The 63,867-nt window shown below is 39.9% G+C and overlaps 2 protein-coding genes across 4 annotated transcripts; one reads left to right on the plus strand and one right to left on the minus strand.

The window, feature by feature from the left end:
* Positions 1 to 6,953: 6,953 nt before the first annotated feature.
* Positions 6,954 to 14,023, minus strand: zic4 (zic family member 4). 2 transcript variants are annotated; one of them, XM_027274060.1, is made up of 3 exons: positions 12,245 to 14,023; positions 10,363 to 10,986; positions 6,954 to 8,265 (listed from the first exon to the last, which is right to left on the minus strand). In XM_027274060.1, exons 1-3 carry the CDS (start codon positions 12,270 to 12,272, stop codon positions 7,826 to 7,828), a joined length of 1,092 nt encoding a protein of 363 aa, XP_027129861.1. In that variant the 5' UTR covers positions 12,273 to 14,023; the 3' UTR covers positions 6,954 to 7,825. The 2 variants fall into 2 exon arrangements, with proteins under 2 accessions (XP_027129861.1, XP_010751737.1); XM_010753435.3 differs by lacking the exon at positions 12,245 to 14,023 and having other exon boundaries at positions 10,363 to 12,217.
* Positions 14,024 to 15,373: 1,350 nt separating this feature from the next.
* Positions 15,374 to 18,849, plus strand: zic1 (zic family member 1 (odd-paired homolog, Drosophila)). Of its 2 annotated transcripts, none has more exons than XM_019258581.2 (3): positions 15,374 to 16,654; positions 17,124 to 17,287; positions 17,696 to 18,849. In XM_019258581.2, the coding sequence occupies exons 1-3, from the start codon at positions 15,694 to 15,696 to the stop codon at positions 17,894 to 17,896; spliced, it is 1,326 nt and encodes a 441-aa protein (XP_019114126.1). In that variant the 5' UTR covers positions 15,374 to 15,693; the 3' UTR covers positions 17,897 to 18,849. The 2 variants fall into 2 exon arrangements, with proteins under 2 accessions (XP_019114126.1, XP_010751725.1); XM_010753423.3 differs by having other exon boundaries at positions 15,376 to 16,654; positions 17,699 to 17,937.
* The last annotated feature ends 45,018 nt before the right edge of the window (positions 18,850 to 63,867 follow it).

Below are 63,867 nucleotides of genomic sequence, written 5' to 3' on the forward strand. Positions count from 1 at the left end.
CTCACCTAACACACACAGGGGAGAGAGGAAGAGAGAGAACAGAAAGTACAACCTGGATTTTTGATAGGACATATAATAAACAAATTATTATTATTCTAATTACCATGCCTTTAAAAAAAATGTGCATTTTCTACAATTTAGGCACTGGGTCGTGCGTGTTTTTTTTGTATTATTATTTGCAAGTTCAATTATTTCTAGAACAGAGGGATTAGCAGAATAAGTAGTGTTAATTGCGCGGCAGGTATAACGAGCAGGTCTAATCCTTCTTCCCCCCTCTTTGTATTGAGTTTTTGTGGGCTTAATGAGTGGCAGGTAGGGCTGCTTCCTGCTTTCTCACATGCTCAAATAGGCCTCTCACTGCTTGCAGTCCTGGACCCTGGCTGTGTACAGGAAACAATTGATTTTGAGCATAAAGTTAATTATGCTTAGAAATTAGACAGCCTTAACGTTGGGTAAGGACTCAGAGGTTGATTTCCTGACAGCTCTTAACACACTCTCACATATCATTCACGCATGTGCGTGCGTTTTCTTTTTTTTCTACCTTTACTATAGGCTGGAAAGACAACACTTACCTCGTCTGCTCCTGCACTGTTGTGCTTTTTATTTTATTTATTTTTTTTGTTTAGCATATACAATCCTTAGAATAAAAATAAAAAACGCCGCTCTGCTCAGCAGTTCATTTTATCCGAGCTTTAATGGACATAAGTGGACAAAAAAAATCCTTTGGGTTTGCTTCTGTGCTGCTCTGAGTAGTTTCCAAGGCTACACAAATCAGTATTATGAAGATAGCCTAAGCTCAAAGAATGTCGCAGTGGTCGACTTCTTATTGAAACCAAGAAAAAATCTTATTGAAACTTTTTTTTCTTTTTTCTTTTGATGAATTAACTCATGGACAAGGCGGATAAGCCTCACAGAGCGTCTTCTGCGCTGAAGTAGGAATATTTTATTTTTATAGAGTTTCTTTGGACAGAATCACATTTAATTCTTATGTTTTCAAAATAAGAGTTTTGTTGCGTCAAATATATTTTTTATTATTATTATTATTGTCGCTGCTGCTGAAGTGAGCAGTGCCAATAAAGTTTTCACGCACAGACAGAGACCCGCTGACCTCTCTGAGAGGGACTTTAGCCTACATATGGTTTACGCGTCAAACTGAAATTGCCTGCCGCTGAAAGGGTTTTCTTTAATTCTATTACCGGACGTGGGCTCGCTTTGTTTCAATACTGTCGTATCAAAATGATTGACAAAGTAATAAACGCGTCATGCTGCTGCATCTGATTATGCCGCGGCATTTGCATTGGACATTGAGCGGAATATGACAACCTTGACACGCTGGGGATTTGCTCTGTCAAATAAACACGTCTCCAAGGATCTATATTGTTGCGCTGACAATACCTCCCATTCATTGAATTTCAAAGTATTTCAAGTTATCGTTTTTGATCAGCGTTCGCTTTTCTTTTTTTTCTTTCTAGTGTGTGTGGGGGGTGTGCAGCTTTGGCGGGTCAAAGAAAGAAAGAAAGAAAGAAATAATAACGATATGAACGAATGAATAAATAAATAAATGGTTGGCCTGAGCGGAAATTAACTCTACACTGGCAACACTCTTCTATAATTAATATCTCTCCCCCTCCTCCTCTCCACCTCCTCTTCCTCTCTTTTCTTCATTTCACAGGTTCAGTCCTCTCCAAGTGCCTCTAGACGTTGTAGTGGTCACACAAGCTGCGTGCACTGCAAAATTAACAAATCATGCACTACACTCTTTGCTTATTTATTTTTTTTCTCAAAAAGGAAGTGGGAAATTATTTTCACTCTTGTCAAACTTGATCCAAAACCGTGCGTAAAACACATTTTTAAAAAATAAAATAATTTGAACTACTTTTGTTTAAAAAATAAATAGAACTAATATTTTTGTTTTGTAAATATTTTTGTGCAGTGTAATGCTGCTGAAAATTTTATTCATTAAAAAAAAAAATCTCACTATAACATTTAACACTTTTTTTATACAGGCTACTGGCATTATAGATGGAGGCCATTTATATCCCACGGCGTGCCCACCTCCAGCAGGTGATCCTGATGTCGTAACGTGTCAGCGGTGGCCTGACATAAGTATAATAATAGTTAATAGAGCGTGATAGAGAGAATGGTATTAAACCTAACAAAGATGTGTCAAAAGCAAAAGTCTATGTCTTCATTAGCTTGATCTCCAAGGACCGTCGAACATTTCATTAGTTTGTAATTTATGAATGTTTGACAAATATTAAAGAGTATGTAAATATGAGAGGCATAATGTCTTTCCTGCGGGAGATGGCGAAATGACCCAAAGTCTTCGATACTGCTACACTGATCACGTGCATTATGTTTCTTCTCAAACTGTGCATTTGCTTGTCTGTTTGGAACATATTTCCCATCTGACGTGTGAAATAGTGCAGATAAAGCAATGATTCATAATGCTGGCAGCATTTGCATCCCCCTAATACTCTGTGTTATTTTGATATATGATGATATACTGTCTCTTTATCGACTGTATGAACGCACTTTTGCCATTATGGCTTTGGCTAAATCAGTAGGAGGTTTTTTTTTTTCTTGTCCTAAAACGGTCCATTTCCTTGTTTGTGAACCACTTCCAAAGCAGAGAAGGAAAAAAAAGTCATTATTTTATTTTTATTTCAGCAGCTCTGGCTATCTCAACTTGGAGCCAGGGCTTAAAACTTGGAGCAAAAAAGAAAAAGAAAAGAAAAGATGTCTCTGGAACTTTTACATTTCTGTCTCTAGTAGAATTTCCTTTTTTTCTTTTCTTTCTTGAATTGAACACACCTGTTCGCCATGACTGCTGCTTTTGTCAGATATTAGTGTCACCGAACACACACTCTCTCAGATCACGCAGAGGTCAGTCAGACGATGATAAATTCAAGTTATGATAAATTACTGTACGACTTAATCGCCATAGGGCAGGTCCTCAAATTCAGAATCATTTATTCTGCATGATGCATGGCCCACTTTTCTCAGTCTGAAGTTTGAGCAGCCTACACGAGCCTTTTTTAAAAAATATATATATTTGCATTCATGTTGAATTTTAACATCTTAATTCCCCTTTAGTTTGCTGTTATGGAAGAGTAAGAAATTATTTAAAAAGAGGACTCATGTTAGAGCTCTGCAGATTCATGTTTACTCTTTTTAATTCCTCCTGATGCCTGAATAGACTCTCAACAATATTTAGATCTATATGTTTGCAGCAACAAGTTCGTCTGCATATAGGAAACCACTTGCACTGATGAAGGAAGTCATCATGGCATCTTTGGCAAGGTCTTTCAGTTCAGATATGCGAGATAAAAAAAAATAAAAAAATATATAAAAGAGATCAAAAGAGAGCCAAATAAGCGGGCTCGCTGATTCATTCATGCAGCTGCATTGAGACCAAGGCCAACAGGCGTATCATACACTGAAAGGAAGCAGCTATTCAGAGTGCAGGTGTGAAGTATGTGGCACATTCTGCCATATAATGTGGAGGTTGTTAGAAATCCGTGTTCGAGGCCTATAGGCTACTAGGGGGCTGATTCACATTGGAGGGAGCCCCGCTCCTCTGTGAAAGTAAAATAAGTTCGTTTCCTGAAATCTGCGGATGACGGTAATCCTAAAACCTGGGGAGTGGAGGGTGTGTGGTTGGGTGGGTGGAGGAGGACTATAAGGTCTTACTGGCACTGATTTCTCCCCCCCAGCTTCTCCGGATAGTGACTTATGTGAGGTTTGCCTGCTATATACAAAAGCTACCGCAGGGGTGTAGCCTTAACTCTGCTTGCTCACCTTTTTATATGCGGAATACAGTTAATTTAGCTTTAAAGGTTCTCATAAATCTTTATGACGGAAGCTCGTGGTAGCCTATACATCACGAGCCACGTGATCTTGTAAATCCTCGGGAAAACTAACCTTGGTGTGTTATCAGAATAAAAATATTCAATATTCATGACAAGCTTTATGGTTGTAGTTAACTTGTGGGTGCGCATGGTTTGACCTCACTTCTGCGCACTCGATCAAAGTCGAAGAAAAAAAAAAAAAAAAAAAAAAAAAACAGCGTAGTGGCCCTTTAACGCAAAGAATAATCCTGTAATAATATTTAAATGGTGAGAAATCTATTTGTTTATTTACTGACTATAATAAATCAATACATCTTGTTCCCAGGATGCCAGCCTCTATTATTCCAACCCCTGTCCTGCTTTTCCGGTCTGTGTCTGGTGGCTCTATTGCACCTGTCTCTCTGTCTTTCTCTTTATTTGCCATGCCAATTTCGGCCACTTCATTCCTGATAATTATGACCTGGTTGGTGTTTGGAGGTGCTGATGGTGGTGTTGGAGCGTGGGGTGGGCGTGGAGGGGGGGGGGAAAAAGGAAGAGGAGGAGGGGGTGTAGGAGTGATGAGGGGTGGGTGGGTTTTTTTTTGGGGAGGGGGTGAGTGAGGCTTTTACTCCTAGACTGCTAATCCCCCTATTAAAAGGGTTTTGTTCAATAATGCCGGACAGTTTCCGGAAGTAGGATTACCGCCTCCATTATTTTACAAAGAAATGATATTTCACACTCAAATGAGCCTCAGGATGCAGCAGAGGTGGTGAGAGGGCCTTGGAAGAAATGAAATGGATTCATTTTCTTTTCTTTTTGTTGCGCTTTGGAAGTTCAAACCCTCCCCCTTTCTTTTATTTTTTTATTTTTTTTTTTTTTAGAAATAATGTGTATATTTCCTGTGAAACTGCAATCAGTTTCCTGTTTAGTTTCTTGGAGTGGACTGGCATTCGCGTTGCAGCTCAAGTAGCTTCCTCCTCTCTCACACACACACACACACGCACACGCACAAACACACACACACACACACACACACACCTGTTCTTGATTCTTGACCCCATAGCTGATATCAGATCAGAGGTTGTCACTCAGCTGAAGGTGGGAAGCCCCGATGAGTGAACCCAACGGGATCAGCTGTTAGAAGATCCCCTCTCCTCTAAGCTTACGCACAGCCTGTGGGATCCAGCGTTCCCGCGCCAGGAATCTAAACTTTTACAATGAACGCAAACAAACATCATATTTTATCTCTGCTGTGGCACAAACACTCCACTTTACTACACACGTTGAACTAGTTTGGATCCAAGTTTGTTCGCAACCAAAAACCTACTTTCACCAGCCTCATTTCTAGATGTTTATATTTTGGTCAAAGTCGTAATTTATTACGCGTAAAGGTCATTAAACTATTGCAGATCACACGTTCTGCATGATTTTATTTTATTTTGCGGCTTTCTAAATGAATTCGGGTCCATTTTCTCTTTGATCTGTGTCTGCAGTAAAGATTAAACACTTTGGCCAGAAAATAGAGAGTTTGACATACTGACTCATGATTTAACCCTCGCTAACTCTCTCTCTAACTCTCGATTCTTGCTCCTAATGAAACACGCCTTTAAATGTTGCCTATCCTTCACTTTCAGCCCTGAATGGAAAATGTTTTTACGCGACTCAGTTAGTTCTTGTCCATTTTGACGACTGGAACTAAAAGCTTTAGACGGCCCAATAGAGAGGAGCCCAATAGAGAGGAGCCCAACAAATCGGTGACAAAAGGCTTTCCGTGTCATCAACGTCGTTCAGACGACCTAGAAGAATCCCTCTGATATCAACTTCCACTTCAAAGACTCCCACTTTCAATTGAGATCCAACTATCTTGTTTTTTTTTTCTTCTTCTCCCTTTCTTTGTTTTTTTTTTTCTTCTTTACGCACAAATGCTGGTGCCAAAAGAGGCATCATCATCATCATCATCTTCTATTTGGTTGGTTTTAGTGTTTATTCTTTTTTCTTTCAGCCGGGCCTCTTCCACAGAGCAAACTGTCATGCACTTAACCAAACTCTATAAACGTATCAGAGAGTTGTAGCTCTGTTGTTTCCACCCACTTCTTCCACAAGTCAAGGCCGGAGTGAAAATTTACCTCTCAGCCAAAAAGTGTTCCCAGCACAACAGAGCTCTTCGGCTGGGTTATTTTTTTTCTCCTGTTAGCTGAATGTTTCCAACTCCTTCAAACTATTTTTTTTATATTATTAATAAAATAAATAAAAATTAATGAACACGTGCAGTTATCATTACAGGCAGCACAGCTCTAATGATTTCATGTATAGAGCCTAAAAATATGATTATGGTTAAATGTGTCCATTCGACCCTCTTGCAATGCAAGTCTATTATGGTGCGGGACAACTGCGTTTCAGCGGCTTCTCCTTTGATTGTCGTAAAGTAGGCCTGGACCAAAAGAATATATTTTTCTTCTTTATACTGCCCCCGTCTGCAATATAAAGGACATAGATTACCGTTTCCTACCCCATGGGAAGCAAATATTACATTCTTTAGAGCGGGCTTTTGAGTCCACGGACTTGGCCCCATATCATTTGAGTTTGACTTGGCTATTGCTATAGAAATCTTAATTCACCATGAGGATTCACCGTCGTGAAAAAAATGGCTCTTTGTACGAAATGCTCTTTGAAGTCTGGATCCGAATATTGTAGCCCCCTTCATCAGACTCTGCCCACGTCTGCATCAAACCAAAGCTCAGCTGAGAAAGTAAGACTTTAACACAAGTGGTGCACAATTTAAATCACCCCCCTCCTCCCTCCTTTTTTTTTTTTTTTTTTTTTTTGTTTACACCGAGACACACTTTAGAAAAATACAATATTTAAATGAAATTTAAAGGACCCTTCATTATATTTTTTCTCTTTGAATTCAAGCAGTTTCTTGTCTATTCTGAAAAGTAGTGGCTGGAGTGTTTCTGCAGGCTTCATGTAAAGAAAGCAACAATTTCATTTTCATTCAAATATTATTTTTAAAGCCATAAAAAATTAGAAAATTATATTTCCCCCTCCCCAAAAAAATCGTCAAATTTAAGATCACTGATAACCGTGTGTAAATTTTAGATAGACCCGAATGGCTCAGCAGAGTTTTCACTTTAGTCATACAAGATTTATTCAAAATACTCACAAATTACAAGGCAATCCGGTACGCATTTTGAGTATCGCTTGATTTCAGATATTCAAAAAAGGAAAAAAAAAAATATTGACGACAATGATACAAAACCACAAATTGCCCACTTTGATAAAACATTTATAATTTCACGGTCGTATATCAAATACTGCAGGCTTATGAAACAGGTCGATTGTTGACCCTCTGCACAAATGGAGGAGGAAAAAAAAATGCTGTAAACATAAAAATGTTTGTACAAATAACTGCAGGAACCGGTAAGAAGCTGCTTTGAGACAGATCCTTCCAAAACTATCAACATCAACACATCGAAAAGTTACAAAATTTACAAATGTACAGTTTTGCCCTAATTGAAACATGCACTTTGGTTCGATGATACAAAATCCTTCAAGGTCAGATTGGAAAAATAAATAAAAACATATTGAAGAAAAACTCGAATTTACAAAATAACTTTACACCAACATGCCTAGCCTAACAATAATGTACCACATATTCGATTTACACGGGTCTCTCCACAAGTGGAGCAGTGGGCCGTCAGGGCGTCATAGGCACAGAGCCAACCATTTTGAATCGCTGAGGTTTGAAAATATATTCTTTTATTGTGCCTGGAAATTAGCACGTCTTTAAGGTTTGCACATTTTCCTTCCAATGTGGTTAAAACGCGTCACTTGGCTCTTGGGTGTCTGTTTGGTGGCTCATCCAAAAAGAAGGGGGGACCAGTGGGGCCTTCACAGGCGTATATAGGCACCAAAGCCAAACCATTTTTAATAGTTTGAGCTTTTGAAAACGTGTTCTGTCACTTCTTCTGTCACCGTGCTTGAGTCCGATTGGGTTAAAACGCGTCCCTCGGTTCTTGGTTTCTGTAAGGTGGCTCGTCTGTGGGGTCGGGCGTGGATGGCCCGCTGGGTGGTGTTTGGGCGCCGCTGGCACCTGAACTGTGGCACACGTACCATTCACTTAAATTCGCGGGCTGGGAGGCTCCCACCGGCTCCGACAGCACCGAGGAGCCTCCTGGCTCCCGGCCCAAGTCTGAGGAGGGGGAGACCAGGGACGGGGTGGATGATTCGTAGCCTGAACTGGGCGGGGGGGACTTGCAGTGCACCTTCATGTGTTTCCTCAGGGAGCTGGGGTGTGTGTAGGACTTATCGCAGCCTCTCACTTTGCAGTTGTAGGGCTTATCGCTGGTGTGGACGTGGGAGTGCTTTTTCCGGTCACTGCTGTTGGCGAAGCGTCTGTCGCAGCCGTCAAACTCACATTTGAAGGGCTTCTCACCTGTTAACGGGGATTGTGACACAATCAAATATAAATCAGTTAATTATTTAAAGCACGGCATTCATTCACTTTATGAGAGCATAACCTAGCAGTGATCTTTAAAAAAAAACACTGACAATGTTTGCAACAACACTTTGTGGGCTTAGAATAAACTAAGCAACAAGTATCTGTGACCAACAAAGAAAATCTGGCACTCTGATTATTGTTTTGCATTTTTAAAATATAATTTCATCATATTTTTTTGTATGTACAGTAAACACACTCCTCTCTCACTCTACCACTTGCACTTAAAAAAATAATAATAAAAGTTTGCCTGTTTGGACAGACCTGCCATGAGTCTGAGTCTGGTGTAAACAGGAGGTCTGAACCCCTACTGTCCTGGGTCTATACCTGGCGTCTGCATGCATCGAGGCATACGTCAAAACAGACAAGCTATGAGCACAGACATAGCAGGCCTAAAACCAACTGAAAAGCCATGATAAATGAAAGTATCGCCACAGCCAGGCTTCACCTACTGTGTGCTAACAGCACAGCCTGTCTGCTATTTATAAAGATTATATTTAAAAAAAAATCCTGCAAATGGTTATGGACTGCGTCTAATTTTGCGTCTTAATAACAAGTATTCCTACCTGATTATGACAAGGCAAAAAAAAAAAAAAAAAAGACAATCTGAATAAATTACACGGAAATCATCCACTGCTGATTTTTTCTCCTCCGATTAAAGCTTTTGAGAATATGTAATTGCCTCTGTCTAATTACACTTGCGGGTTGAATATCAATTTGACCTTCAGCTGTTGGGTTGAGAGAGCCAATCAAGGATATTAGTGTAGTACAAGAAACCGTCGAGGAACAGACCCCAGGGGCAGCCCCAGTCATAACCACACTTTCGGATAGGTTTTAAACATGATACCAAAGACCAGGCCCCTTGGGAGTCAACACACAGAAATAATTTAACAGATTTGTACTTAGGTAATGTGAACAAATTATATGAATAATACATAGGGTGCAGAAATGGAGCAGAGGGGGGAGTACCATGCAGCCAACGACCAAAAAAAAGAGGAATGTAATCATTGTATTCATTTACAAGTCTGACTCGACATTTTGAGGCCTTTTTTTTTCCTCCTCCTCTCCTCTCACTGGCTCCACAGCACGTCACAGGTCCACAGAGGCAAGCAGCCATATTGTACTATTATATGTTTTTAAGGTTAAAATCAGAGCTGCATTGTGCACATGTCAGTCATTACAGACGCAGTCAGCTCTGCCAACCTGTTGGTGAATTATTTTAGCCGTCTGCACTTGTCAACTTGTTGCTTTGGCTACAGGCTATCAAAGAGCTGATCATTCCTTAAGCATGCTTCTTATTTCACCATGCATACATGTCACATCACTGGAAAAATCAAGTTGAAATAAGGCTTCAAATACAGTCATGGGAAATAAAAAGTACTCACTTCTTTGTAGCTTTAAATATGCTAATGCAAAAATACAACCAACTGTGAGAGCTAATATTATTACTGGTTGAAATAAGACATCATGCATAAAACAGCTAATAAACACAGCAACAAGTGGCTGGAAAATAAAAATAAAAATAAAAGCATGATATCAGTTACAGTGAAAGTGAAGATGCATCTTTCCAACTTTGCTGCCAGTCATGTCTGGCATGCACTAAGCTACATGGACAAGATCTGACGTGGGCCTCAGTCTTTGTGCTGTGGTGTAAACAAGAGGTTGAACCGTCAAACGCATGAGTGAGCTGTACAATAATCCCCAAAGCTCAACCTTTTGTAGAAGAAAAAAAAAAAAAACTTGCGATGCAACTCATAACAAACAGGTGGCCTCAGTGGCTGCAGCGTGCTGATGTATCAGCAGCACAGATTGATTAATTGCCATTGCTTATCAGATTATATTTTAAATGCGTAATGGAAATAAAATTAAAACTAATTTTTAAAAAATATAAAAATATTTACTCAACTTGTGTCTGCATATATACAGAGCATATATTTGAATTTCAACACGCGGCTTGGTGATTTTATTTGACATGTTCCAGCGCATTCCCAACATTTCTACAACATTTCCTTGTATGAATATATAGCCACTGACCTGTGTGCGTCCTTTTGTGAATCTTAAGATTCTCGGATCTTGCAAACACTTTCCCACAGCCAGGGAACGGGCATGGAAACGGTTTCTCCCCGGTGTGCACTCGAATGTGATTTACAAGTTTGTACTTGGCTTTAAATGGTTTGCCTTCCCTCGGACACTCTTCCCAAAAACATATATGGTTCGCTTGCTCTGGTCCTCCGACGTGCTCCACCGTCACATGCGTTACGAGTTCGTGCATGGTGCTGTAAGTTTTGGAGCAAAGTTTCTTCGGCGAGTGCTCCGGCTCCAGCCACTTGCAGATCAGCTCTTGCTTTATCGGCTGCCTCATGTAGCGGAAAAAGGCACCGGCTCCGTGGTGGTGGTGGTGAGCGCTCAGATTCATGTTCAGATTCAGACCACCGTAGCCATGCAAAGGCGAGGCGGAGAACGGATCAGCCCTGGAGCTTGCCACTTGACTCAAGTGATCAGACCTAACATACATTTCTCCAGGTAGTCCTAACCTTATTTGTCCATTCAGCGCTTGGCCACCCGGTGATCCGCTAGAAGGCTGGTCGTGATGGAGTCCGGAGAAGAGGGTATGGTTCCCAGCGTCAGGATGATGACCATAGTGTCCGGGATAGCTACCTGTTGTTGAGACAAACATTCCGTGGTGAGAGGCTGAACCAGCAGTCTGGTCAGTCAGCACTGGCATGGCTTGAGCTGTCAGATCTCTCCGGATGAGGAAATCCCTGCCTGCGGATAAAGCCTGGGCCGTGTGAGACATAGAATAGGGGACCGATGTCGCCTGAACCGGGCCAAAAGCTCCCGTTTGACTGGAGACCACTTCACTGTGGCCTGCCATATGATGATTGTGGTGGTGGTGATGGTGGTGGGGATAATGATGGGCTGGGCTGATTTTGAGGGCCGCGGAGTGCCCCATGTGTTCTGGCCCGAATGGACTCGGCCCCAGGCGGGGTTCCGCAGTAATCTCCCCAGGGTGCGAGTGAGCCATTGAGTGTGGATGGCTGCTGAACCCCGGGAAGCCTGTCACGCTCTGAGGGGTATGGTGGTGATGATGGTGATGGTGGTGAGCCCCTGCCAAGTCAACTAATCTCAGCGCCGTGTTCCGTTTGGAAAACGTAGGGTCCATCACGGGGCTTCCCAATGCATCCACGCTCATTACTTCCTAATTTTAGAATAACTTGACAGCAGGCAAAATAATAATGATGATGACAAATATATTTTAATCGCAATGAAAAATAAAGAAAAAAGACTTTATAAAGTTAAGTCTATCTGCAGACTACATGGAATCCCATTCGGTTGAGAGGCAGCAGCAGGACGCTTTGATACTGAATAGAGATTCATGGTAGGCGCTGCAGCCCGTGGAGCTAAACAATCACCCTGCGCTCTAATTGGTCAGAGCTCGGTGATTGACGTCACCAGTGACAGTTTCCAACGTGAAGAAAAATGTCTTAGTGACAGCGAGCAGCCAGCACGCATGCGCAGTGCCTCGGGCAACGCTTGAGAAAAATAGTTGTTATGCAAAGGTTATTGTACAATAAAACTCCCCCCAAAAAAAGTTGATCCAGATATACAGTCGTCTTTTCTTTGTCGCAGCGAACAAAAGCAGCGCGGCTATGAAACAGCAATTTCCCCACTTTGATTATGCAATTACAAAACAGACTGCCTCGCAAGAGTATGCATATTGTCCCTATAAAAGTTGTAAGGATCATAAATAATGCAGTGATATCTTAATTTTGCCCCGAAACGTCTGAAAGACAACTTTACGCACAAATTACGCACAACTTTACGCACGTAAAAGATCGGCGTCAGCGGAGAAAAACTTGTCAATTAACCAAAGGAAAACTCCACGTGGGGGTTTAAAACAGTCCGGAGTACATACCATTAATGTGCGCTTTGATAAAACCCATATTTACATATCCAGTGGTTTGCCCTTCAGCGCGCACTACAGCGTCTGACTCCGTGCTCTGCTTGGTGGGATCCGTGTGTGTAGGAAGTGTGAATAGGGCGAGCTGCGGCCATTGTCCCGAGGAAAAAAATGTAATGGACGGGACCTGTTGTTATGATCCGGGGTAATTTTGCTTTAGACCCAGGACGGCAGCAGATGAGGGTCACAGGAGGTGGTGCCGTTGCAGTTCAAAATAAAACATGTGTGTACTGTAAGTATCGGTTACTACAATATTATCCTACAAAGTATTATGTTTTATGTGAGTCATTCTTTTCTGCTTTTAATTTAAATGCTTAAAAGAAAAATATTAGTTATGGATCATAACAACATGCCGTATAATTATCCATTATTGAATTTTTTTGTCCTCCCATGAACGGTCTGTTTAAACCATCAGCCGACGAACAGGACTATTTAAAAGAAAATCTAATATGTGGTTATTAAAATGTCGAGTAATGTTTGAATGTTAATGTACACGGATTATAGTCTTAAGCACGGTGGATAATTTGTCTCTAACAAACACAAATGCCCGAAATTTTAACTAATCTATTAACTTAAACTTAAATTTAGATTATTTTGTTTTGTCTTGGAAATACAGTTATAATTAACACTTTTGTCTTATTTGTTTGAAGTCTTTCGAGTTGCATCTTGTGTGTTGCAACTAAAATTGCCTGACCGAACGCTTCAGATATTTTTGGGGAGGATGTTTGGAGTGAACGCTCAGTCTTTGTAGTTGCAGTCAAAAATAAATGAGTGACTGGAGTGACCTTAAAGACCTTTACATACACTGACTGGTCACTTTGATGTCGAATATGAAATGTGTTCACGTGTGTTACTTAACTTCTGCGGTGATCATGAAGTCATTTGTGAAGGTTGTAAAACTACAACCTAAATGTACTGTCACAGACGCTCGTCAGTATCTCAACCTGACACACTTTTTTTATTTTTATTTTGTTGGTAAGAGAATGAAGTGTTTTTGGAGGACTGAGTGCGTCTTTTTCAGACACAAGGCGAAGTTAATTAACTCAGTGTGCTGACTCACATGGCAGATATTTTTATATGAGAAAAATAATTGTAAAAACTACATTCCTCTGGGTTCGTTCTTTTCAATTGACTTGTCAAAATCGTTGCTGACAGCGTCATATCAAGCACGTTAGAAATTGAGTCAATATTTTGAGACATGACGGATCCAAAAGATGTTTATTAAATGGCCTTTGCGCATGGGGTTCATGAGGCTCACAGCTGTAGCCTTCAGAGGCATCACCAGCGTAATGCAAAACTTTGAAGTGCTATTTCTGGTCCAAGTTGTGCATGCACTCACTCTTGGAGACAAGTAAGCAGGGGAGTTGTATAAGATCCTAAACAAAAAAAAGAAAAAAAAGCTGAATATTACAGAGAGGTCTCATAAAACGCAGCTTTGGCTTAGTGGCTTTCACTGTAAATCCTAAATAGCTCCTGGTAGCCATTTTACATTCTACACTATGACTCCAGCACAATTGGATCATGACACTAAACGGTTATTGGGCTTTTAATTAGGACGCATCTTTTATGCATACAAGTCAATTAAGTTCGAATCATTTTGAGCCACAGAGGTGACGCAGAAACCTTAAATACACTTACAAACTTCTGTGTAATTCCAACAACTCTCTTTCTTCTTGGCATACAATTCAGCCTCACTTGTTGCAAGTCTGACTACATGACCTCCAGTCTTGTTCAAGTATTCCGCCTTTTCTTACCGTTTTCCACCTGTTGAAAAATCCCTCCAATTTTTGCATAGCAGAGTAGTTGGCTATAACTAAAAAAACGTCGGGTCAAAGTTGTTAAGTTGAGAACAACAAACCTTCCCCTCTTTCCTCGGTCTCTTAAGACTGACTTGGAGAATGCCTTGTAGAAACTAGCCTAGTAGCCAAGATGATATTTTAATGGTTCGCATGGCACGTCTGTGCATGTGGCTTTGAACTCTAGCAGCCGGAGGTTCCTGCAGAGAGCGCCGCAAATCCCACTTGATAACTTCGACAACCCACAACGTTTTGCACACAGGCTATGCATCACTGGCCTGAAGGAAAAAAAAAATGTTGCACAAGCACAGCCAAACTGTGATGGATACATTAAGCATACTAGTGCTTCTAAGTTAAATACTGCCCTATATATTCAAGGTAACCTTTCTGAACGTAAGGGGTGCTGCTGGAGAGAGCATGATGATGTGGAAATCTAAAGCACAGATGTTCCACTGGTGTGAGCTCCAGTGGACGTAGTGTCCAAGCGAGAAAACACACACACACACACATACACACACACACACATTTCCAGAGAGAGAGGGCGCGCACAGGAGTCAGGCAACAACAAAAATAAATAAATAAAAAGAAAGAAAGAAAAGTGGATTTCCCTCCCCAAAATGGTATAAGTTGATAATAACAGGCCTTTAGAGAGAGTGATGACAGTGGGCAGACTTCATATCAAACCTCAGGGTTTCCCATGGGGGTTTCCTGAGAGAGAGGACGTAAGACTCGTCTATGGCATAGTTAGACCTGATGCGTAATGAGGGCCCACCTTTCTATTTGAGGCTCGTTTAGTCCATCCAGTTGCAATATGAAATTATTGTAATCATTTATTCATCTGGCATTGTGCATAGATAGATAGATAGATAGATAGATAGATAGATAGATAGATAGATCATGTCTGAGTGCTTAATTCCACAAATACGTCACCAATTACACCACCCTGTGATGTCTCCATGTTAACAAAGGCAATCTGACACATTTGCTTTACAAACACTTTCTTTCAGTTAAACGTGCTTTGACTCTGTACGTCGCTTTGCGCTCCTCAACTTTTTTTTTTTTTTTTTTGCTGTTATTCAGCCTTTTAACCAAATTCACAGTCAGCAATCTCACAATATCTGGGATTGATGATGCAAAGAGGCCAATAGAAGTGTGGGCCCTGCACCGTGGATTGTTATTTGGTGAGTGGATGTTATTGGGGGGAAAGAGGCTCCGCCAATAAGAGGGCTGCACCGGCGCCACGTGACTACCCCCCTCCTCTCCCATTCATCAGGGCTGGACTGTGTTGTCTTTTCAATTCATTTATCTGCAGGAATGATTGCGACTATCAGTCTAGAGCTCACCGCCTGACTGAGGAGGTGAAAGTTGCGCCACAGGAAGATAAACCGCAAAAGACAATATTGCATGTATACATGATTTTGCGTGTGCATCGGATGCGCGGTATAGGGGAATTCCTCGCGTCTTAAAAAGTAAACAGAAAAATCGGTGGATTTGAGAGTTTGCTCAGTCGCGTGAGGTGCAAGAGATAGAGAGAGAGGGGGAGGAAGAATATCTGTGCGTGATTTTGTGATTTCTGCTCTCAGTCGTCTCGGCGAGTCTAGACTGAAGATGCTCTTGGACGCAGGACCGCAGTATCCCACCATAGGAGTCACTACTTTCGGCTCCTCACGGCATCACTCAACAGGCGAAGTCACAGAGAGAGAAGTGGCGTTGGGGATAAATCCGTTCGCGGATGGGATGGGCGCCTTCAAAATAAACCACAGCTCCCATGATATTGGCTCCGGACAAACGGCGTTTTCCTCCCAGGCGCCCGGCTACGCGGCAGCCGCACTGGGACACCATCACCACCCGACCCACGTTGGCTCTTACTCCACGGCGGCTTTCAACTCCACCAGGGACTTTCTCTTCAGAAATCGGGGATTCGGGGACGCCACCGGCGCTCAGCACAGTTTGTTCGCCTCCGGAAGTTTCGCAGGGCCACATGGACACTCAGATGCAGCGGGGCACCTGCTCTTCCCGGGGCTCCACGAGCAAGCGGCGAGCCATGCGAGTTCCAATGTGGTCAACAGCCAGATGCGGCTGGGCTTCTCGGGGGACATGTACGGACGGGCCGACCAGTACGGCCACGTTACAAGCCCGCGGTCCGACCACTATGCTTCGACCCAGCTGCACGGCTACGGCCCCATGAACATGAATATGGCCGCACATCATGGAGCAGGGGCCTTCTTTCGATACATGAGGCAGCCGATCAAACAAGAGCTCATCTGCAAGTGGGTTGAGCCGGAGCAGCTGACGAATCCCAAAAAGTCGTGCAACAAAACTTTTAGCACGATGCACGAGCTCGTGACCCATCTGACGGTGGAGCATGTGGGGGGACCGGAGCAGACGAACCACATCTGCTTCTGGGAGGAATGCGCCAGAGAAGGAAAGCCATTCAAAGCCAAATACAAACTTGTAAATCATATCAGAGTACACACCGGAGAAAAGCCGTTTCCGTGTCCGTTCCCGGGCTGTGGCAAAGTATTTGCTCGATCGGAAAATCTAAAAATTCACAAAAGGACTCACACCGGTAAGCTCCGCACAGACTGACCTCTTTTTTTTTCTCTCCTGCAAATCCACGCTGACAATATCCCATCTAAAATATGCATGCGATCCGGCTTATTATTTATTAGGCAGCTGGGGTCTCCTCACTGGCATGTGATTCAGTGCAGTTGTCAACAGAAAATATTTGACATGCTTTTTATTTATTAAGTGTTATTTTTTGATTTAATATTAAAAGTCATATTTGTGATACATATTTCAATTGAATTAAATGAATTAATGCATGAGTCTAAATTGGTTCAACTTAATTAATTAGCTCTCTAACTAACTGAGTTATCTGCCTTGAATTTAAAAAGCAAAAAATTAAAATGAAAGCTGCTTTTTTTTTTATTCTTCAGAGTTATTAAGTTGAATTAAAATAATATTTAATATGACATGTTGAAATGCAGTGTTAAACATTTGTGTTCATTATTATACTTTTTTTTTTCTTTATTTAGGTGAGAAGCCTTTTAAGTGTGAGTTTGAAGGCTGCGACAGGAGGTTTGCAAACAGCAGTGACCGCAAGAAACACATGCACGTCCACACGTCGGATAAGCCCTATCTCTGCAAAATGTGCGACAAGTCATACACACATCCAAGCTCCCTCCGAAAACACATGAAGGTAAAACCCGATGACTTTTATTCATTCATTCATTTTCCACTCTTCACTTATTTTGAACGGAATTGTAGAATGTCCTAACTTGATTAAAGATGTTTTTTTGATAGCTGAGAATAAAAATATCTATGTCGTGTAATATTATGAGGTTACAGCTTTTTAGTCCAGAGAGTTAATTTGCTTTGACATGTTCTTTCTTTGTTTTCTTTCAACCGGTAAATGAGATTAAGATCTTAATGAGGATAATAATCTTTAAGATTTTTTTTTATTGCAGACAAGTCAATTTAAGAGTTTTAATTTGTTGTGATGAATTTTTCATGTCGAGTGTTTTCATTAAAAAAAAAAACACACAGAGGGACAAACAGCATGTGCAGGATGCTTTTCAAAAACATGTGTTTTTTCCCATTATTATTGAAGGTCCATGAATCCACCAATCCGGGCCCGCAACCGTCTCCAGCGGCCAGTTCAGGGTACGAGTCGTCCACACCTCCCACCATAGTATCACCGTCCACAGAGAACCAGAGCAGCAGCTCCATATCACCAGCAGCCTCAGCAGTACACCACACAACCAGCCACAGCACGCTGTCGTCAAATTTCAATGAATGGTACGTGTAAATATTTTTGACAAAAAAAAAAAAAAACGAGGAAAGAAAAAACGCGAGAAAAAAGACTGCAGCATTTAAAAAAAAAAAGAAAGAGAGAGACTGCTTGGAATCAAAGACTTTATCAAGTCAGCCAGTGAAACATGGACTGAGAAAACACGGGAGGCCCAAACGATCAATTAAAGGCTGTCTTTAATGTCAATGAGAGAGAATGCATGGACAAAAAGGAGGCGAGGACAGCCACCGAGTTAAACTTTTTTTTTTCCTCTTCTGCTCCTCAATATTTTTCTTTGACTCTTTATTTTTACTGAGAGACTTCCTCGAAAGAGATCTCAAAAAGCATGCGGGCCTGAATTTTTGTACATAAGGATTTTACCAAGTTGGGGGTGGGGAAAAAAATGTAATATTTTATTTTGTAAATAGTTCTATCACAGTTTAAGGGAATTTGTGAAAATGTGGTCCCTAGATATATGGAAAAATGAGATGGTTTTAAGAATATTGCGATGAATAGACTTCATTGAAAAGAATGTTATAGTTGTGAACCAAATGTGAATTATTCAGTATTACTACAGTCTACACGTCGACCTAACCGACTCTTAGTATTAATGTGCTTTTGTAGCCTATTCAGTGCAACATTTTCGTCCAAGGTCCAGTTTGAGTAGCACAGTATCATTGTTGTTATTTAATGTCATGTCGATAAATCGTGTAGTGAAAGCCTGAAATTCCGTGTCAATCTGTTTATGTACGTGATAAATATAAAAAAAAAAAATCTCTGTCAATTGCTTTGTCTGAAAGGAAGTATTATTACATGTAAGTAGCTCAATTTTCCATATTTATCCGCATGTAAAGGACCGGTAACATGTTAGAAATGATCGGTATTTATGGAGAAATGCGCTCGTATGTAAAATTTAGTTTACAAAAAAATGTTTGGATACATTTCGTACTATATTAAAGGATTAAAAAATACCATAATGCAATGCGTTGGAGGTTATTGGTTTCATTGGTGTTTGAGGTTGATCTCAACATGGAGTGCTGTGTGAAACTAATGGGGTTCTTTAAAAAAAAAAAAAAGTAGAGTCACTTGCTGCAGTTTTTAAAAGCAGAACAATGCATTTAGTACGGTTTAGTGTGCATGTTTAGTTGCACAAATTTAACTCTTTACTGTGTGTATGTGTGTGTTTTTGCAAGTGTGTGTGTGTGTGTGTGTGTGTGTGTGTGTGTGTGTGTGTTTGCAAGTGTGTGTGTGTGTGTGAGGCTCACTTAAAGCTAAAGCTTCTGTTTTAAACGCACTGTCACAACTTCCCTGACAGTCAATAATAAGTAAATTCACTCCCCCCTTCTGCATCTTCTGTTTATCCAAAATTAACATCCAACACTTTGCCCTGCAGTAATGTGCAAATTAAATCGATTAATCACGGAGGTTGTTCCTCCAGTGTAAACCGGGAATAGTTTGCGTTACTTAATTGTTCGGGAATCTAATTTTCAAATCTAATTTATTTTCCTTTTTCCTGCGTTTGTCGGATTTCATAGATTTAAGGGGAGAGCTGAGGAGTCAATGTGGCCCCTCATTGTTCCTGGCTGCAGCTTGCTTGACCGCCCCATTAGGCAGAGATCACATCAGCAGCCGCCAGTGATCATGGTTAACACTGCCAGTGTGCACGGAGCCACGATCTGTCAGTCTGCAGCTTTGTCACACACACACACACACATACACACATACACACAGACACATACAAACAAAAACTACTACACACACCCCGAAAAGAAATCTTAAAGCTTAAAAAGAATCTACACAGCAACAGCACCAGCACAGGAGGGTGTGTGTGCGCATGCATGTGCACGCATGCCGTTTACTTCAACCAAAATAATAATAATAATAATAATGCAAAAAAAAAACAAACATCGACGACTCCCTCCATCTTTAGATGATTTGCTGAAATGTATTGAAATGTATTCATATTTTCTTTTCACGGACTATTAAATGTGGAGATAAATGAAGGATGGTGATAAAATGACTTTTTCGACTCTATTTAACACTATCATGGTGATAAAATGACTTTTTCGACTCTATTTAACACTATCTGTCTAGGTTCCAGTGCTGATGCTTCACTGCTATAGAAAGGGAGGAAAAAAAGACGCACTTCCACAGCCGTGTGAACTCGTTTGAGGGAAGTCACTTTGTAGCTTTTATAGAAAAAATGTTCACATGTAACTGGAAATATAAATAGTTTAGAGTGGATGTGTTAAAACTCATCTCATGTGGTTTCTAGGCTGGCCGGATATTCCACACGTGCGCCATATTTAAATGTAAAAGCTGATGCCAGTTTGACAAATGTAGAGATAGATAGAAATCCACTTTATTTTATTTTTTATTGTTCATCATGTGAACTTGAGACAACCTTTAAAAATGTTAAATTCTGTTTCAGAGTCCAGGCTAATAATGATGGAAAAATACTTTCCTGGAAATATATAGGCCTATTTGGAGTTTTGTTTGGATTGATTTGCCTCATTATGGCCACAGACTTGAGTTTATCCTCCTTTTTTATTTCCTTGCACATGTTTTTACTGAAGACTGTAGAAACTACAATGTTTCGCCACCCCCCCTCCTCTCCCTTAAAAAACAGCCAGACGCTGCTCCTTTAACGTGCCAATGCGAGGCATGAACCTTGACTATGCTGTTTAATTTCCACTTCATGCTTCTGTCGTGTTACTTTCCACTGAACCTACACACCGCTGTCGAAAATAAAATGCTCGTAGAAAAAAAAAAAGAGGAGTCGACAACAGGCTCTAGTCTAGCGCGTCTCTCTGGAGCTGATGGTGACTCCAGATCAAATAGGAGCGCAGGGGGAAAAAAACATCCACTTTAAATGTATTTACGCTCAAGTCTGGAAATGACAAACACTCAGATATCGGGAAGGCGCAGGCGCCAGCATCATGAATATTTATTACCAGCACTTGTGGCCAGTAAACCGAGCCTGACGTTTGTGTTACCAAGGTAGACACTCTGCAGCTTAGCTGCGCATCAAATATCACACATCTTTTCACTTCGTTTTTTTTTTACACATTTAAAAGTCCGAGTTGTCTGTTTTTTATTCCTGCAAACAACATAGATGTTCAGTAAACCGATGCAGGCTATACTGGAATGGAAACAAGTTTAAGATCAACCCATAATAGTCTTGTTTTTAATGCAATAATTGCTGTATTTTGGTTCATCTTAATGACATTTTGGCACTTCTTGGCATTTTTTATGGCGAGCTCCCTCTTCAGAGACTATCTGAATATGGCTGACCCTGTTTTTAAACATTATATGTGCAGATAAATGCAACTTTTTGGCTGGACCTTTATTTTTTATTTTTTGCAGCCTCGTCCGGACTTTAGTCCAAGATTAGACGAAAGCTATAATCCGTGCCCCTTGATGGATGAGGTGCCCATGCATGCGCCAGCACTCTGATCTGCATGCCCAGCTGCCGTCACTCAATGAGAACTAAATCGATAAGTTAAACATTTGCAGTTCAGTTTAACTATTAGGTTTCCGGCTAAATGATCCTGTTTGCAACAGAGAAGGTGGGAGGGGAGACATGTGATATCTATTTTTAACAGCTCCTCAGTTTAAAAACTTAAGAGGCTATAGACGCCCCCAAGTTGCAAGTCATGAAATATCTTGCAAAAACTGCTCTCCTACAGTCTCCATCTGCTGAGCTTAAGAGTCCTAATTCAAAAAGGTCAAATTCAAGTCAAGGCCACTTTCGTTTATTGGCATGCAGACATTTTCAGAACGCCTCCAAGAAACCCTGTCGTATTTGCAGCCATAAAACGATTTCATTGCCAGACTCTGGGTAATGGAGCAATCCATCCCACACTGAACGTCTAAGTTTGCATACAACGATAACCCAGACATTGTTTTTACAGATAATTATTTATAATCTTAATGCATAGGAAGACAGTGGACGATGTGAAGAGCGCCAGTTTTGTCTTTTTGAAGTTTGTACTTTTTATTATTATTATTATTATTTTGGCAACAAACTCAAAAACCCACAGTTAAAATATCTATTGATGTAAATAATGATTTAATTTAAATATGTTTAAATATCCCAGCATGGCATGCGCTTTTAAGATTGTATTTAAATTAACTCCAACGTCTCTTAAAATCTCTGAATTTGATTGACACAATTTACAACTCATCCTAAATTATGACTCGTTATTTGAACTCGGTCTTTAAATCTTTTTTTTTATTATTATTTGCAAAAAAAAGCTCTTAACATGCAGTTTGAGCTGCTCACAAAGCTGCACTGCTGCAACTTTCCCGAACAGGCTCCATCCGTCTTTACAAATAAAATGCCAAACTAAAAGAAAAGAAACATTTTTGTTTGTTTGTTTGTTTATTATTATTTTTAGTCTAAATGGTGTTTTGGCTGCGTTATGATAATCCTGACTGGAGCTCATATAGTTCACAGCTCTTTTTATTTAACCACATCACTGATTGGGACATTAATCTCCGCTTTGCCAGCTCAGTCCCTGCGCCGTGGCTTTGGAGAGGGTTCGTTATAGTGAAACATTAGGCTCACGGTGACCCTCGTTGCATCAGTTGTGGTCTCTGACATGCTATTAAGTTTAGACCGTGGAGGAGATTTGTGGAGGCGCTGACACGGTGTTGTCGCGTCCCCCTTTGACGTGTTGCTAAATGAGGCCACTCCAATTAGCTCTTTGCGACAAGGTGAGACCGCTGCACACCTCTGCGCGGAGGAAAAATAGTCCCTGGCTGAGCCGCATTTATTCAGGGCAAAGCCGAGTGGACGTGAATCACACCTGAGTGCGTTTGCTTAGTTGTTGTGTCCAAAACGTCTTGCTCAGGAGCACTTTGGTAGTTGTTGATATATAAGAGAGGGAAGTGTCCTCTTAATTTGAAGAAATGGAACCAGCAACCAACGAGCTTCCGGTTTGCTTAACCCTTTTGCAACCAGTTAAAGGGCCAGTCTGTATATATGTATTTTTTCATTTATACTATATGTTTATTCACATACAAAACCATAACAAATTGACTTTTTGTTGAAGTATGAACAGTTAATGTTTCTTTTAATTTGAAATATAGACAGATTTTTACTGATGTGCTTGCCAACATTGAAAATCATTAATAAGTTAAATATAGCTGTTGGTTTGTGTATTATGAGACCTGTCAAAGAAATTAAGAGTGATGGCAGTTTCTTGTGTTTCTAATTTCAGCAAACAGAGCTCCAGCCTTTTGTTTACATTGAGATGCAAGAGCAGCTGATTTGCTTTAAGGCATGAATCATAAAACATTTTTAATAAATTCATCAGCCGGGAATGAAGTCAGCCCCATGTTTAGATTTTACGTGTTTTTAAAAAAAGAGAGATGCATATGGTGTGTTAATGTACTGTTTCAGCGGAGGGGTCTTCTCGCTTACAGAGCAGCTTGTCGACATCTGCTTATCTGATGAGTCTGATAATGACTTGTTATTTCACAATGAGGATGACCAGCCAAAGATAATCACTGACAGATTTCTCCTCATCCATTCCACATCGTAACGTTCTTTTGTCAAAGTGCATCATAAGGTGGCCCCCGAGGAAAAACATGGCTCAAACCATATGAACTCCCAAGGTTTTAATGGTTTATAGTGACATGAAGGCTGTCTCCAACTGATGCTGCTCTGTATTCCCCTTAAATTTAACAATGTGTCCCAATTAACTTATTTACTAGTGCTCTGTATAGGTGACATATGGTGTTCAAAATTGGTAGCAGACCCACATTATTTCTCACTGCTCACATTTTGGACATCATCCTAGGAGCCTACGTCGGTGCATCACCAATTGCACAGGAACTCAAAATTTAGTTTGGGACTTTGTCAGGAAGGTTTTCTAAAATAAACCCTTCTCAATGTTTTCTTTAACTCTCTGCTTTTTGCTCAGGGTATTTTTGGTTAGGTTAGAGTTTACAGTTTCCACTTCAAAACTTAAAAAGATCAAAACTACTGCTGTTACAAATGGTGCTCACAGTCAAAAACATGAAGATTGAATTCTTAAACTCAGGTCGGTGGTTGAATATTTTAACACCAAGCAGCATTTGTACACATTAACACCATGTCAGAAAAATCTAACAAACTAACTAGTCTCTGCACAAACACTTTATTTTTGGGTTGCCTGAAATTCATTGTTGTTTTCCTGTTGGGCTCCAACTCAAAACCTTCAAATATTTTTCAGAGACAAGGAGCAATAAATACAGGTCGTTTTGCTTGCCTGTTGTTTTGAGTGCAGATATTTTAACTAGAAATGGATTTCATTTTTTCTTTTTCCTCACGAGTAAATCATTTCAAGGAGGAAAAAAAAAAACATGTGTGCAGTGAAACAAACTGGAATCATAATTCCCCTGGTTAGTTGGCTCGTGCATGCAGAATTGCAGCTATTTTCAATGTTAATATCCAGACCTTTTTTTCTGCAAGCATTTGCTGCTTTGTAATTGTTTGGGCTCTCTGTTGTTCAGTGTGATTCTGATAATGGAAGTACATCCATCATTAGTCCATCCATCCATCATTAGAGTCCAGCCTGCACTGTGGCTGTGTATTGTCATGCTAGTGTGTGCATCTGTAGCTATTTTCCATCCCTTACTATCGAAGCGTTTCTGACATTAAATCTATTCAAATTGGAATAAAACTGTGGCAGCGTCATCAAGCCAAAACCTCAAACCCTGTAGTAAAATCTTATGACTCAAAGGATTCATGACGCTTGATACACACACACATCTCACCGTGCATTTTCACTGACCTTAGCGAAGACCTACAAGGCATTCTGACATCTTGTACAGTTAGGTATCAACACCAAGAGAAACGTACCGACTGATGCATCGCTTCAATCACACCCGATATGTTCCACCTCTCTGCAGCGCGTTCATTTATAATTATACTGGCATCACAGAACGAGGGTGATTAAAAGTAGAATTTGGCAAGCAAAATGTGGTATGTAAGGTATCATCATAACTGTGCGCTTGGCATTGGAATATCATTCAGCAGCTGCATCAGCAGGACACAGGTGGAAATGCAACTTGACTGGTGATTGGAGCCAAGAAAGACCTGGAAGCTGAATGTGTCTGTGTGTCTGTCAGTGTGTGTTTGTATGACTGTGCACTAAGTGTTGAACTCTAGTTGTATATCAGCTTCCTGATGTTGCCAGAGGACAGATCTGTGAAGGACTATGACTCATTAGAGAGAAAAACTGGCAAACATGCAACACGTTATCGAAAAGTATGACGAGAAAAGCCAAGAAGAAATCTTAAATCCTGTCTGCGGGAAACAACACAAGACTGTCAAGATTAAAATGTCATGTTTTAATGAATAAATGATGCTAAATGACTATAAGTGAGATGTATTAAATCCTTCTCAATGTACAAAGGGTGGTCGGACCCGTGTGCAGCAGCTGCTCCTGTAAGTATCTCACAGTTCGATTTTATGTCTTTGACGCTGACATTCCTCGATATCACAGCTAACTGAGTGATACACTGTGGTTGAGGTGAGAATAGACGATGTAACGGGGTCAAATCACTTCCAGAAAGCTGTGGTGACCTCAGTGCTCCTGTGTGAAAGCACCTCTCCAACAATATTAAATACATACCAGTGGTTTTAAGATTATTTTTAGGCCTTTGGAGCTAAGTTCAGAGTGAGACACTGAGAGGGGACTGCTCGGTTTCCTATCAACACGCAGGGTAATAAAACACAACATGCCAACGTACTAATGTGTGAGGAGGAGGTTGAGTAAAGGGCTGTTCTGTAAAATGTCAAACACACACCCCGAGCTAAAAGGTCATTTTTAAAACATCTTGATGTTATGTTTGCTTACATTTTGATGACTCGAGGTGTAACGGACCTGGAAAAAAAATAAATAAATAAGTAATTTCCTCTCATTTTCCTGCATGCCGCTTTAAACATGCTGGCAGACGAGAAATCCATCTATTCTAACTGAGTGACCAACCGTTGGACAGTTGCAACTGTGATCATTCAATTTGTTTGCTAATAACAATTTCTAAATAAAATGTCACGCTTTTTCCGACATTATAAGGCATGTGTATCCCATTAATTCCAATTGCTCGTTGCTCACTCACGGTTTGATTGATAATGATTGGCCCAAATTTGCTTGCTCCAGGTGTTTGCCGTTTATTATTTTTCCACCCCTTTCAATTAATCACTAATTGGTGTTTCCACCTGCAATGGAAATTACACCACAACTGTGGCCAAAAGCCTCACACTGCCACTCTTTGTGAAGAAAAAAAAAGCATCAAAATATTTGTGGTAAAAATGGTCGGATTGTAATGTTTTCACTATGAAAAAGAAAATATCCCAAACTAAAAGGAAAGAAAAAAACATTTGTTGTGTCATTGTTTGCGGCACAGTGTGGTACAGTCACTGTTCAAGAATTTTGAATGACAAAAGGAGATGATTTTATTGCTTTCTGTGTCAGGGGATTATGTCTTGGTTAGGTTAGGTCAGTGTGTGGGATGTAACATTATATTTGATGTCTGCATATGGAAACAATTCATAGTCACAGTGGAATGTGAATAATGTTGGCTTAATAAAGTTTTTTTTTTCAGTGTGTCACTGTCATCATTTCTGTCCAATATCTTTTATTTATCCAGAAGTTATAAAACTTTATAATGCCTTTTCTATAATAATATGGCTACTTGTAGCGCTTGAACACTCTTTAGAGTTCTGCTTTAGTGAGGTTAGGTATAAAAACAACTCTGCTTTCCGCCGAAAGGGCAAATAACAGCATTCACAAAAGGTCAGGTTCTGAAAAACAGCAAAGGCTTTAACCGACAAATAACATCTAAACTGGGGTGTGCGGGGGGGGATGAAGACTGAAATCTAGATGAAAGTTTATGTTTCTGGAACACGGAGAAAAAGCAGCATTACAACTAAATGCAAACCCACATCAGAACATCAGGGTTCGCATTGCACAAGGGATGTTGCCCTGGTGGTTTATGGCTAACTGGGAACTTGTCAGCGTGTGCTCCAAACAAAGATGGATCTTCTCTAGCTGACTATAGTGCAGACAGAAATGTTATTCCTATAAGTGTTATATATGAATGAATAATTATGTTTTCAAAACACTGTGTGTCTGTTTACTCATAGCAGAGAATTTAAGTGTCACGTGACTTGTCCGCAGCCACTTGTGTTATGTTGTGTGTGTGTGTGTGTTTTTTTTTTTTTAACATATGACAGCCCCCTGCACTGCATCTACGCTCAGCTATTTGGTACAAAGCCACGCACAGCAGTGGTTTGTGTCTAATGGACAAGTGTTGATAAGTCCTTTAAAAAGAGCATCCAGCTGAACTTCTCGCTAAAGGTTGTTTCCAAACTTATGCGAAGTAAGTATCCATCTGTCATCACTTCACAGAAAGCCGCAGCCCCCGTCATCAAACAGATAAATGGCGGCATGTTGCTACCTAATGGCGAGTGGAATGATTGTTTGAAAGCAGCCATTTCTGCAAGGCATTTAAATGTGTCTTCTTTTTTATCAAACAGTTGCTTGTGTTTTCTTTTTATGAAATTATCAGCTTTAAAACTGCAATCTGCAATTGAGTCTCAGTGTCGAAACACTACAACACTGGATTTGTTTATTTTTTGATCTCTGCAACTGTGGATTTTTTTTTTTAATAAAAAAAAATAGACCAGCTGTGGTTTTAAACTAGAGGAGAAACATCACATTTTTAAAAAACCTTTTCCTTATTTAGGTTTTGTAATAATAATAATTTTGAGTTTGAAGTCAGACACACAACGTCTTCAGTCCTGTAATTTGTGAATCTAAACATTTAATGTGCTGAACCCAGACTTTCTCTCGGGTTTTCATTAATGTATTAAACACATTAACCCCCTGTGATATTAGGTGCTGAACTGATAATACAAGACGTAAGTCAAGACAGAGTGAACACAGAAAGTACAAAGCCATCCTCTTCTTTCTTTTTTTTTCCTCTTAGTGTTTTACACATGAAGAGAGATTGAATCAGGATTACATCCCATAGAAACATATCTTTAAAATAGTGTTAGCATCAAACACTGAGAGTTAATTATAACCAAAGGGAGTGTGTCTCTGTGTGTGTGTGTGTGTGGGGAGGAGATTAGTGTTTTGATCCCTAGCCTTGTTCAACAAAATGGTGACGTACTGTTAGGTTTGAACAGTTTATCCCACCGAGTTACAGGTCGATTTTCTGTACAAGTACGCTGCAGCTTTTGTTCTCTGAGCCTTTAAGAGCGGACAACATATCACACACCTGCTCATGTGAATTATGTGTTTTATTAATATATATAATATATATATATATGTTTAGTCATACAGACTGTAGAATAAGATGTATGAATGCTACCATTTAGGATTATTTGCATGCCTATTTTGGGAGGCCTACATTTGAGCATCTGGATGATGATATGTCGTTGACTCATAAATAATTTCAAAGTTACATCACTCCGTGGCTTTAAAGCTGCTTCTGCTACAACCAAACCCGACCTCATAGCCACGTGCAGCGTTTCAGTAAATCACTCATTCTTGACACTTTTGCTGATGGTGTTTGACTAAAACCTCAAACATCCATTACAAAACTTTTTTTTCTCCTTCCAAACATATGTTTCACACAGAAACATCCAAAGTCAAAACTATCATTCTTTGTATTTTCTAACTCTTAGAAGGGTTTTTTTTCTTCTTTCTTTCTCTGCAATTAAGTTCATTCAAGTTGAGGATTGTTGCATGTGCAGATGGTTTGGAGGAGCATCAATCTCTGTCAGCAGTGTAATAATGCAGACATTCCATACTGGGACACTTCATGAGCAGAGGAGGCACATGAGAGGGGGAGTTCCCTAAATCAAATAAAGGCTTGTGTTCTGGCTGAAGTCTGAGAACCAGCACCCCGGTGAGGATGCAGTGGGAATGAAATTATACACAGCCCCCCGGTTACACTGTCTGCATTTTTATACATTACAGTTATATAAACGTTGTTAAGTATTAGCAAATAAAATTCAAATGTAACATGCAATAAAACATTAATCTTTGTGATGTGTAAGTCTGAACCACCGTAATGCATTTAGGGAATGATTGCAGTTTAATATTACGGTGGTTTTATTGTAAAAAAAAACAACAACAACTATAATAGTCAGATTGGGATTAGCCTTTTAAATGAATGTTTATCAACTGTAAAGTCAGATTATGAGCAAAAGATGCTTTGAGTTTCTCTAATCTTTCCCCGCTTTGTCATACAAACATTAAGCTACATCTCTATTTACACCATTTCCAGCTTTCTGTCGTCTATCTCTTATGGCGATCTTTTATCCACTGATCAATCTGAACATGGATTCCAAGGCTGTAAAATGTTGGCAGCACTTCTGATTCAACCCCTTGTACCTCCCTTGACTTTGGGTCCTGGCTTGATTTTGATGTTGACATCACATAGAGAGAATTCTCAGGAATTCTCTGGAATAACACATGGAAAGTATTGGGGCCGAAGGGAGACATGGGATGGAGAATGATAAGACTGGATGCCCTTCATCTTTCTCTCTGAATTCAGGCCTAAGTCAATTTTACTCCCAGCGTGAGACTTTCTTCAGCCCAAGTTTTGAGTAAATCCAATCAGCTGTCTGCAGGATTGAGATGTAGTGTGTCAGTGATGACAGAGTTCGCTGAACAGGGAGGATGCAGTCCAGCATTTTTAATAAGACACTACACTATAAGCTCCTCCTAAAGAAGTAATTATCATTTAAAGGGAATTATACTTTAAGACTTACAGATATACATCAATAAATGATCAAGTATTACATTCAGTGTAATTTCACATAATTTGCTCCCCTAGGACAAACCAGTTGGATATAATTTACCATTAACATTTCAATACATTAAAATAAATCCAAAGAGTAAAAAGGTAAATCAGAACAAACTCTTACTGATTTAGAAACCAAATGTTTTTTTAACAATCACACCAGCATGAAAAAGTGTGTATATTTATGGGCCCTCTGTCATGTTTTGTGTGTGGCGACCAGAGAATTAAGCTCTGAGTTTAGCATGGCATTGCTTGAGTGCTTTGGCATTGCAGCATAGCATGAAATCTCTCAGTCTGCCAGGTGTGAGTTCCCAAATCATACTTCCCCCAAATGTGCATCAACAGTTTTGACAGGCGGACAGTACAGTGCTATTCTACACACAACAGTGCTGCTGTTCCAAGAAGACGGAGCACACATACATCACATGCAGCCCACCCACCCCACATGCTCTACTTGATTTTTTATTTTTTTTTAGTTTTTGGGCACCTTCCCATCCCCACCCCTCTGTCTTTCTTTTCTCTCATTTTTTTGATTGGCTTGATTCCATGCTCATTAGCATGTCCCATTATCTTCTGGAATATTCAGGGGAATGTTTCCAGTTGCTGCCATTCCAATTATTATAATATACAACATGGTTCATGACTTTCAAGTTTCTGGAAGTGCTTCAGCTTTTTGTCAAGGTCCTCAGTCACATGTGAGGGCTGTAGATTTTTCAAGGGCATCTGTTCCAAGCTGGCCCAGAAGAGAGACAACGCGGCAAAAGAGGGGGTGGGGTTGTAGAAGGGGGGCCCGGAGCAAGCTGGAAAGATCCACCTAGAATTTGTTGAATCAAATCCTTGCACCTGGATATAATTGTCCTGCTGCTGTGCTGGGAGTTGCCACTGCCACAAAGAGACCAAATTAGTGGCTCGAAAATGGCGACCTGTCAAGCCACGCAGCCTCACCTGGTATCATATTTTACCAAGACAAAACGCTTTCCTTGCATTGCTGGTTAATGATTATTTTGTTTACGGGCTCGGATAAATACACCACTCTGAATTGCTGAGATGATGAGCATGAAATCAAGCTGCAACAACACCAAACAATACAGCAGTGTGTAATAGCTTCTCAAAGTGCTAAATGAATCATTTCCATGTGAACTAAATCAAATGCAAATGGTTTTGTGTAGTATTTAAACCTTTGTGTCGACTTTTGTCAACATCTGGTTTGGTATTGAAACAATGCACATGTTTTTATCTTTGTCGCTGGATATGGATTTATGATAAACAAAGGATTTACATAAAAACCCAATCATCTACACATAGTGACAGTAACTCTATCACCGACTCTTGCGTGCATCCAAACTTTAATCACTTCTTGTGTCAGATCAGGGGAGTCTGTTCATCTGTGTTTTTATTTCCAAATCTATAACTTAAACACAGTAAAGTGCAAACTCGCTTATGTGCGGCTGCTTTGGCTCGGCCTGCTGATTGTGTGAAGGGAAAAGAATTACATCTTCCTAACTAAATAATGCAGTTTACCGAGATGGCAAGGATAAAGAATTACAACCCTGGGGGGTCTGGACAATAACTACTAACATTGATGAATCTTGTGGGAGATAACACCAGGCCTAAGCATTCCTCTAAGAATATTAATAGAATACCCTCTATTTATATTCCTACATAAATTCCAGCTGTATGGGAAGTTTATAGTATTCATTTTCATCCGTGACAAATTAGTGTTGTTACATTGCAAAAAAGATTATCGTTGTGTTTTTTAATTTAATTTTTAATCTTGGCATATTATCCACTATAGAAAATACTATAATTTATCACACTTTCCTCTATAATCTGGCCACTTTGCAGTTTGCATCTCACATGAATGAAAGATTATATGACACTTTGAAATAAAAAACGATTCTTTCAAATCATAATTAATATCAGATTTTTGAATTAAAAGCAGTTATTGTGTTTCGTTTAATGGATTGAAGTAGAGGAAGATTTTTATATATTCTTTCCATGAATCTTGGGGCGGACTTGGCAGGGAGTAAAAGCAATGTGGTCAAAGTATGGTTAGGTGTGTAATGATTGCTGGGTGAAGCCATACAAGCAATGTGGCAGCTTGGCAGTCTCTGAATGTTTTCAGTGGGAAAAGGAAACATGTTCTGGACTGTTTTTAGAGCTGGAAGAAAGTTGACAGTGGAGTTAGTCAGAGTGGTTCTTTGTTGGTGTTTGCATTTTTTTGCGCACACTCCCATTGTTTGGACTCGAGGCAAAGCTTTTCAAAGCTTACTTCACTTTCCAACAATTTTTACAATGTTAGCATCAATTCAAAATCATGAAATCATGTTTCAGGCCAGTGCAAAAAAACATCAAAGTCACCTCGTTTGACTTCGATATATGCTTTCAAGCTGAAAACATTCCCAGAACCATTTATTTTAACATGAAAACAAGAGTTCCTGGTAATACACGGAAAATATGCATCCAGTTGTCTCATTCACAGACGATAAAAGAGGTTTTTTCGAGGAAGCAATTGCTAAATCTGGAGTAATACATCACGGTTTCTCCGTCTCTGCACCTGCATGGTAAGGGACGTCCTCTAGGGGATCGGGGCGATAGACAGTGTGGTGTGTAGTCTAATGGTTGAATCAGCTGGCAGGTGTGCCCCAGAAGTTTCTCTGCCACCTGCACACTGGACAGTCCATAAATGGTGTAACTGTTGTATTGCTTAGCTGGACAGAGAGAGACACACCTGGGCTAGGTTGAATTAAATGCTTAATGGTTCTGTCTTCTTTTACTGGAGAAAAAAAATCTCTGTAATCTCCTCCTCCACATTTTCAAGCCTCACACGGACCTTGATGAAGATGCAATGACACAGGGGCATAAAATAATAATTATGTTATCCTCCAAAGCGACACTTGTTAAGATCTGAAACTGTGAAGATATTATTAATTTCAGATTAAGACGACACATTCTGTTTTAATCAATTGTCCCAACAGACTGTCGAAAATCTCTGATGATCCTCGAAGATTACTCGTTGGCAAACACAGACGTGAACAGTAGAAGGTAAATGTGATATTGAGTTGCTCATCTAATGACACACTTCTAGACTGAAACAGCTTTGAGCTAACAATGATACAGACAAGCAAAAGAAGAAAAAAAAAAAAGAAGCTCAGGAACACCAATATCTTCTTGTAAGCTGGAATAAATTGACCTCTTTCCTCCCCCTGAGTCTAGCTGTGGAGCTTGAATGGCCATTAGTGCCATCATAAAACAAATGAATCCAAGAGAAGATCCAAGAAAGCTGATGCTAATTTCCAACTACAAAATTCAAAGTAAGCAATTACAAGGAAGAAGCTCCAGGTACGTATATTCCCTCTGCTAGCCTTGTTTGTGTAGAAGTTTCTCATTTTATTCAAAAATGTCACCAATCAGGTCGCTACCAGTGTCATATTCTGCATTCATTTGATTTCTTTTAGGTTTTACAGATTGAAGAGCTACAGTTTTTAATACATCAGTGCATCATTGTTACACTAGTAATAATGTGATGATAATAATCTGTTGTTATTGCCGGTGTTTTGCAAAATTATTGGCAGTCTTTCAATTAACCATTTCACTTGCTGCAATAAGGCTGCTACTTCACCCCCTGGCATCACTCTACATGAATTTACTGTAAAGACTAGAAAAACAAATAAAGGCTAATAGCAGCACTTGAATATATTCAAGCAAATGTGAATTTTAAATAAGGCAGCTAACAACTGAGAGCAACATACAGTATAGTATTAGTTGTATGGAAGTTATACGTTGCTAACTGCGCAACTATTTCAGCATCGGTCTAGTGAGCAACCTTCATTGGATCGAATGGGGCGGCATCTTGGAACCACAGACAGTATAAAGAATGGACATCAGCCACAGGTTTCTGAAGAGCCGTTTTGAAGCTCATAATGTGGCTATGGCCGACACCAACAGCATGTGCTGTTATTCATGCATAATTTTAAGCCTTAATATAATCTAAACAGGTGATTAAAAAAAAAATCAACCTCAGTACAGTTGTCACGAATGGGGAAATTTGCTACAAAGACTAAAACAGTTTTTTGTACCAGGCTGTAAACATGCAGGTTTAGCATTAGCTGTGTCAGGCACTTATATGCAAACTCAAGCTGATGAAATCTTTTGTATCGATGCACAATAGCAGACACTTTATTAATAATAAAAGTTGAATACTTCACTTCAAGACAGTTCATCATCATACCTCCACACACATGAATACTAAACATTCAGTATTTACAATAATTACAGTATAAAAATGGCAGTAATTACAAATGATTATAAAGACAGCATTTATTGTAATTTGATCTCCATTTCAAACTGGTAACGTTCAGTGACTAAAACTACTAGTCTGGTTATTGGTTGATCTCATCATTAAAATGATAAATATGCATTGAATCAGCTGTTTGTTTTGATAATGTCATTTATAATGTTTTGAAACTACTTTTACTAATTATGATTGTCTTTAAATAATAGGTGGCAAAATGTTCCCTGAGTTTTAAAGATGACAAATTGAATAATCTTCGTGTCTTCTGCATCTGTCTTTTTATTAATGCTGTGTGAATAATTTGGCCTTGTCACAGCTGAGATGTGTGATTTAAGATAGAACAGGCAGTGGAACGGGAAGACAGACTTTTAAAGGCAGATTTACTGACTTGACGGCTGCAAGCTTACATAAAAAGATTCGATGTTTATCTCCCTGAAGATATCTGATACAACGCGAGTTGATTTTTGAACTTGATACAAATAGAAACACAGTCATTGCTTTCTGCACAGAGCTCCCGAGCCAGCCGGCGCTCCCAAGTGTACTCTTTGCGTGGGCCAACCCCGTCTGCGGCGCATTAGTTTCTAGTTCTTGAGATTTAAACTGTGGCTGCAACACATAGTGTAACAGCTCCCCAGAGAGAACCAGTGATTGCACTCCAGTGCATGATGTGATATTATGTTTAATGTGTCGGTTTACTCCTTAAGGGGTTCCCCAACATCTGGTGTGCTTTTAATTCTTGGGACGCTCCTACTTCCAAGGCTTTGACTTCTCCTGAGTATGATACAAAGCTTAGACTGCCAGGTTTATTATTTACATATTTGTCCTTTACAGTTGCCAGTGTGGTTGCCATTATCCATTAGGTAAGGAAAGTGGCCATTTCCTGTTGTATTCTTCCAATGTCCGTCTTAGTTTTGTTGATTTCCTGCAGCTTTTTTTTAACAGGGCATGGCATCATATCCCATATTGCACTTATGTGTTAGTATACTGGTTTGAAGTTTCAGTGTTACCCAGCCTCACAGGTACCTAGAGAGGCTCTCTGCAGGCCCCTTCTACAGCTATCCCCTAAGTTAGCCGTACCATATTAGAGGCCAGCTCCCTGCAGTAAAAGACCCTGCCGGAAACTGGGTTTGATTTGTTGATGTGAGTGCACTGAGGGCAGAGTGGGGGCCAAGCATTAATGGGATCGAGACAATAGGCCATCACTAATCAGAGACCTCAAGGTTGCCATGAGGTTAATTGTAATGCAGGTGGCACTAGGGGAGGGGGCGAATAAGAAATGTCGACTCCTTTACTGCCCTGGCGGCCATTGTGTTCTAACATTAAGCCCTGGGGCTAGGATTTGGCTTTCTCTCTCGCTCTTTCTCCTGTGCCCTCTTTACCTTATAATTTCTTATTATCCGCTGATTCCCATTCAACCTCCATGGGTTAAAGAAAACCTTTTGCCACATGTCAAAAGGAAATGTTAATATTGGGCCTGTCCTGGCTGTTGTGATGCGTGGCAAACCATTGTGGGGCTCCACTGGTGATTCAACAGTGCATTTCACATTCACTGGAAGCACTCCTGTTGCATCATTGTTATTTGTTTAAACTGACAGAAACAGCAGACCCTACTTGCTTTTGTGTCAGTGAAAGACCATCTCCAAACAAGAGCCAGGTCATGAATACACAATAGGAGAGTGTCTTTAGAGCAGCATTTGTTTTAGGTTTTGTTGGGGAGGGAGGTTGGACAGAGTTGCATTTACCATGTTTTTCTGAGTTTTGCTGTGAGCTGTTTGAAATGTGGTGGAGTTTACGGAGAGGGACACATTACTGAAACATTGAGTTTATACACTACTCGCACAAATGTATGGATGTGTGTGCGGTCTGTGGCGAGGGCTACCCAACCCTGCCTGATCTTCTACTACTGATCTTTTCTACTTGCTATCTTTTTACTTGACATAATAAGGAAACTGTTTATTGAATGTGCAAGTTGCAAAATGTTAATATTTTGAAAAATGTAATCATAATGTGTTTAATCTCATGCAATACCCATGCTAGCAATACAGTATTAGTTGATAGCATGATTAAAAATGTTAGTTTGATGTTTAGGCACTCACAGCATTGAAGATTGTGCTTTTGTTTCAATATTTAACAAGCCAAAGAGACAACAGCCAGACCAGTAGCTCTGAGGTTGTATTTACACACATTGGTGCTTTGAGCTAAATGCTAATGTCAACATGCTAGTATGCTCATAATACCAAATGCTGATGTTTAGCAGGTGCACCATTTAATCATCTTAGTGTAGCATGTTTGCATGGGAAGTATGTTTACTATTTTGGTGTTCCTACTGTTTGGTATTGTTTCTAAGGCACCCCACGATATATTATTCTAGCATAACTCAATCTAATTCAGCAGTGTAGTTGCAGATTGCAACCCTCTCGTTTCATCCTCTCCTTTCTAGTGTGAAAGAGAAGCTGGGAAATGAGAGATTAGTCCTATCTAGAGCCAGTGTTTAGTTTGTCTGTTCTGGGCTACTGTAGAAACATAGGTTCAACATGGTGGACTCCATCCAAGAGATCCGAGAAAAGACCTGGAGCATCTGGAAATATAAAAGACTCATTCTAAGGTAACAAAAACATAAACAAAACAAAAACATGGTTCTTTAACTGAAAACCACAATCTTTCCCTAAGCTTAACCAAAGTGCATTTGTTGCCTAAACATAACTCAGGATACAAACCTTAGTCTGCAGTTTCAAAGTGGTGCTCTTTGTAGTCGTGTTCTTTGTAAGCCTACCAACTTGACCACCAACTTCCGTACGGTACAAGAACTTTGTTCCCAGAAAACATAATCCAGGCAGCAATTATGTTTCCCTCAAATCCAATCTGGCAAAACAAATTACTAGCAATATAAATATAATTTCTAGAGGGCAGGGTTTGGGCTACCATAGCATTCGATGAAATGATTCTAATCAAATATCAGGATTCTTTATAGATGTGTAATTGGTTAATTAACCCGAGTATCAATATTTACATTTAATTTTAATCTGTGTCTCAGTTTGCAGATAGGATTTGTTATTACAATGATTAATCATTAAAAACCATCTCTTTCATCCTATTTGATTTGGTCCCTTTGATATATAACGTCCTCTAGAGTTTGACATTTTTTCTCCTGTTCTACATTGGCCCTCTCACAACTTTATTAATAATTTTGACACCAAAAAACGAGGTTTCATGTCATTCAAGTTTCACGGCCAGCCACAGTAGCTCTACTACTGGAGATCAGAGTGACTTGTAACAGTTGTAAGCGCTTACCATCTCTTCTCCTTTGCGTTTGAGAGGGAAGGGGTCAGCTGGAGTAAAGGGAGGGAGGTGGATTGCCTTGAAAGACAAACATCTCAGTGTCTGCCAACCTGCAAATGGCCCCTGTGTTTATTCAGCTGAGGATTGGACAGCAGCCAGAGCATCATTGTGGCAGACTCCTTCTTCCACAGCATATGTGAGGGCAATACGTTGAAATTTGCGTTTGATACATGACAAATGAGACGGTATTGAACAGCAGGGATGCTGGTAAGGCATGGCTGGATGAGGTACAGTCGGTATGTTGGAGGCTAAGAGGAGGAAAAGGGGCAACGTGGTTGTGCCAAGAACCATCCTCATTAAACAATTGTGTTGGGGGAATTGCTGATATTTCTGACAAAAGAATGGATAATGTATTATTATCTTCTTGACTGTATAGTGACATGGCATTACTGCTGAACAAAACTGCCATGGACCAAAGGTTGGATCTCCACACTTGTCTGCTCTGATCACCTGCCTGTGTCGAAAATGCTAATTAGCCTCAAAGCAGCCGCCTTTCGTTTAGAAAGCCTTTGCATCTTGCATGCAAAAATATGCATTTCGCATTCCAGCTTTATTTTTAATCCAAGAGTTTCAAACTTGCACCATCCAAATAGTATTAACCTGGTGATTATACAGTACACTGGCATTAAAAATCACAAATCTTATATACACCTTTCATCTTTCACCCACTTCATGTGACCAAGACCTTGGTCTGACAAAACCAGATAAAGTGACATTATTCCAACTATGGGCTGATATTTACCACATTTATCCGGATATGTGACATTGAGAGGGACAAGCAGAACCAGCAGGGCGATTAAGGCCCTATTATCACCTGTGCCTCCAAGACATCCGTGACTTCACCACATATCCACATGGGCAGGAAATCTGTCGAGCTGCAGACTAGCAGTGACTTTGAAATCAACCTCTTACGATGAGTTGCAATGTAAAGCACTTTGAAAAGCAAGATGGTGCTTACCTGAGCAGATCATCTGTTGTCACTACACGTCTCTGGTGGTAGTGATGGGGAGTTGGAGGGGGGGAGGTTGGTCGATCACATCCGTCAAAGTGTTTAGGAGGGTTCATATCAAGCGGAACATTCTTTCATCTTGCTTAAGGAGGAGTGTGGCGTTCACGCCTCCAGCTAAGCTCCGAAGTGATACCTCCGTCCTGATCGGTTGGCCTTAACTGGGGGTTGATCAGCAGCTCTCACATTCAATCAGAGTGGAACATCATGTCGGTGTCGAGGAGCAGGTTTTTAATCCAAACCTCTAGCAACTTCACATCACAGTGCTGTTCTTTCAAACTCGAGCCTAAAGAAATTAATCTGGATATTGAAACTGTATTTTTTAAAAGTTTCTGATTGGATCAGTCACATTATAGTGACATAAATTCAAAACCTATGTATTTAGTGGCTAAATCTCGTGTCAGTGCAATGGTTTTACTATTCGTGACTAATAGTTATTCTGCCTCACTGACACAGAACAAAAACGAATAAATATATGTCAATTTTGGCAAGTTGGATGCAGATTTTTTTCTCCAAAGGGTATTTTTAGTGGTTTTATAGGGAAGCAAACAATGAAGCTGTTAGTTCACAGGGATCCGTGAATGTTCAGGAATCACTCTGTTGATCTGAAGTCAGATAACAGTGTTGGAACATATTAATTGAATAATTACATAATTTTTCAGTGTCTGAAAGCCTAATCACTATCAAGACTCTGGTGCAACAAGTCTCATTCTTAAGGAAATCCTGATCATCACCAGGGAGGAGGATCTTTTAAACGCCATCACATACCATCTTTCATTTTAGATATAGCACCTATTGCGAGGTGTAGGCTGTCTTAAGTGAGACTGTGAAATCCCTTGAGGTTCAGTGACGGAAAATGTGTCTAAATTCTCAACTTGACACCCAGCTTCTGCCACCTCTGCAACTGTGGGATCCAGTGTCTCCGGGTGAAAGGGATGTCACAGGAACCGAGTTCCTTGCAGCTACTCGAGCATGAACACAAGAACGCCTTCATTAGGAGATGTTTCCAGTTAAGGTGTATAGGTTGACTAAAATACACGATCAGCTGTCCCCTGATAGCATTGATTAGAGTGTTAAATACGAGAGTGGAAATGTTGTAGGTGGATAATTGTGTGCTTAGTGGATGAATTAGGTTGTAAAAGCCATCTGGTACATTTCATTGTAAAATTAAAGAGCATCAGGTTCCTTTTTTGCAACCTTACCTGAAGAGGAGGGAGATGCATTCAGATTGTTTGTACTAAAGCAACAAAGACATCTCACATGTGTATTTAGCACTTAGTCCTGTTTTCATTATGTGCATTTACATTATGTACAGCACTGAATCATGCTATATAAATGGTCCTGTGAGGGGAAAAAAAAACAACTTCAGACTCCCTACCTTCTTCCGAGAAAGCCAACCAAATGGGATGGTTTTAATGCCACAACATGATTTGTATTTTTACATTTGCTTTACATATGATTATGTTATTACATATTTTCAGTTCGCAATCACAATCAGGTTGCATTACAGGGTTAGATGTAATCCCAAAGTAATACAAATTCAGCTCACAGCTAATGATATTCATGAGGTTCAGCGTGCCCCAGCGCTCTGCCTGTAGCTTGTACCTATTGTTAAGCCTTCCTATCTTCCCCTGAGGTATAGGCTAGTGGCAACATTTAAAGAAATGACATAATCTATACTTCTGCACGGAGTAGAAAAGCTGTCGTTGAAACTGAAAGTATTCCGTGCTGGTTTGTTAATGTTTGCATTATATCAGATGTCTTCTTCTTTTTAAAAACAGCACGGGAATGGAATTAAAATCTTTAAGTTATGAGGTATGAATTTATCCTTTAAGTAAATTATTAGGGGGGAAAAAAACTGCTTGTGAGACGACAAGTATTTTCTTTTTATTTCACAACATCAAAGTGGCTCAGTCTGTTGTTATCCTCCGTGTCATTATCCAGAGCTTTTCTAAAGGACATGAAAACTTGCAGCCCTCGTCTATGTCCCTGCCTGCCATTTAACATAAGACAATAACCTCCTTAAGTACGAGACTAAGTCTCAGCTCCGCCTGCATTAGGCAAAAAAAAGGCTTGTGTAATTAGTCTTGCACTATAAATCAAGTGGTGTGAATCTATTTCGCCATGGCCTAATTGAAAGTGCTCTCTTTTTTTTCTGTCGGTGCTGTAGTCGGACACAGAGCTCCATCGGATGGTGATAGATGTGGAATCCAGCACAAACAGTTTGAACCAGTCAGGCCGTGATTGATCAGTACCCTCTGGGATGTCGGGTGGATCTTTCTCCTTCAACCAGAAGATAAAAGCCTTAACGACTCTCCAGTCTTGTTGTACCTCCCAATTGTGTGTTTGTGTGTGTGTCTCTCTGTGTGTCAGTGTTTTATTATTTCGCAGTGTTTGACCTTGAAGGTTCTGTGTGCATTTGGGCTGTGATGTCTCAATGATTTCTCTTTTAAGTGCCAAAATGCGCCTTTTATGCGCTATTGATGCTGCTATACACACACTACATAAATGCCCCATGGAGGAGGCCATTTGCATGAAAATTTAGTTGATTTATGACTGGATTCTATAGCATTTTCTATAATCACCCAGCACATTTTTGCAGGGGCTTAGTAGTGGCCGTAGTGATGCCACAGTACAGTGCTGTAACCCAACTTCAAAGACCGTTTTGTTCACACGCACCCTCACAAAAACACAGGGTGACTTCACTGGCTTCCAGTGGCAAAGGTGGACCAGCTGGGTTGTTTTGTTCTCCACTTGTGTTTTTTTTCTTCCTTTCTCTCTGTTTTCCCCCTCTTCATCGTCCCCAGTTGTTCCTCCGATCTTTTTTTCTCTGAGCATTTGCTCCGGAGATTTACACTTGCTGTTGTTGACGGAATAAAAAAAAAAAAAAAAAAAAAATTGCAAGCAGGAGAGCGGGCGATACTGGTGATTCAGGTTTGGTGTGTGGTATTTCAATGAGGTCTAGGCTGATTGTCCTATAGTGGCGATGGATGTGGCTTTTGGAAGTGGAGGTGCATCGGAGGGGATCACTCGGCATCTGGCCCAGCACTCTTGTGTCACCGTGACCCTCCTGTGGGGGAGGCAGTGAGGGCCACAGCAGGGGGTCCCACTGAAAAGCAACATAAATTTCAGAGGGAGAATCAATAGACTGTGAGAATTGTAAGAGATGCATTGGTTTGGACTCTCTGACTGTGACCCTGGTACTTTGCTATATCGAAGTCGGCGAGGACGCACCTACAATCCTCGACAAGAGTGAAAATAACAACATAAAACAACAGCGTGTATCATCCACTAAGACAAGACAGTTTTGTACGTCGTCTGATTATCACGCTAACTCAACTCCCAATTCTGTGGCATGGGTAAATTTTAGGGATAGCCTCAGAGAAAAAAAAAAAGAGGAAAAAAAAGTCTGTTACATCGGGGGAAACCTATTCTCCCACAAGATGTATAAATAGCCGCAGCCATGGCTCTCTGTGTCAAAGTTAGGACACTCAGTGGGGTGCAGACTTCAAAGCAACCAGGGATTTCTCCAAAACAACTGCTGGCAATTTCGAATCAGCATTCCCTCTGAAAGCAGTGTAACCTTTCACCTGTATTCTGGCATGAGATGACTAGTGCAGAAAATGTCAAATTCAAAATATACAATACAGTTTATCGAAAGAAAAAAGGGAAAGCTGGAGAATTTAGACATTATGAAATATCCCTAAAATGATGACATTGATTTTTAAATAGTGCTGAGGCATAGATATGTCAATGCATGCCACATAATAATAATTTAAAAAAAGAATTGTTTTTTAGTGGGCTTTGTCAGCAGATGTCATCCTAAGAAACTGAAAACGCAGCTGATCAGGCTTCAAAAGACGCCTCATTTGCCACTTGGTGGGAAATGAAAATGACCCAGAAGGGTTAAAGGCCAGAAAACATGTCAAGAATTTCCTGAGAATATATTTAAAGCAGCAACAGGACGGCGAACCTCTTAATTCTAATTTGGACAAAAACACGTGCATTGTATTTATTTGTTTTGGTCTCCAAACCAGACATGTGAATTCACTGTAAGCTGAAAAAAGAGAGAGAAAGAAAGAGTTAAGCCTATTCAGTGAAGACATGGGGTTAACATGGTATTGTGTCTTTGATGGAGTCGGCCTGTGGTGCATTGTGGGTTGTGGGGTGCTCTTTGGCCGCAGCAGGATACTGGCGGCTCTGTCCAGTTTTCAGGTGCCGTCGCTCTCTCTTCAGTTATATTAATTATGGGATAAAAAAAGTCTAATCCCTCAGCCTTTGAAGCGCCAGGCCACTTTTCAAGGCTACACTTTGGAGTGGTCTAAGATATCACACACAGGGATACAGGACAAATTGTACGCGGCTTCAAAATCTAAAAAGATTGCATATGCGCACTTATTTTTGCTTCTTGCATTCAGTTTTAGCAGGACTGTAATTCAGTGTGTTTCTGCTGATGACGATCTTTTTATAGCTTGTAAAACTCTAAGAATCATAGTTCCTTTATCTACATAATTAAATCTATACAGCATACAATTTCCTCCCAGGATTAGTTCAGCCAAATGCTTTGCTGTCAGTCATTTAGCATTGGGCGCCTGCAGCATTTTCAAGCTATGAACGAAGATAATATCGATGTTTAAGTTATTTTCAGCAGTATCAAGGTGCACTGTATTCACGTTTCATCTCCCCATCGCAGGTGAGTGCTCCACAGAGAGCGAAAATCATTCACAGAAAGCCACGCTATGAACATTCCCTGAGTTTTACATTTTTCAACTCATTACCCATAATCTTCTTCTTACTAATCTTCTCAAAGAATGAAGTCAGCATTAGCACAGGCTATACGAGGGGGATCTTGTTCCCTTTTCTTCTCTTTTATTAATTTGCTATTACTGTTTGTTGTTATGTCTGAAAACACGTTCATGCAGATGGAAAGTCCTCTCCTCCAAAGATCAAAGTGGAGTCCCTGCTGGACAGCCATACAAGACCGTCACCCCTGTCTCTCGTAAGCAGACTGTGGTCCAGTTTCCCCTCTGTAATCAGATCTTAGGCCTGTGCTTCATGGAGGAAAACAGCCACTGGAGATTGGCAGCCTACAACAGGTTTTATGGCTGTTTTTTCAGGTGGGAGGCAAGTTAGTCGGATGGATGACTGTCAGAGGGATTTTACACTGCCCTCTTGTGCTCTGACACATACTGTACTCCCTCTCCCCAGTTCACGCTGACTAATTTTTACTGCTGAATATCCCTGCAGCTCAGACGGCACAGCAGCAAACAAGAAAAGAGGCAACAGTGCAGTTAAATATTATGTAAATATTATTCAAAATGCTGAGGGATATGAGTTTTTGTTGATCTGTACAGTCATTTCTGAAAGCTGCAGGTTATAAAACATACAGCAACAGTGACGTACATTGCTGGTTTTAATACTTAGCCTTTGAATGAGCTTACTTAGCCCTCACACAAAGGGATTAGTGACATATTGCTTTTACATAACAGTTTTATTTCAACTCAGAGTGCTGTATGGGTATAATGTTGATTTTTTTTGGTCATGTTTTAATAAAAAAAAGCTGACCTTTCACTTCAAAAGACGTGTGTATTCTCTGTCTTTTCAAATTAAATTACAAAAACAACATATTTTCTTATTTCAGTTAAAAAACAAATACATTTTTGATTAAAAAATAATAATAATAAAACCTCAATATTTTTTTCTATTAGGACTGATTAAAAATGGTAGAAATTCTGAGCTGCACTCTTCCTGCTCTGCCACATGTCAAAAGGATAGAGAGGAGGAATAATTGTTTGATCTGTCCTTTTGCCTGTCGCTGCCCTAATCACTCAAGACTGATTCAGAAAATGCAGGCTTGAATGTCAGAGGGCCTCCTGTGGAGAGGTGGAGCATTTCAGCGGCTTTGGACAGCCGTGCCCCGGTAATCACCACTCTCAACCTGGCCGGGCACTCCAGCACTCCCCTGATTGAGCACCTCAATCTAACAAGGTGCTATTGCCGGAGCCAGAGATTCTGCCAGGTTTTGACAAACCAGTGGATTGTCCCTGATCATCATGGGACATTGCTTTTTCGCAGCTCAGCCATGCATGCTGCAGGCAGCCTCAGAGTCAAGCACACCTGCCAGTGTTCTGAACGTGAGCGCTGCACAGGAAATTAAAAATGAGCTTGAAGGTTACCGTCCTTTAAAAAAAAAAATCTAATAATTCCACATCATTTGAAGGGTACATCACCAGAGATCAGCTTGTTCCCTGTCATGTCGCACTGTGGAGCCATTTTGGGAATTTCAGTTTACATTTCCCCTGTGATTTCTGACTGCTACCACGCTTCCTCTGACCTTGTTTCAGTCTGTGACACCAGGGCTTGTCCTGTGGGAATATACATCCCGATCTTAGCTAGATAGCAGCATGTTTACAATTACCTTTAACCTTGAGCTTTTGCCTCTAGAGACGTAATTGATTATAGCAGCAAGCTGCAGTCTGGCAGTCGTAGTTGAATCGTAGTATTCGAGACAGACAGAGCTGTAACTAATAATTTCTCTTATCATCACTTTATCTGACAGTTATTTTCTCAATAAATTGATTAATTTAATCACTGAAATGTCAAATAAATTGTGAAAAAAATGGCCATCACTGTTACCCAGAGCCCGAGGTGACGCCTTCAAATGTCTTTGTTTTGTCGGACCAGCAGTCCAAGTAAAGAAAAACTGCAAATTTTCACACCGGAACAAGCTTAAGTGGTTCATTTTGTTTGAAAACATCAGCATGACTCATCACTTTAGCTGCACAATCTGTCAATCTACTCTGACTAATCATTTCAGCTCCATAGACAGGTATAACACTTGTGCAATGTGTTCAGCACAATAAATGCAAATAATATGCTACAGGTCAAAATAACTATAGGCACAATGTTATGAACATGAGCACAGCAGATAAAAACAAACCACTACTGAACATCAAGACACAAAAAAAACAACCTTCTTTCCCAAAATGTAAAATCAGCCGAGTTGCTCGACAACAAGTACATAACACACATCATCAACACAGCATTTTAACATGACTAACATTAGTTTCTTGGCTTGTAGAAATGGTTTCTCATAAAGAATTCATGTATTTTACTTCAATAGTCTGGGACAGTCCAATGAATATTTATGCCAGTGAACAACTCTCAAAGCAACAGTAGATGTAAAACTTGTGATGACTGATAACTGATTTCACACTCCCATGACTTTTGAGTTTCAGTCAAAATGGATTTTTGCCTCGAAAATCTGTCTGGGTCCTCAGGATGACTGCGGCTATAACACTACATCATACAGGCGGTAAGGGATCACCGGTCTAACAGGGCTAAAGGTTCATTAAAACAGATGTTATATGTTAAAGTTTGGATGACGGTTGAAGCAAAAAGCAATACTTGTTTTGCTCAAAACTGTTTAACTTAACAGAGACTGGTTAACACGAAATTCTTTAAAAAGAAAAAAAACAAGTCTGAGGGCTGAAGCGATTTCCAGAGTTATAACCTTTACAGTTAAATTAGGACAGTTTAAGTGGTACTTCCTGATGGTTTCAACCTGCTTAAGAGGTTAATTGTAAAATCCCTCTCGTAGCATTTTAAGACATCATAACACAGCTGCAGAAAAAAGGCTGAAGTACTTTTGAAGGGTTCAAATGCATTTAGAGTAACTACTAGCTGTAGGATGTTCGGCAATGCTTTCAGAAATTATGATCAATTTTAGTTTTTACAAAGCTGGATTTAAAGTGTCATAAATGTCTCAACTCAATGTGAAATAATAGCCTTGTACAGACTTGCGAGGGTTGAAATTCATCGTAGCCTTGCCTCCAGTTCTTTTACCTCTCATCCGTTTTCGGCTTAATATAATATTGTTGATTTATCTGTGATATATTTGGAGCTGCAGGCATTTTTCCGCTCCTATTCTGAAATGAATAGATGGTCTTCAAAGGTGTGGACGGGTGTTTCATTATTCTAGTTGGCTTGACTGTGAATTGTGGCAAGAACATGGCGGTCACTCCATCAAAAGGAATTATGTTCAGTTTCTCACAAAGACATTTGTCATACGGGGACAGGAGGTATTAGAGCAATGAAAGACTCTTAACTCCTGTTAAATTCAGCACCTTGGACTTCTTGCTAAAGGAGCCGAGGGAAAACAGCCACTTGGTCTCCTGCGTTCCTGGTGGCATTTTCAACGCAGATCCTCATAACTTGATGCTGAAAGTTGATTAATAGTACATTTAGCACAACTCACAGCCTTCTTCTCGGTAATAAATTAGGGTCATTAATCAATAAAGAGCACAGCAATTCCAGGAGACAGGGGACATGCTGGTTCCTAATAGAAAAAGAGAGGAGTGACGCTCAGGCCTTTCCCACCATTGACCACCCTGGCTGAGGTGTTCATTGTGCACCTGCCTAAATCCAATTAAATGACATAATTAATGAACATCTTTCTCAACAATAATGGGCTTTGCCTCTCTGCCAGCCTATTGATTTCTTTAGTGACAAACCGGTTAGGATTGCCTGTCACTGTCAACTTGAAGATTTAGTGGGTTTCAATTACTTCATGGCTTAAAAGTTAGACTAAAACTAGTAATTTGGGGTATTTCTTTTAATTAAAATGGAAGGATTTCCTTGTAAGAAGAATGTTTCAGGACAGTCTTTAAACGTCTGGTAGCTAAAAATACAATCTGGTCCAACAATGGACCTAAAAGGGATCTTTCATTAATTTAAAGACAGCATGCATGTGTTCTCCATAATATCCAACCATGATTAAAATTACACAATCAATTAATAATGATAAGGGAAGGGAGATAAAATTCTGCACTAGCACAAAACAGTTACATGCTTGAATAGAGGATGAATGACTCTGAGGTTCGCCTGGCTACCTGAAAAACGCCTTCCCCATCCAACGCTGTCCAAAGCTGTCACATTGCCTCTGCTTCATTCAGCTTGATTAATGATAAGCTGTGGGGCACAGCTAGAAGGTCTAGTCTCAATTATGAAAAAGGCAGTAACTAGACCATTGTGCTGATGCCTTTATTCCACTGACAACGCTGAAAAATAGCAATATTTCTAATCAGAGTTGAATCATTTATCATTCAAGTATTGGCGTTCTTTGACTCCCTGCCTCATCCATCCAAACCTGACCTATCCTTTAAGCCACAGAGCTACATGCTACACCCTTTACATCCTTTATCAGTCATTGTTGTGTTTTAAATTGTTTTGTTCCATTCATAGGCGTTGATCTTTCTAACAAGAAATGAAATACTTGCTATTTGCATCTCTAAAGCATTTGCAAGTGTCAATTTTGTATTGTAAATAAATTTGCCTGGAAAGAAAAGTGGCAACTTTCCCTATTTCACCATTAAATTCACAACGCCTAGAGTTTATAGGGGAAGATAAGTGAGTTTAATATGCACTGGAGGGTAAAGAAAATATTCTATTACTGCATGTAGTGTAGAAATTACCCCATAAAGAAACTAATATGGCAATTTGGGGAGCAATTTTTAATATGATTTTTATGATGCACAGTTCTACTTATGGTAATGAAGTTGTCATTGTACTTGTTCACTGCTGCTAATGCAGAGCCCATCTTTCAATTTGTACGAATTAGACTAAACTGTTACGAATGAACTTCATTAATGCTGGAATGAGAAAAAACATGTTATTGCATTTCTGGACCACTGGCTCTGGGATTGTGTGTTTTATATTGTTTTGATCTAATTTTGGAGTTTGAGAGAAAACACTCTCTTAGGTATATAGGACTGTTCGAAAATACAAACAAACAGCAGGGGGTCGTTATCTATTTGGAAATGGATACTACACCAAAGTCTCATTGAGAAGAGGGATGGTGTGGTTTACGATTGTTACTGAACTAACACTTTATCTATTCTAATTCTAGTATATTTAGTGTCACATGAGCATCACTTGGGTATAACAAGGTGTTGCTCTCATAATTTTTAGCCTATATGGATCTAAATTTATTGTGGTGGTTTCTTATCATTATAAAGGAAAGATCAAGCAAACTTAAAACTGAAATAAATATTTTAAAAAAACATCAAAAGAACCATTCAGGACCAGTGTTCACTCTGTTGATATATTCTTTTATTGACAAAATAATAATATCTTGTCCGTCATAAGTAATTGCTCCACTTGTCCTCAGTAAATCTAGTCGACGTAAATGGGTGTGAAAGCTTTCCTGGAAAATAATAAGAGAACACCTTGGGTTTAGTGTGTGTCTTGATGGGTTTTACTGCCAGATAAGTGTCGCCAAGACACAAAAGAATCCAGATGTGAGACACTTACTGGACCTTGACCTAAAACTAAAACCTGAGACACATCTGTTTCACAACCAGTGTATAAATGTTTCCATATACTCTGGAGCTGCCCAGCCATTCGGTCATACTGGCAGGAGGTAATACAAGCAGTACAGAACATTTTAGGTGGCAGAACTGCCTGTCTTTTCTCTACAATCTATTTGGGTAATATTGCAGTTTGGGATGTGCCATATCACGTCGTCATCATTTTTTAACACAATTAATAAAGAACACATCCTGACAATGGCAATGTTCCGACTTGTTGGCGTCACCGCTACACACAGCAACAATAAGCATGTCTGAAAGCCAATATGACATTGCTACTGCTTCAGTGGTGGAGGAGTTGGTTCAAAAGATGCAAGTTCAGTAACCCTAACCCAGAGGTACATCAAATCAAAATGTAAGAAAACTGCAACAACCAAACGAGAATACAACAAACTTATTTCAGAGCTCAACAGTTATTGTGAGTCCTAAACTAAGAATATTTTATAGCATCATCAAGAACATTATTATCACAGAAAACCCTAAATGTCGGGATATTATTTTCGGGCCATATCGCCCACACCTAAGTGCAGCTCATTTATTAGTGTGAGACAAATATCTATTAAAGATACTATTAGCAGCCAGCAAGAATGCTGTAACATGAAAATGAAAAGACTGATGTTCAGTCTAATGTTTTAAGTATAGGGAAGATGACTTTGTTGCTAAATGTACAGCCGATAAATTCCTGCAAACTTGGGAGAACGAACTGCGTTTGTGCCCTCATTAGATTACAGTTTTAATTTATTATAAATGCATAGGATGCATAGGTGCAGTTTGTTCCACTACTTTTCTATTCTTTAAAAAAGTAAAGTACAAAAAGAAGAACTGCACATGTAAAAATAATGTGAGTTTACAAAACTATCCCACCCCTTCATAGCTTCTTACTCTTCTTTGTAAAAGTAGTGTATGTAACTTACTGTAAAACAAAGTCATTAAGAGGTAAATTCATAAATACAGTAATTACACCACATTTTGATTAGCATGTCATTAAGTAATCACTCTAATCCTCTGTGGAGGAACATAAATTCCACACATATAATTGGGGCATGAACTGTGCGAAGCAATTAAAAGTCCATAGAGACCTGGTTTGGGAACCGGAGGGTGGCCGGTTCAAGTCCAGCATGGACCAAAATGGACTGGTAGGACTGGCTGGAGAGGTGCCAGTTCACCTCCTGGGCTGCCGAGGTGCCCTTGAGCAAGGCACCGAACCTCCCCAACCACTCGCACCCATCACTCCACCATCTCTCTCCACATTGCATGTCTATGAGCCCTTGTACTGCATGTGTGTTCTGGGTTAAAATTAATCCCATTTGTGGGATTAATAAAGTATCTCTTAAAATAAAATGCATATTTTTTTTCACATATTTATATTAAATTTTGGATACAGATAGCAGCTTCAGAATAAGTACCTTGTTTTGTATACTAAAATGTTGTCCCCAGTGATTAATGTTCCCTAACAAATCAGAGAAAACTTAGTTATCTTGCTCCAGTGTAAAAATCAATGTCCAGTGTCAATACCAGGTGGAGTAATTACCTGTTGAGTCTTCATTCATTTCAAAGTGAACACAGAGCTTGGCTCAATGAGTACAATCCCTTAATCTTATTCCGTCCGCTGATTAGGAAACCCAGAAACGGTCAAATGTGACTGGACAGATGTTGAGAATCAGGTTTGATTTTTTTAATTGCTTCGCACAGTTCATGGACAATGCTGAAATGTCTGTTCAAGGATTCCGGCAGACATCGGTGCAGTTTCATTGTTTTTCTAGAACAATAGCAACAACTGAAGGGCATTGGAGTAAGGTTGACCAAGCAGCAATCAGGCACAGAGAGGCATCTATTTAACAGTCTGAGTGTTTTTATTTTTACAGCAGTGGAGTTGTGCAGTGTATTTACAGGTCTGGCAAAAGAGGAAAACAAGACTTAACGCCCCCCCCCTCCAATCAGAAATGTGTTTTTCTTCTAGTTGTTTCATTTGGATGTCTGACATTCATGATGATGACGTATGTGCAGAGTTTGACACTAGAAGACTGTTTTCACATTTATCTGCTCAGGAGGTGTGTTTGGAAGCCAATCGTACTAGTGGATGTAATTTTTAACGAGTTAATTAAAGTTTTTTGTGGAAAAAACACACTATTATTATTCCAAGCAGAGTCATTTCTGTGTCTTAAAACATGTCTGGGGGAGCTTTAAAAAACACACAAAAATAAAACATTATATGATGTATTATATTTCTTTTGCTCTTGTTTATTATGTTTCTAGTTTCTAGCATGGCATTTGCTCTTAGATTACTTACTAAAAAAGAAACAAGGTAAAACAAAACAACTTTGCACAAGACTGTGTCCCTTTTAAAAGAGCACTCCACCAATTTAGCATTGCACTGCTATAACACAATCAGACACTCGATGGACAGAGATATTGTCTTTTTATTCCATCCCTTCTACATTACCCACGATACAAGTCGACCATCGACAGTCGGTTATTCGGGTATGTTATGCTAGTAGTGGTTGGCCTCAGGCAGAGATGAAAATCAGACTCCACAGATCTGCTAAGCTTACTTCTTTTTAAAGCCACACCCACAGATTTTTCCCATTTTCAAACTTCAACTTCAGTTGCAACCAATGATGGCTCAGACTTCTCGCAGCTCCCGCTGAAACTACAAAAGACTTATTACACCTTTTCACTTATGTAGTAATACACCCTGACTGTGTGAAACCTCTCGTAGTATGATCCCTGCCTCTGCCTGCAGGGTCACGTCTTAGTAATGTACAAACTCCTGCTTCTCGTACTGTACTTTACTGTGCCACTCAATTGTGCATTATTATAATATACCATAAAAACCAATAAAAATATTAAGTCTTATCATGCAAAGAATTGATTGAGCTCCACCAAAATACACCATAACCCTCACTACAAATCAACTACTTTGGCCAATTCCCACAGGAATGCCTCTATAAAAGGAAACTGGATCACCTGAGTCTGGTTTGGTAGTTTCTGGGTCTGACATAGAGGAGAGGTGTAAAACCAGTCCAGATGGGATTATTAAAAATATAAATCTAATCTCTTTCGGGCTATAAGCAGCAGCTGTATCAAGAGTATCAATATGAAAACATATCACTGAACAAACCAAATGCCGGCTCAGTGTTACAAGACATGTCGGCAGTAGTGATGTAAGTGAGTGTGTCTTACTTAGGAGGGCACAATCTGTTTCCCTCTTTGCTCTCTTTTTTGACTTCTCTCAGTCTTTATCTGACACTTGTGAAATACGGGTATTCCAACTTGTCTGTGAATGCTGTGACATCTGCTATTACGCATTTGAGAGGGTTGTCTTTGGCGATTTATTTGCAGGTTTGGAAAATGAATTTAACATTCACAGGATTAGAAGGCATAGGATTTATTATATCCATCACCATAGCACTGAGTGACACTAAGCTGTCTTTCAAGCATCCAAATGATACTCTCAAATTTAATGAGATCTTAAGCCCTGCCAACATATAATTAAAAACGTTGACACAGAGAAATAAGAATGCAAAAATGTCTTGAAAGACTCTGCCGTGAACTTCAAGCCACTATGCTTCGCAGGGACGATTCATTAAATACATAAATAATGGAAGTATGAGGCTATCCATTATTCACTGCTGTCTTGCAACTGTTTAGAGATGTCTTTATTTCTGTTCTGTTGTCATAAGTAGATGTGCCTTTTATTTCACTCCCCACCACCTCTCTTGTGTTCAGACTGGAGTTCTGTTGTTAATAGATCCCCGTGCTGTGATTTAATCATTAATTGGCAGCCTGTCACTGTATAAACTCAACAAGGACTTATTTTGAAGGGCGGGAACTGACTGAAGTGTTAGAATCAGGATGGCACTCCATTTTTATGCCGCCCTATAGTGCAAGGAAGCCAAGCTGAGTATTAACACGGAGATATGCGTCACAGCTTTTCAAGCTTCTCTTCCTCGTGCCAAGACTGAATTAAGTTTTTAATTCATTCTTACCACAATGTAAATTTGTAGGTACATTTTTCAAAGATACAGTTTGTTTATTAATTTAAAGGTGATCTGTGAGGTTCTCCGAGAAACAAAGAAAAAGTTCTGATTACATTCAGTGTTTCTCACGAGAATTGTATGCAATGAAAAAAGAACTATGTTTAAGTGTTTTTATCACATCTGGCCCAATAATGGCAAAAAAAGTATTTTCATTTTTGATATTTTTTGCTATGTTATTAGAACCTAACTACAGCTAACTGCTGCTAATTGTATCCGCAGTTAGCAGGCAACAGAACCAGGCTCGGCAGCTAGACCAGACCAGGATCAGATACAGTTGCAATACCAAGGTGATTTACAGACTTTCCAAGCGGAAAAACTGCTAAGTAACAAAACACTAACTGTCGTTAGTTTAGTCAGCCATCTCCCTAAACTAACTGACTCAGTCGTGGGAGCCAGGAGCCAGACCCAGCAAATAAACCACCTCGGTAGGCTACAGTATTCCCTCTCAAACTTTCCACAGAAGTAACCAGCACTTTGCTTCTTCACTAGAGAATTGCACATTGTTGATCAGCAGTGCTTACATGATAAAAAACAAAACTGGGATACGCTATTAAAAAACATTACTCCATAGCACTACTAGTGGTCAAAAACATCCACAGGGTACCTTTAAGGAAAAAAAGTCACCCAACCATCAAACATACCAACCGTTATCACATGTTTTAATATTCCAAAAAAGAAGACGCTCTGTAAAATGTAAATAAAACAGAATGCAATGATTTCCAAATCTCCGACCCATATTTTATTCCCAGTAGAACATAAACAACATACCACGTGTTAAAACAGATATTTCAGCATTTCATGGAAAATATTAGCTCATTTTGAAATTGATGGCAGCAACACATCTCAAAAAGTTGGGACAGAGCGATGTTCACAATTGTGTAGCATCCCCTCATTTTTTAACAATTGTCTGTAAATGTCTGTGAAGTAGGAAGATCACTTGCTGGAGTTTTGGGAGAAGAATGTTGTCCCTTTCTTGTCTAATGGAGGAACTAACTAACTACTCAACAGTCCTGGGCCTTCGTTGCTGGATTTTTTTGTTTTATGATGCGCCAAATGTTTTTTATTGGTGAAAGGTCTGGACTGCAGGCAGGCCAGTTCAGCACCCATACTCTTTTCCTGAAAAGCCATGATGTTGTGAAGGATGCAGTATGTGGTTTAGCATTGTCTTGCTGAAATATGCAAGGCTCTAAAACCTCTATGTACTTTTCAGCATTGATGGTACCTTTCCACATGTGTAAGCTGCTGATGACATAGGAACTAATGCAACCCCATACCATCAAAGATGAAGAGTTTTGAATTGTCCACTGATAACAAGCTGGATGGTTCTTCTCCTCTTTAGTCCGTAGGACACAAGATCATGAGCATCCAGTTTTGACTTTTGACCTTGTCCTTTGTCTCCTCCTGATTCTCTGAATGTTTGATGATATTTTACACTGTAGATGGTGGGATCTTTAAAGTCTTTGCAATTTTACCTTGACAAACATTTGTCTGAAATTGTTACACAGTTTTTAGACGTAGTTTGTTGCAGATTGGTGAACCTCTGCCCATCTTTACATCTGAGAGGCTCTGTCTCTCTGAAATGCTTCTTTTATACCCAGTCATGTTACTGATCTGTTGCCAGTTTAATCTAATTAACTGTCAAATGCTCCTCCAGTTGTTTTTGATTTGTGCCGTATACTTTTCCAGCCCCTGTCCAAATGTTTTTGAGATTTGTTGCTGCCATCAATTTCAAAATTAGCTAATATTTTCCATGAAATTGTGAAATGTCTCAGTTTTACACGTGATATGTTGTTTATGTTCTATTGGGAATCAAATATGGGTTTGTGAGATTTGCATTCTGTCATAATTTACATTTTACACAGTGTCCCAACTTTTTTGGAATTGGGGTTGTAAGAAAATGAGACCAAATTATTATTTTTTAAAGCATATATTAATTATCAAAACATGTGAATGCTTTCTGGTGTTCTTAAAACATTGTTTACATTTGTAACATTTGCAAAGAGCAGTGAAACAATCCTATATTTTCAAATTTGAGCAGATGATAAACACTCCATTAATAAGGCAGCTCACACTGGTATGGTCCAGAAAAGATTATGGATTGCCCATTTAACTCACACTTCTACAGTAGAATGACATACAAATTACAAGTTACCTCAATAGCAGTATGGTTTCCAAGGCTATCCAGTCATTTATTTTGCACATTTGACAGCCTGAAATAATGAGGTTTTAATAAGAACGTAACTCATATGATGTCTAACATTATTTTTCTTAGAGCTCCTCGCCATATATTCTTTAAAACTGTTTCTTTACTGCCTCTGTCAAAATATCTAACGCAATTCTTCCCAAAAAATCTGTTTTCTGGTTCAGGACTCCAGCTCCTGGATTTTAATAGTTGCATGCAGCCTTCTGCTCCCAGCAGGTGAGGGTGATGACAGGGCCTGGTGGCAGGCCAAAGCCTGGCTGGCACGTGTTGTGCCTTCGCCCAGTCGCTTCCTGCCATTGCGAGCATATGGGTAGAGACATTGCTATCCATTGGCCCTTCATCAACAATCTATCACCTTTGCCCACAAACTGAGCAAGACCACACTGGACTGGAAACTAATTTCATGTACCCATGTTTTGTTTGAGTGACAGTATTGACCTGTTATGAACAAGAACTGATGCACAAGAATACCTGAGATATGATGCTTGTTTGTTTCATGTCTGTATGGATTATGTTGTTAAACTTTGTGACTTTTTGGACTTTTGTTTGAGTTATACTGTGTATTTGTGTTGTGCTGAAACTTCAGCACGTTGTCGGACTTGTGAAGTCGCCTTCAGAAATGATTAATTAGAGTCCTTGAACTTGGACGATGATCATGCAAACAGATCTTTCCGTTCTCTCAATGCCATGTTTTCTCACTTACGCTTGCAGTGAGGAAGCAACGATACACCAAAGCTGGCTTGGTGTCTTCGCAACTGTCGACCTGAATATTTGTTATGGCGCTGACTGCAAAAACAGCATATGGTCTAGGCATTCATACAGTATTTTCCATTCAAGGTGGTAGCAGTGCTTTGGAGAAGTAGCTTTGCTGCTTGTGCAAAGCCTTTTCACCTTCGTGTTGTAGCTGATTAAGCCCAGATAATAATAGAGGCAAGAAGTGGAAAAACCAACCCCCACCCTAGAAGCCCTTGCTGGACTTACGGTCTCGCTTACACTTTCAGGAGCTGTCGCTTTGAATCGGCAGAAGGCAGCCAGGCTGAAGATTTCCCACTGACTGGAGAGGAGTCGTTGGCCAGGCTTTCCTTGTCACTGGGAGTTAAGGCAGTCACTGATCCTAATGCTTACACTGTTGTTGCAGCATTCCAATTTTTAATCACTGCGTGACTTGTCAGACTTAATGAGGGCAGTCGGGTAAGAATGATCAACACACCAATAATGAGAACATCACAGGCTGAGGATGACTTCCTGTCTTAAATATATATCCAGTGTGAGGTGTTGCCAGAAATCTAAGAAAATAAGTTTCTCCTGCTCTAAACAATGGTACAACATGTTTCCTTCAGACTGATTGGTTGCTAAGGTGACCGCTAACACCATCTTATGTAATCACAGCTCTTTACATCAACCTTTCCAATACACATAAATAGACATAAATGATTTATAATCTGCAGGTTTAAATAAGATGTAAGTTGGGTCCATATTGTGGACATCTGCAGGAGTCTGAATACAAAGTTTATCCTGTGTGTGTGTGTCTGTGTGTGTGTAAGTGCAGGCACCTCTGTGTGTGTATATGTAAAGAAATCCAAGCCAAGGCTGAGTGTGGCTGGCGTGTGTTCTGTCAGATGTCTCTCCCCTCTTTAATCCTTTGTGTGTAAGAGGGTCAAGAGGCAGGCAGACTCCTACTGTAGTGGCTGGGTGAAGTGCGAAAGACTCTCCAGTTCGCCACCTTTAGTCGTGTGTCTGTAACACAGAACAGAACTTTGAAGTTTTAGAGTTTTTAGACTGACAAGACAAAACAAACCAAGAATCTCCCATTTTTAGCCGCTTCATGAATGCATTAATTACTTTTGAGTGTGCAAATATGGAAAACTTCACATATGCAGATATTTAATGCAAGATATTCAGTTTCCAATCATTTTAAGACAGATATTTAATGCAAGATATTCAGTTTCCAATCATTTTAAGACAAAGAAAATCAGCAATGTTTTTGCTTTATCATCTAAACAGTTGCTCCTGTCAATCAACTAATCAATTAATAAACTAATTGTTTGTTTCTAGTGCAGTTTTACCAAATTGTGACATTATTTTTTAAATTATCGGAAATTTTATAATATTTAAAGGTGCATTATAACTTAATATTTAAGGACTGAGTTATATACAGTATATACAGTAAAAATCTATATTCTGTTTTTTTTTTATAATGTATATTTGTTTTTCAAGCATTGACCACATGAGCCAAAAGCTAAGCCCTCAGAGAGTGAAATGGCAACAATAATAGCAATTTTAGGGAGACATAGCAGGGGTTAAAGGTCGACTAGGGGCGCCAGTGTGTTGCTGTCTCTTTTATTAATAAACAACATTCATTAAAGGAGGACTGGGGAGCACCGTAACTGAATATTACCACATCTCTCCTTTCCTTTGTGTGATAAGAAGAACCCTGGTGATTCCTCACATGGCTCCAAAAGCTACGGGGGAATTTCTCTCAGAAGCTGCCCCTTCAGCTCAATTCCTCCCCACATTTCCGAAAGCTTTTCATTCGTATCCCCTGGAAACCGCTCCACATTCTTTAAACTCTCCTTCAAGAAAAAAAAAAAAAAAAGAAGAGAAGGAGGAGGAGGTGAAGGAGGAGGAGGGGAAGGAGAAAAAAAAAAGGCCCTTACACGTTTTGTTATGCCCTTTGATCACACGTTTATCTTTAAAACAGATGGCTGACCACCGTCCTGTTTATATCTACACATGCTCATTTGAAAGAGGGGTCCAGAAATTGGGCTTAGCATCTCTTGAAATCCACAAATCACAAATCATAGAAATAAAAGGCTCATCCATTCTCATCAAAGCCGGTGTGCTTAAAAGAAAGCTTAACCACCTCCCATCCCCCCATAATATCCATGTCTACAGCCAAGTGCTTTCAATGTCTGAAACAGTTTATATTGCTTACAAAGGATAATCTACTAATATGATTACTGTTGTGTAAATTAGACAGAATTATGTATACACAGTAGCGGAAATCACCTACTAGTAATTTGCGCTGGGTCGCAGGTACTAGAAGGTGTGAAGAGCTTTATTTAGCAGTGAATATAAGATGTGGCAGGTAATTGTATCTTAATAATGCAGCAAAGCAAAGTGCAATGTGAGGATTTCAAATGAGGGGCCATGTTTAATCTTTCAATCCATATTTATCTGACGAGTCAAGAATGCTTTTGCTAGGAGGCTACTGTACATCAAAAGGCTGTCAGATGTCCTCAGAGGCTTTCAAGTGAGCTGACATGCTCTTTTATGTTCTATAAAGTGGTCATTTATTGCATTAGCTTTGGTAACCGCTGCGGCTTTATGCCTGTTAAGAGCAAATGTTTTGTTGCATTTTTAGCAATTTTCCCGTTCAGTTTTATTTCAGTTTTTTCTTCTTCTTTTTTTTAGATCTTCACTGTCAGTTAGAAATATTTTCACCTTGGAAACTATCTTTTTTCCCTTTAACTCCTGGAAACTGACACTGCAGTCAGTAACAACAGGTTAGCAACCTCTCATTAGTCGATGAGTCGGTTGCATTTACGAGGTCATTTCTGTGGGACGGGAGGTTATGATGATGAATGGTAGCAAACCTCTGCGTAGACACTCTTTTTCCCATGTCGCCCTGTGGTTGCTATGGTGGACGTGAGGGCAATTTAAGCGTCACCATATCCTCCAGGGGGCCGCCCCTCTTGGGTAAGTGGCTTTGCGATAGAAAGCTGACGCCTGCCACCGCCATCAAGGTTGTTGTCACAGGCAGCTCTTTAAGCACGGAGTCGCCATGTTAAGAGATGAAAGTTGCTGTGAAGGAGTGACGGCGAGGACAAGAATTACAGGGGGATAGGCGCCTGGAAATGAGGTCTCAGAATGTTGCTTACACGAGAACATGAGGGAATATTACCTAATCAGTCAAATCCTCCCAAGCTGACACCTCTTGTGAGACGCCCGATGATACCCCACGGAACCCCTGTGCCCCCCACCCGTGGCTCAGCCCTGAGGGAGCCCCCAAGAGATATTCTGTGGTTTGGAGGTTCTCGTTGACAGGCATTCTCAAAATTACTCAAATGCTTTTTGCATACAGTGCAGTATCTTTCTACCGGGGGCACTTTACCCTCAATTAAAAGTGTACCGGTGAAGCTGCATATTTTGCATTTTGTAACAATGCGTGTGTTAAACTGAAGGTGATCTTAATAGGATTTTCTGCGGTTGGGAACCAGAGATTAGGGGCTTTATATTGCAGAGCTCGAGTATGTGAACAGGAGAGTGTTTTAATCTGAACTGGATTAAAAGAGACGGGCTAAAAAAAAAAAAAAAAAAAAAGTTAAAGGACAAGACATCAAAAAGAAATGCCCATTACCTCTTCGTTTTAAAAGGTGTGAGCTAGCACATTACATGTTAATATCTGCTGAAGCTTAGAGTGTGTGTGCAGGACTGGGTGTTTATCTTCCCCCAAATATGGATGTTAACTTTAAAACCACAATCAGCATTCAATAACTTAGCTTAACACGTACATAGTATTTATTTTTATCACTATATCAGTCTTACAAACAGTTATTTCAGTCCATATGGTAATATATACACGCACATACACACGTACGCAACTCATGCGTATGCTTGCAAATTGTATGCTAATGACTGACCAGAAAACATAAAAGGAAAGCACCGGGATGTGGTCTACCTACAGCTGTTAAATATATAATCCATCTGTAATCAAATTTGACAGTTAATCAAGTGAGGCATTTGCGATGCAGACGTTTGGACAGACATAACTAACTCCATCAGCGTCTGCATAATAAATGTATGATTTTAATGATGTTTCTATTAAGCATCCCCGCTCACTTTACAAATGATTTGAGGTGTCTGCTGTTTATTTGTTTTTCAGGGAGCTATAGGTTGTTGCTAGGAGCAATAATTATGATGGGGTGTGGTGTGAGGTGGAGGGGGTCAGCAGAGAGGGGAATTTAAGAAAAAAAATGTAATTACTTATAGATTGGATGAATTAATTTCTAATGATATTCACTGGCTTTGCATGACAGCTGCCAAAGACCCATTCAAGAATGGCGGAGAGTAAAGGAGTCCTTTTGATGGAGGACAAAGGGGTCTATCATTTACAGAAAGTAGGTTTCACCACACCAAGAGGGGAGAGGGTGCAAGTGACACATCAACAAAACACGGTGGGCTTCCTGTATGGGCTCCTGACATCCACAAAGCCTGAGACATGTGTTCCATCTCCTCAAGCTGAAAGAGTAGAGATCCTGCCTGCAAAGTGGCAATTGTTTCCACCTACGTCTGCATCTGAGTGTGTGTGCGTGAGACTGAATACAAGTATGGTCCTTGTGTGTGTGTTACATGTGTGTTAAAATGCGCAAACCTGTGCTCAGACTCCTGCGTGTGAGTAAGCATGTGTACGTATCCTAATACATGTGTAGGTACATGCAGTGTGCGCATAAGAGTGTGTGATTTTGTGTTCATGTGCATGCAGAAAATAGAGGCAGACACTGAACATATACTTAAATAACAGAGCTTTAGATTTCTCTCTGTCATAACTGTGACAGCTATGCATTTTCAGAATGTTAAAAAGCAAAACTATAGTGACTTTAATGCAAAATCCGATTGTAGAAATGTCTAAATTAATATAAATTGAGTATTGGGGAAAACGTAACAGATAAATTATCACTGATTTTTAACACTGAATTGAACAAAGACCCTGCATGCCTGCTGTAGTAGTAGACTTCTTTGTATTCTTACTTTCTGTGCAAGAAAAAACATACTGCTGAAGTGGATTGATTGTAAACCTATAGAATATCTGACATATAGGTCAAAATGTACGAGTCATGTATTTTATAAGATCTGTTCTTGAAATATATTGGCACTAGACTGGCAACCATTCATGATATGAATACATAACTGGCTTGTGGGGTTACACGGACTGTAACTTATACTTGCTTGAGTGTTCATGATTCTGCACTGCTCAGAAATATAGGATGTAGAAGCTGTCTCTAATGGGTCTGCATTTTATTGTATAAAGCCTTAGACTGTTTTTGATGTGTACCATGGCCTTCCCCCTTTTGTTTTACTGTTTAGTTTTCTTGGACTGAATTCATCTGCCACTTCCAGTAGAGGCATGCTTTTACATGTCTGATACAGCAGAAAGGGGAAGAAGCCAAGCATAAGTTTAAGTTCTCAAAGAATCATTGGCATAAATATATTTATTACAGTTGATCTTTATAATATAAAACATTTCTGTTCATCTTCTCTTGTCCTTAAATGATTTTTAGTGGTAGAACACATAAAGTACTTCATTAGAACTGGCATGTTAATCCTTTTCTGTTTTCCTGTGGCCTTTACAGAGAGCAATGTCCTTGTTCTTTTGTGGAGCAAAATTAAATGGTGACACATATCCTTATAGAGAGCCATTGTTTTAAAAAGGTTCAGATGCAAACCATGATGGAAAACCATAAAAAGCTCTTCATTTAACTTCCCATGGCTGCCACATCAAACAAAAATATGTTTTTTATCCGGAACACCAAAAAGCACCAAAAAAAAAAAAAAGGCCTCTTCACTAACAAATAACACAACACAAAAGGCAGACACACACTATTTCCTCTGTAGTCTCGAATCTTGACTCTTGTGAATTGCTGACAAGCTAATCTGTGGCGTTCTCAAAGCGTTAAATTCCCTGTATCTCTAGAGTTGACATTACATCTTGTTGTGTTTGTTCTAAGGATTAAATCCTAAGCGTATCCACACACTCCTTCCAGACATGGATCACAGACTATTACACACTCCTTCTTCCGGATGGTTGTTCCTGTATCTGTCTGAATGGGAGGAGTGCCACAAAAGGTTGGCCAATTTAATTACATGTACACACGATTGTCCCGTCCTCTCAAGGCCTAAAACCTAATCATGATACTGGATGTGTGTCTGCATTTCCACAGTGTCTCCCTTGCTTTCCAGGAGGGTCAGGGGCTTCACCGGTTAGCCACTTTGACGAGGTACCCTATATTGTCTCTTGCCTGGGAGAAAGAACCCTTCGCCTCGTCTCAGTGTCAAACTTTAACCTTTCTCAACTTTAATTACACTAAGTAAGTTTGGAGTGTGCCGCGGTGCTGTCTGCCCGACTCAGCTCCATCCCTGCGCTGATGGGAAGGCTGCATGGGTGCCACGGCCCCCGCTGCCTCTGACACAGTGACGCTACACAGCACTGACGCTGATGCTGACGCTTGCTTTGGCGTGCTTCCTGACCATGCAAACACCGGCATGTAAACACGCACACACACACACACACCACTGAAAATGTCCATAGGAGATGTATTCAGGCAACATTTAGAGATTTCTTGCTTGTAGGGTTATTTACAGATCAACAAATTCATAAAATCGGTTTATCTACATCATGAGATACCACTCAGTTCAATGCATGTGTGTGTTTATATGTATATATATATGTACATGTAATGGTAAAGCCCTTAGGGAGACACTTCTAAACAACAACCTCTGGTTAATAAAGTCATATTTTAGCCATACTGAAACAGATGAAGACAACATTCCTTCATCATAGCGTAGATGACCTTTTTATACAGAACATCTACACTGTGCCAATAACACCATTTGGTATTTTTGTTTGTTTATGTGTGTATGTGTGTGTGAGAGAGAGAGAGAGAGAGAAAGAGAGGGAGAGGGAGGGAGATGAAGAGAGACAGAGCTTGGGTCTATGTTTGCTCATTACTCATTCCTCTGCAGGGGTGAAATGGCTGTTTCTTCCTGTTATGTCATCAAACCCTCCACTTTGGTTATAACGATGATTTTCTTGTGGAAGTGCCATTGCACAAAATAGTAATAAAACAAAAAAAAAAATACATGTATGAGCGTAATTTATTTATCTACATTTTCTCCTTTTGACATGATCTGCATCTGCAAGTGCAACTGCCCATTCATCACTGAACTACTGTTGAAAAACTATTCTAAGCAAGTAATCCATAATCCTATATAATGACAGAATGGACCTAAAAGTAAGAAACCACATTCAGCAAACGGTTATAAAAGAGCAGTCTAACACAAAGCAACAAAGCAAAGTGTAAAAAAAACAAAAACAAAAAAAGACATTGCAATATCTGAAAATCCCGGCATATTCTCCCCACACTTTGGCTTTATTTTTAACACACATGTTGAGTGCTTGACTCAGACAGTTCGATCGATTCACAGGTAGTCGATTGCGCCACTCACATGTGCACCCTTATGATAATAGGCCCTTTCAGAGTCATCTAATTCTGATGATGAATTGGACTTCCATAGAAAGCCAAAAAGGAGTTACTGTGGTAACCGCATGGCCTGTCAATCACATGCAATCAGCCTTTTTTCTCTGTTCATTGCTTGATGCGTCAAGATTAGGACCTTCTCTGTGGGGGGCTTCAAAACACTCAGAGGAAATGAAGAACCGTGTGGAAGTTCTCTGGCTGATGTTTGGAAACTTTGCAGAATGTGACCCTTTGGTTTTGACTTACTTGCAGCTGAGAGGAACTGAAAACTTGACTTTCTGGTGACGTGGAGGTACCCTACTTAAATTATCCACCAAGAGGACACACACAAAAAGCTGTAATGAAATGAATTCTCAAAATTACGACTCCATGCCTAACCCCTTGTTCTGAACCGCTCTTCATCTATGTCAACTACAGAGACAGCATGTGTTTCTGACCACAGAGGCTTATAATGAAATGCCCACATTAAGAATAGAAGGCCATTTAAATGCTAATGCTTTCCATGTATAAGCGTTAGGCAAGAGTTGAAAATGTCCTACTGTATACCATGCCTGTATTTATAGATGACACAATCATTTTTGCCAATTATTAGAGGATGCTTTTAATAAACACACATTACATGATATGTTTGTGTTGGATGGATTGCATAAGCTTTGTTTTCTTGCCTTTTG

The sequence above is a fragment of the Larimichthys crocea genome, chromosome XXIII, assembly GCF_000972845.2.
Source record: "Larimichthys crocea isolate SSNF chromosome XXIII, L_crocea_2.0, whole genome shotgun sequence".
Lineage (NCBI taxonomy): Eukaryota > Metazoa > Chordata > Actinopteri > Sciaenidae > Larimichthys > Larimichthys crocea.

What these genes read in the sequence shown, in the direction of transcription:
- zic4 (XM_010753435.3), bottom strand. Translation starts at nt 11,521, where the DNA reads ATGAGCGTGGATGCATTGGGAAGCCCCGTGATGGACCCTACGTTTTCC. An exon ending in TCACAAAAGGACGCACACAG is followed by an intron (nt 8,266 to 10,362) that starts GTCAGTGGCTAT and finishes CCCCGTTAACAG; the next exon opens with GTGAGAAGCCCTTCAAATGT.
- zic1 (XM_019258581.2), top strand. Translation starts at nt 15,694, where the DNA reads ATGCTCTTGGACGCAGGACCGCAGTATCCCACCATAGGAGTCACTACT. An exon ending in TCACAAAAGGACTCACACCG is followed by an intron (nt 16,655 to 17,123) that starts GTAAGCTCCGCA and finishes TTCTTTATTTAG; the next exon opens with GTGAGAAGCCTTTTAAGTGT. An exon ending in CCCTCCGAAAACACATGAAG is followed by an intron (nt 17,288 to 17,695) that starts GTAAAACCCGAT and finishes CCATTATTATTG; the next exon opens with AAGGTCCATGAATCCACCAA.